General features: G+C 39.1%; 1 protein-coding gene across 3 annotated transcripts; it reads right to left on the bottom strand.

The window, feature by feature from the left end:
• Nucleotides 1-1,858: 1,858 nt before the first annotated feature.
• Nucleotides 1,859-44,266, bottom strand: PNPLA8 (patatin like phospholipase domain containing 8). Of its 3 annotated transcripts, XM_050902149.1 has the most exons (11): nt 44,189-44,266; nt 42,960-43,032; nt 41,816-42,672; nt 40,823-40,972; nt 39,432-39,583; nt 37,563-37,657; nt 32,035-32,206; nt 26,983-27,040; nt 24,537-24,731; nt 4,912-5,107; nt 1,859-2,871 (listed from the first exon to the last, which is right to left on the bottom strand). In XM_050902149.1, the coding sequence occupies exons 3-11, from the start codon at nt 42,647-42,649 to the stop codon at nt 2,597-2,599; spliced, it is 2,127 nt and encodes a 708-aa protein (XP_050758106.1). In that variant the 5' UTR covers nt 42,650-42,672; nt 42,960-43,032; nt 44,189-44,266; the 3' UTR covers nt 1,859-2,596. The 3 variants fall into 3 exon arrangements, with proteins under 3 accessions (XP_050758106.1, XP_050758097.1, XP_050758116.1); XM_050902140.1 differs by having other exon boundaries at nt 41,816-43,032; XM_050902159.1 differs by lacking the exons at nt 1,859-2,871; nt 4,912-5,107 and adding an exon at nt 7,779-8,055 and having other exon boundaries at nt 41,816-43,032.
• Nucleotides 44,267-72,089: the final 27,823 nt, after the last annotated feature.

Genomic DNA, 72,089 nt, shown 5'->3' on the forward strand with positions numbered 1-72,089 from the left:
CAGAGCTGTAGTGGAAGCTTTGTAGGCAGCTCATAAAGAACTAGAATTAACCTGATATTTAAATAAAGCTAATTTGAGATATTCTGTACTCATTCAAAAGACGGGTGGCTTTCCTGGTTTACATTCTCTAATCAACTCCTAGTATAATGTTAAATTTCTCCATGAGAAGAGTACAGAGTACTTTGACAACTTCTCAATGAAGAAAAATTCTTGCATTATGGCAAACAGAAATGACATTCCACCCGCAAAGCCTGGCTCACTACACGCACTTAACCCACTGTCTGAACATTAGTAACTCACAGGTTTTATTTGTATAAAGATTAAATGGAAATGTTATCACTTTGTTCACTACAGGTAAGCATTTTCTTAAATGAATACTTATCCCAAAAAGCTACGACTGGAAACTTATGAATTCAGAATAATACCTTTGATACCTTTATGGATGATGCTGTGACTTTGCTCTTTGCCAGGGGAAGAAGTGTATTATTTATGTTGTTACATGAGACTATCCTATGTTCTCCATTTTGATTTAGAATGCCAGCAACACAGCTTAACTCTGTACAAGGTGCCTTATTCAGAATAACATTGACATTTCTTTTTTACATGCTTAAACTATCTCACACCAATGGGAAAGGCTTGATCTCATTATTCTTTTACTCAGTTCTTAGTAACTGGAATGAAGAAGGGAAGTTGTATAAAGTACATTTGCACCAAGGTCATAAAACTTTCCTTTTTAGTATTTTTATTACCCTATTCAAGGAACTACTTTTGGTGTTCATAGTTAAAAAAAAAGGGGGGGGGGGAATGAACAACATACATTCTTTCACTTCTTATCTTTAAATTGCTCTAGCTTTTTAACTTTTCTTTCTCTCTGTTTCTCCTCTTTTCCCTTCCTCGCATACTGAATGACAAAGGCTTCTTTAGTCCTTATGCACCTATAATTTGTTTGCATTAGGAACAATTTAAAAATCGTGAAGGCTACAGCTTGTGCACTAATGACACTTACTAGCTTCATTGGCAAAAACAAGCCAGAGAACTGAGGGAGCACCAGAAAAGCATGGATATCTGAGTAAAATGACACAGGTAAAAATTAAAAATATGTCAGATTAAAAAAAGAACAGCCAAATCAAATGTTTTCTTGCACAGTCACAGAATACTATGTAGCAACTCCTAGGATAACGAAGGATCTCGGCTGTCTTCCTCAAAGTTCCTTTCCTAAAGGCAGCCTAATAACATTTTCAGTGTTTTAAGACGACAAGTACAGAATCAAAGTAAATGCTATTTTTAGTAGATAATGCAATGGCAGGTGATTAGTCCCAAAAGGCAAAGTGACAAATGCACTGTTTTTTGGTGAAACCGGACATTTTATCTACTGCATAAAACATACATTTTATCTAGTAAGTATTTTCATGTACTGTAGCTGTCTACTAAGAGGCAAAAACTCACCCAGAAACCTGCCAAGCAATCTTGTTAACGGGTACATGCCCAACGTGTGACAGCAGCTGGGTCTAACTCAAATTTCACTGCAGTCATACTGTTTCGAAGAACTCGCATGTACCTTCCTGTTGTTGAAAATGTTGTTTCATTGACGTACTGTATTGTCATAGCTTACCACACCACCCTTCTTGAGATAAGCAGAAAGTTGCAAAGGAATGAGCAGTAAGATCATAGTAAGCTCTAAATGTTAACTTCACAACTCTAAGCTAATTTTAAGAGGATGCATATATGAAAGTTAGAAGACAAAAGGAAATGCATAATTTATTATTTCATGTATCAACTACTAATTTTCTTCTTGACTAGAGACACCTGAAGTTTGGCACACAAAACTGAAGCTTCTATAGTAAGCTTCTCACTCACGTGAACTGTTTCAAGATTTTATTTCCTTTATCCTGTGACAGGAATAGCTGCTCAACTGAAGTTTTGGGGCTTGGGATTATTTTCAAATAATGAAGGAACCAATCTGAAGTTATCCCGATAAAAACAATAAGCAGCAAGTCCTAAAAATATCAGTTAATTCTGATAATTTAATATGCCATTTATAGTCATCCAAACATCTTACTCAATACTGTTATGTACAAAAACCACTGAAAATAAAAAAAGAATTTACATGTTATCTTTCAAATGTGAAAGTGCAATTAACACAGGCAAAGTTTTTGTAAGAACGTTACATTTCTATTAAATTCACTGGCTACATAAGAGCCTAACAGGTATATTGCCTACACTAAAGTGAATGAGGATTTTACTTTTTGTTAATTTTGCAGAAGCCTGGTAGTTGATAAAGTTTTACTGCCACCATAATTATGGTACATACATCCAAAAATGCACAGCACAATTTTTTTCATAATTTTCAGTTTTACCGACTTTAAGAAACTTAAGTAGAGCAACAGTAAGATCTGTAAAGTTCAAAAGATACTTAACACCATAAAATCTTGCATCAAGTAAGTGTGCACAAAACAGCCATCCTGAATTGCTTTCTCCAGAATTCTGATAGCTTTCCAAAGATGTTATTTAGCCCCAATAAACATTCTTCCTTTACAGTACTGAATAGATTTTCTGGAACAAGATTTACATTTATGATCTTCCATGCATTACTTATTCACAATTTGGAAAGAAATGGAAGGCCTTCATACATGTCAGCCTTTAATCTTATCCAGTCCTGAAGTCTCTGCAAAGTTGTTTTTTCTTGTGTTAATATTTTTGCAGCTTTTCTCAGTTTTTCTTCATTTCGTTCTAAATAACGAATTCCATCTGTCTGCAGCTGGTTGAGCTTCTCTTTACGACCTTCATCCAGAGGTATATCTTCATTCATAAGAGGGTTAAATCTGAAATAAGTATCTGGAGGTAACAGCGCATCCAGCATGGTGTGAACTTCTGTATTGAAAACAAATGGAGGAAACAGTTACAGTTAGATGAGACAGACAAACGGTCCTACAGTCTCTGAACAAGTGCTCTGGAGTGACACAGTAAGTGTAAGTATGTGCTGCTTTGCTGAGTAAATGTTTTTCCACCATTGCCTTATCAAAACCCCTTTCTCATTAGAAGGTTTGCAAATGACCCTGTAGCTCTGTTTACTCTGGAAAAGCTTCATCTTTTATTCTAAGACAACTTCACTGGTATGACAATTAAGAAGGCTTTGCAGCTATCCAGATTTTTAATTACATGTACATTCCATTCCATTCCAAGTGAGAGTGCATTCTGAAGAGCAGGACTGTAACGTACATATTCCCACTCAGGATACTCATGATTTGTTACACTCAGTACGAACAGAAGTAGGTATTATGAAAACGACAGCTATATATTCTTCTCTAATCTCAAAGATTGCAGTAAAAAATAGGTAGGTTTAAAGCTTTCTTTTGTTTGCAACTAAGTAATTTTTTATATATTACTACAGATTTTGGATTTGAATTTAACATTCATTTAATTGAAAGTATTCAAGATAAATTATAACAGTTCAGTTAACTAGTACAATAATAAACTGGCTATGTAATGTATTTCTATGTTCCTCTCTTCCTTCTCTCTTCTCTTCGTTGGCTCCCTTAAAATTCTATTTCCATTACTTCCTTCATCTTTCATTGTCTTTTATTTCCATCTTCTTTGCATTCCTACCACGCTCCTCCATTCTTTTAGACATCTACTGTTATATAAAAATTTTAAAGTGAAAAAAATATGAGTAAGACTACAGCAAAAGATTCTTGTTAACCTGAAATCTGTGACAGCTGTGTCTCTGTTCTTGTCTCACCACGTCCAGTCTTTCTTGCCCTATTTAATGCTCTCCTCATTTTCCTTCATAATATAACTTCCCATTTGCGCTATTCTACTCTCCCCTCTTTCAATTTCCTCTCCTTTGGTCTCCACAATGAACTTTTCCTCCTCTTCCTCATCAAATTTCTTGCCTGATTTTTCAGCTGCAATGAAAATTTTCTTCCCTTGACAGAAAGTGGACAGCACACCTCTCCTTCCCACAATCCCCACTGCCTTTCCACGATTGTGCAAAAAACAAAGGTGGCCCAAAATCTAGCTTTTTCTTACTAATGAGTCAGTTGACAGAGACCATGCAGCAAGGGATCTAGACCGTAAGAGTATTTCTTGTTCCCTAGCTTTTTACAGTATTAGTTTCCTTGGCGAGGGGGAAGCATCTGCATATCAATATTTCCTGTTTATAAAAAGAAAACAGATGTAAACTGCTAGTGATGGAGTTCCAGTGTACTCCCATCTTAGGAACAGAGATTATTTTGGAAAACACATGCTTGGCTCCTCCTGACAGCAATGGAAGTCATGACCATTGGCAGATACAGGCTAGTCCTTGGAAAAGCACATGTATAGAAGCACATATAGAAAAGAACAGAACTAAAATACTTTTTCTGAAGCTGTTGAAAACCAATCAGTGTTCTATATTAACTATTAAGCATTTCTGTTTATGGGAAAAACAAACCAAATACAAGAAAACATGATTCTTCTATTGAAATGAATTCCTGAGTATGACTTTATCCTGAAGCACAAGTAAAAACATATCACTTCGTATAAATCGTGTTGGATCATCGTTGTCATTCTGATCAATTTAAGGTATCTTTTATCTTTAGTATACCTATGTCATCAATCTCATATTAACAGCTGAGAACTCAGAAGCTGAAAGAGCTTCGCAACAACATAGTGAAGACAAAGATTCACGGAGACAAAGCTAAGAAACGCATTCATATTATCATCTCCAGAAAACCTGTAATACTGGTGCTAAACCACCAACTATACATAACGAGTTAGAGACATGTTTCGAGTAGTTTCAATGGGGCAAGTAGAAAGGAGAAAGGGAAAGACAAAAGGTTGCAGATTGCTCTCTGAATTGGAACTATAATTCTAAGAAACATAAAAAAGTTGAAAACAGTCACAATACAAATGTTATCTTAAGACACCAACCTTCTGTATCAGTTGCACTGCTGATAACATTTGTGAGTTTGGCTTTCAAACTGGTGTATGTGACATTGGTCTTTCCCTCGCTTTCATATCGACCAGTGCCCAGCGATATTAGACACTGCAATGGAACATTTGGCCAAAGACACTTGCACTCATGAACTGCCAGCGCAGAAGGATTATTTAGAAGCAGACCTCCATCCTGTAAATTAAAAATAAATACAAATGTTAATACTATACATAACCTATGGTCATAAAAGAAACTGCAACTATAAACTAGCATAGCACTAATACACAAAATCAATTAAATCACACAAGCATTAATTTCCATCTTTTGTGGGACTGCTCTGTTTGTGCTATGCAGCAGCTGTGTAGCTAGGCTTCCTGGGCTTATGGACACTGTCAGAGCAGCTCCTGGGCCTGTGGTCAGTTCTGCTGTTGGAGTACTGTATAGAAGAGGTAGGCTGAAACAGCAGCATTCACTGGAACATCTGAAGAAGTTATGACTTCATCTTCTGAAGGCCTTTTAGGTAAGACAGATACGCATATTGACAATTTCTTAAACAATCAAAAAGTCTGCATCTCAAAATGTTTATTACTGGTATTACACGGATATATTCTGTAACAAAATCCAAATCACTACCTGCAGATTCTAAAATAAAAAAAAAAAAAATCACAAGAGCTAAGCTTGGCCAAAGCTACTTTATAAGCACAGTCATTACACAGGATGCTATAGCCTTGATTTAAGACTTGGAAAATCACAGAATCATTTAGGTTGGAAGGGACCTATTGAGCTCACCTGGTCCAAGCCCCCTGCTCAAGCGGGGTCAGCTACAGCACATTGCCCAAGGCCATGTCCAGGCGGGTTTTGAATATCTCCACAAATAGAGACTCCAAAACCTCTCTGGGCAACCTGTTCCAGCATTTGACCACCCTCACAGTGAAAAATTTTCTTGTGTTCAGATGGAATTTCATGTGTTTTCATTTGTGCCACTGTCTTTTGTCCTGTCAGTGGGCACTACTGGGAAGAGCACAGTTCCCTCATGTTCATTCCCTCCCATCCTTTATTCATACACATTGATAAGATCCCCCCTGAGCCTTCTCTTCTCCAGGCTGAACAGTCCCACCTCTCTCAGTCTCTCCTCATATGAGAAATGCTCCTGTCCCTTAATCATCTTCGTGGCCCCGCGCTGGACTCGCTCCAGTATGCTCATGTCTCTCTTGCACTGAGCAACTGGACACAGTAGTCCAGATGCGGCCTCAGCAGTGCAGAGACGAAGAATCATCTCCCTTGACCTGCTGGCAACACTGTTCTTACTGCAGCCCAAGATGTTGTTGGACTTTTTTGCCACAAGGGTGCATTGCTGGCTCACGTTCAGCTTGTTGTCCACCAGGACCCCAAGGTCCTTCTCTGTCAAGCTGCTTTACAACCAGTCAGTCCCCAGTGTGGGTTGGTGCATGGGGTTACTCCTCCCCAGATGCAGGACTTTGCCCTTCCCCTTGTTGAACTTCATGAGAATTCTCCAGCCTGTTGAGGTCCTTCTGAGTGGTGGCCCAACCATCTTGTGTACTAGCCATTCCTCCCAGGTTTGTACCATCTGCAAGCTTCCTGCAGGTGCACTCTGTCCCATCATCCAGGTCATTAATGAAGATGTTAAATAGTACTGGCCCCAGTATTGACCCCTGGGGTACACCTCTAGTGACTTGCTTCCAACTGGACTTTGTGACACTGATCCCAGCCCTCTGGGCCTGCTCATTCAGCTAGTTTGCAATCCACCTCACTGTCTACTTATCTAACCCACACTTTGTCAGCTTGTCTATGATGTTATGGGAAGTAAGTGTCAAAGGCTTTACTAAAGTTGAGGTAAACAACATCCACTGCTTTCCACTTGTCCACCAAGCTAGTCACCTCATTGCAGAAGGCTACCAGGTTGGTCAATCATGAGTTCCCCTTTGTAAATCCATGCTGACTACTCATGATCACCCTCTTGTCCTTCATGACTTTGGAAATTCTTTCCAGGAGGATTTCTTCCATCACCTCCCGAGGGACTGGGCTGAGGCCAGCTAGCCTGTAGTTTCCCAGAGCTTTCTTCTTACCCTTCCTGAAGATAGGAATGATATTGGCTCTCCCAACCTCTCCCAATCACCATGATCATTTAAAGATAATCAAGAGTCACCTTGCAACAGCATCAGCCAGCTCCATCAGCACTCATGGGTGCAACCCATCAGGCCCTATTAATTTATGTATGTTCAGTTTAACTGCTCCCTAACCTGGTTCTCCTCCACCAAGTGTAAGTCCTCCTTGCACCAGACTTTCCCTCTAGCTTCAGTGGCCTGGGATTCCTGAAAGCTGTTTTTACTGGTAAAGACTGAGACAAAGGCAGCATTAAGCACCTTGGCCTTTTCCATGTCATTTGTCACAAGTTCCCTAGCCCCATTTAGTAGCGGGCCCACGTTTTCCCTAGTCTTCCTTTTGCTGTTTAGGTACCTGTAGAATCCTTTGTTGCTGCCTTTCACATTCTTCTCCAGATTCAACTCCAGGCTGGCTTTTGCTTTCCTAACCCCATCTCTGCAAGACTGGACAGGAACGCTGTATACTCCTCCTGGGTCACCTGCCCCTGCTTCCACCTTTTGTACACTTCCTTTTTATGTCTGAGTTCAGTTAGGACCTCCTTGCTCATCCATGCCTGCCACCTTTGTCCGATTTCCTACTTGTTGGGATGGTCCTTTCTTGAGCTTGGAGGAAGTGATCACTGAGTATCAGCTAGCTCTCCCGGACCCCTCCTCTCTTCAAGGCCGTAGCCCATGAGATTCTTCCAAGCAGAGCTCTGAAGAGGATGAAGTCTGCTCTCCTGAAATCCAGGGCTGTAGTCCTGCTTTTTTCCCTGCTCCCTTCTCTTAGGAGCTTGAATTCCATCATCTCATGGTGACTGTAGCCAAGGCTTTCTTTAATTTTCATGTCCCTGACCAGTTCTTTATTCTTCATAAGCATCAGGTCGAGCAAAGCACCTTTCCTTGTTGGCTCCTCCATCAATTGTGTCAGGAAGTTGTCATCAATGCACTTGAGAAATCTCCTAGGTTGCTTGAGCTCTTCTGTATTGTCCTTTCATCAGGTATCAGGATGATTCAAGTCCCCCTGACAACCAGGCCCTGGGAACACGAGGCTTCTTTAAGTTGTCTGAAGATCAGAATTCAGCAAAGACTAATAGGAACAAAGGCTACTCTTATAAGTCTGGAAGTGAGAAGAGACATCTTTTGCTAGCAACATGTCAAAAGCGTCGGTGATGAGGCTGGGATAAAATACTTTAGGACTGGTAAGAATCAGTTTGACTGACAGTAAGTCTGAGAAGCATTCAGACAAGGAGATTTTGATCCAGCAAATCTCAAAAAGTATGTTCAAAGGAAAATGATCTTCGCTCCAACTAAGAAATAGATTACTTTGGACTTTGAATTCAATAGGACTTTCTATATTGGGAATGCCTTAAAAAAAAGCTATAAAAGCAAAACTTAAGCTGAAAACATTGTCAATAGCAGAGACAAAGATCTTTATAGCCATTCAAAATCTATACAAAGAAAACATCTAAAATATAAAAGAAACAGCATATTGACTACAATAAACATTATGCAAAAACTCCCTATGTCCTAAAGCTCCCTGAACTCCCTATATCCCATACCTGACCATCACATTACAAGAACAACAACAAAAAAGCAACCCTACTCAGGAATAGCTTAGAATAAAAAAAGTTTTGGAGTTGATAAACATTTTAGAGAAACTCCTTTTAACTACAGCTGTGCTAGATAAGTAAAAAACAGGATTACTGAGCTGAGTTTTTTTGAGGTTTTTTTTTTTTTTAATTAAGCTTTCATTTCAACCTACAAAAAGCTCTTTGAACTCCTTCTGGATACTGTCCGCTTTGCTCAAAACACTGCTAAAATGAATGGTCTCTTCAGTGCTTATTATCCTTTGCTTATGTTTAAATTAGCTTCTACACAGAAAACTAAATACAAGAATGTTTTTGTCCTTGATATAATTCCCCATGAATCTTAATCTAAAATCTTAATAGTTATCTTTGTGGTGCTTACTTTTTTCTTTAAATCCTAGATTAAAAACATGCTTACCAAATAATTTCTACTGATCTTGTCAATATAATTTAATTAAATGTTGATTGCTTCACCATGGGAAAATTAGTGTTATCAAAAGTTAGGGGGTATATAATACTAGAATACTACAATATTTTTGTAATATTGACAAATAAAAGATCAAAGGAAGGTAATGTATGCATATCTACACATACCAAGTGTGTATTGTGATGATAACTAACAGCTTTGTGAAATGATTTCCATATTTAAACATTCTCCAGTTTAGGTTTATTGAAATGACAGTAAATATCCATTCCTAATAATTTTCAATTTAAACACCTTTAACATAACTTCTAGCATTTATATAGATACATGTCATTTTTGGAAAGTTGGAAGTAGGACTCAATAAGGAAGGCAACTGCTTTTTCTCTTCCCCTCCAAACAGATTATGGTTGATAATGACCACATCCCAATCAATATTGTGCTTCAAATCAGCTTACTCTGTTAAACTAAGATGTTCATCATATTGCTCTTTTGCTTACAATGATCCAACTACTGAAGCAGTAAACAACGTTATTATTTAAATCGGACTATTAAGGACTCAATGAAGGAAATACTGCAATAATCTATTTAATTCTGCAGCTCCAGAAACCTTAAAGCTAATGACGTCAAAGGCTGAAATTCTTGTGGAAAAGTATTTCACAAGTTTTAAAATTAGTTGCAATGATTTCACATTTATGTGAATTCAAAGAAAACTGTAAACAACAAAGAATTTTCCAGTTCTAAGATTAAAAAATAGCAACTAACCTTTCTGATTCTGAATAATTCCTCTATCTTCATAAAACTGGACAAGAAGTCTTTCCCAAGATATATATTAAACTACAAATACAGAAATAGGAAAGCCAGATCTAAACTTTTAAAAAAGTAATTTTAAGAAATCATCACATATCCTTCTTCATGCTTGTCCTTGAGACACTGGAATACAATTCCAAGTGATCAACTCTGCAGTTTTGTACATACGATATACTGAGATCACAAGAATCTTCACTGATCCTTGCTCCAAATTCCTATGTATTTAGTCTGTCAATTTGGAGAACTGCTAAATTTGGTATCTTAATTTTTTTTTCTGATTCTGTTGAAGTTATTCTATAGTTATATAATATTATAAAAACTAATTTAAATTATTTATAACTTACCAATTAAAATATTTTTATTGTAAGCACTCAGCTTTTAAAAGATGTTTATAAAAATACATTAACCAAAATGCAATATAACCAAAAGACTGAATGATTGCTAGTAGTATGGAATGTCTTGGTGACTAACACAATAGCTTCCTCTTCCATATTAGTTTCTATGAGCTTTCTTGCCACTTTAAAGTTTCATGCAGTTAAACAACTGGAAATAAACAAGGCCAACTTATCTGATCTATGGGTACAGAGGTGCCTGTTGGCCAAAATCTGAATTCTTGTTTGTCTCTATTTTCAGAAGGAAGGCATTCATTTTATGAGTCCATTCAATTTCCAATATTCCGTTTTCTTGGTACAATCACTTGTCTTTGATCCACCTATCTCTCAATCTTAAATTTAAATTTTTCAGTTAGTATACTGGTAGAATTAGGATCTTCCCAGCATGCTCTGCAGGAGGGAAGAATGACAAACCAAGAATAGTAATCCAGAAGCAAAAAGTTTAACCCAAACAATTAAATTTATTGATTCAGGCCATGGACTGAAAGACATTCATGGCTGGGGAACAAACAAAAGCAAACACTAGTAAAATACTTTTTAGAAATACAGCAAAGCGGATAGTTGTGATGTGCTACGGGGAAAAAATATGACAATCGCTGAAAAAATTAGGGAAACTAGGTACACTAGTGACAAGCTGCACTGCATACTCCATGGAATGACTGTGGGGAAGTTTCATGTGTCTGACTTTCCATGAATAAAACTGTATTTACACAATAATGCATTTTAGAATGATTGTAAGTATAGTGATCAGCAAATGCCAACATTAGCAAGATGTGCAAAATGAACTGACAGAATGCAACCTTCAAAGTGTATGAATATCGTTGCATTCTTTGTGCCCATTATCTATTTTATGGAATATATTTTCAGAACATAATTTATAATTGAAAAGCATGTATTTCATGGACCCATACTAGCATAGCACAATTTGATGTCTTAAAGCCTTCATACAAACAAAAAGGATCTTTATACCATATACAGTGGCGTAAAAATCTTGTTGATATAAAGTGATATTTTAAATTATACTATAAGCTTCAGATGCAATTTGAATTCTACAAAGCAATACTGACATTATGCACGGCCCTAAACCTTTTCAGTTCCTAATAAATTTATCAGTTCCTTTTTGACAGACTGGAATGTCTTCAAATGTCCCTCCTTTCATCTATATTATTTGATATATTGCTATGGTATGGTACTGTCTGCGTGCACACAGAAAAAGAGAGACAATATGAACAGTATATTAGATAAACTACTAGATTATCAACATACACTTGGGCTAAAAGCAAAACCAGTAGGTCAAGTGAAGTGACTATCTCCTTTTATTCAGTACTCATGAGGTCAAACTGGGAAAACTGTGTACAGCTTTGGACACCCAGTTACAAGACACTGAAAAACTGGAACACGTACAGTAAAGAAGCACTAAGATGGATTGGGGGCTGAAGCACATAGCATATGAGAAGAGATGCAGGGAACTGCGTTTGCTTAACCTGGAAAAAAAGAAAGCCAAGGAGGAATCTAATCACAGTCTTCCACTACCTAAAGGGGCAGAAGACACAGCCAGACTCTTTCAAAAAGTGCAGAATAAGAGCCAGAGAAGCTGTGGCATCTCCATCCTTGGGTTTTTAAAACTCAACCGGGCAAGGCCTTAAGCAACCTGACCTAACTTTGAGGGTTATCCTGCTTTGAACAGGAGGCTGGACCAGATGACCCCTGAGGTGCTGTCCTCCTCCAGTTTTCCTAAGGTTCTACTCTACTTAAAGAAATACTACATGAATCATAGATGCACGTTACTTTAGGTGTAAAATGAAATTACATTTTAAAAGCCATTCTTATTAGAAATTGAACTTTGTCAGTTCAGCCTAAGTCTTGTGGAAAATGCAAACATGCATTTTCCATATGCAACTCATACCTTGGAATCTGTAACTGAAAGAGTAACTCACAGCAACTCTTCAAATGACAAAACTGCTGACCAACATCCACAAAAACGTGCAATTGTCCCGAGTTCTGACTCAGGACTTGGTGTTGGGCAAAGAGCCAGAGCAGACCCCTCATTCTCTGTTCTCCCATTCTTAGATTGTCTGGCCTTCCCTACATTTCACCACCTCTTCTCATTTAGCTAGTTCTCAAACCAATTGCAAACTCTGTTTTTCACTTCCCAAACATACATGAGTCACCCCTTCCCTTTTGCATTCTTCTGCGCTGCTATGGTCAGTGCACTGGCAAGTACTAGACGTTTCTTCATATGCTGAACTTTGCAAAACCACTCCACACTTGAGTCAACTTAATTTGCTGGCAGTACACTGAACACAGTGCCATAGTAGGAATGTTAATGCAAGTAAGTGCTGAAAAAGGGTGTATAACTTTCCTAATGTCATCATGCAGATAAACAGTAGGGAAGAAGGCCTTTTTAAAATTTCTAATAAAAATAATGGAAGTAATAAAATAAATTAATCTTAAAATAGAGCTTAATACATCTACACCCAAGCTTGTTAGTGATAGCAAAGCAGTGAACTCAGGGGCTGGAACATTACTTTCAGTCTTTTGCCAAAGGCTTTCCACGTGGTAAACATTCAATTGTTATGTTTTGTTTAATATTTTATCAGCTAATTCCCAAGTGAACTCAATGAAAATTTTTTTCATACAGGTTTTTCCAAAAAATTCCCCATGCAACTGTAACCATATTTTTAGGGCTTGCTGGTTGTTAGCCAGAAGTCTAAAGGTGTAGCTAATATTTTCTATAGGTTTTTTGATAGTTGCAAAATAGTCAGGGAAGGCTCCCTCATGATTTGACTACCAGATCGTAAATTATTTAAAGCAGGAAAAATGCACCTTTTGTGGAGCATATGCTCCAATGAAAACTCTCTGGTAAAGATACCCTGCTTGCCCAGTTCTAGGGATAAAGAAAGGCCTGGTTAAACGTTATGAAACAGATGGGGGCAAATTCTACAATCGGAAGGAAAATACATTGGGAAGTCTCAAAGAAAGTGCTCCACACCACTTGGGAGCCTGGTAGCGCAGAACCTTCTGAAAATCTTGTCCCATTTAAATAATTATGGTGAACGTGGATCAAGTCACCACTCACATATTTAAGTCAATACTTTGGAAACAGTTATTTAAAATTAATGTATTAAAATAAAAAAATCAGTTTGAACCATGCTTTACCATAAGCAGTTGTTTCTAACGAGTTCAGAATACTCTGTACTTTCATGGGCTATCATTGCATTTCCTAATTTTGTCAGACTCAAGTTGTGCCTTGTAATTGTTCTGTGTAACATCCTGTGTGCTGCACAGTTTCACTTAAATGATGCTAAACTTTGTGAAGAAAATAATCTAGCACTGGATGAAGGATATATAACTTAAGAAAGCCAAGTCTGATATTTGGAAGCTGAGTTTGTTGCCTCCATAGTAACCATTTCACCTCACTGCCTATGCAGACATGCTTTGCATTTTAGTTCACTTCTACAGACTTGCTCTGTTGTTTACTTTCATTGTCTTTGTGAAAAAGTGGAGACAGAATTAGTACAAAGCTATCACAAGCTAGGATAAGATAGGCTAAGATTCTGAATGGACTTCTGAAAAGTATTTTTTTAAATTCTGTGTTTAAAGTCAACATAAATATAATAAATGTGCAGATTAAGTATAAGGCTTATTGCTTCAAATGAGGAGTTTGAAGAGTTGCTGTACTATAACAAGGGGTTACTTCTTAGAAAAATTACTACTCTAAAAACATTTACTGTAATTTCCATAAGTAAAATGCGGATGCCTTGCCGAATCATTCTGTAAAGTCAGCTCAATACATTTACATAAGTAGCAGCAAATGTCCTCAGAGTAGAAGACAGGAATGAGAAACAGGAGAGTTCTTTTACTATCTGTAAGATCTATTCATACAGATAACTTCAAGATTCACATCCTGACCTAGTCCTCTCACTGCACTGGGCACCCAGGGCCATTATGAGAATGTTAGTATATTCACATATAAGGCTTTAAGGCTTGCTCAGTCAAGCATCACTGGGCTACCAAATTACAGTTTTTAATATATGCTTTGTGAAAAAGGAATCCATACATTCAGATTTAACTGTACAATAAACTAGCCCCTATAGTGTTCAGCACAAATATACTCTTCTCAATACAAAGGTTACATGATTATCCTGTTAAATATATACAAAAATGTTTGAAAAATACATTAATTATGGCTCTCTTGTGAGTAATCAGTCAGTCCGGTCACAGTACTACTGAGGATGAAACTGCTGAAGAGGAGCTCCCAGCAAGTACAGGAAATCTTTATGTCCCTGCACAAACTATTTCGACACCATAAAATATATAATGTTTTATAAACATGATACAGTACAGAAGTAGAATTGTTTCCTCTTTATCTTGGTGACAAGCAATGGATGGTGGCGCCAATATTTCTAACAAATCTCTGTCTAAAATGTACAGTGCCCTAGAACAATTTGTTTTAGCTTCATTCTAATGGTGGGTCTGATCCACTTTGCCGCATGAGAGATGAGTGAGAAAAGATTTTTTTAATACATTAGATAATTTTCTATAAAGCATACAATGACCTACAGTTATCTCTTTATACAAACATTTCATGCAATTTATTTAGGAAGATTCACCCTTGCTTCATAATCATGCTAATAGGGATGCTATTGGGTCAACTACATACAATTTATAATGCGTCCTGCACTATGCCAATTCCCAGAGGCCTTAATTGGTGACAAATATTAATGCAATCCTCCTAGACACCAAATTTCTAACAATTTCAGAATGAACGGATTCCGTTACTTAAGGAGAGGCAGAGATGCTCCTTTAAATTCCTGAAATAAACATCTTGTGCTCATTACTTTGTACAGCTATCTCAAAATTACGATTTCTCTTCAGACACTAGAAAAACAAACTCTAGAACTGCGAGAAGTAACTGCTTAACTGTGCACTGAAAAAGAGATTCCCCTTGAACTGGCTAATGGAAGAATTCTTTAGAAAACATTTGTACAGAAAATGAAAGTTAAATGCATTTGTATTTATATTATTGAATGACACCAATATTAAAAGTTTCCATTACTGCTGTCTTTGACTGTTTAAAAAAAAAAATCAGAAGGTACATTAGCTACATTTGTACTTCTACTACACCAGCTGCAAAACGAGAACACTTTATACTGAGATCACATTACATAAAGAAAAAAAATCTAATAAAGTTTGAAAGTTTTGTACTGAAAAGAAAGCTTTTCAGTACAACTGTTTTCCCATAGAGTATTTATCATTTTCCTAAATATTAGCAACACCGTAATACACTGTTTGCATACATGCAAATGTCATGCTAAATGCTTCTGAGAGCTATCAATACTATTGCTATTATAAGCTAAACATTTAATAATATATTTTACATTATTTTACCCTACATTAGCCATGTTTGCTTTTGACATTTCTTTAGAAAGAATGGTTGGCTGAGATAAACTGCTAGGTGATTATCTTAAATTATTAACTCATCCCAGCGAGTCATTAATTCACAGAAAATGACCAGCTGCTCTGAAGACATTACTGAATTAATGGTTTTATGTTAGATATATGTGTACTGGAAAATATGGAAAATGTACTCTTACACTGTACTGATGAAGATTTGCTAAATATTAGCAGACATCATAAAAGAAAGAATTATTTGGCAATAAAATATAGTCAGATATTTCATTAAAAGCATGAGCTGTGCAGCACAGATTTAAGTAAATGAATTCTGCAATGAACAACAGGACACATCACCAAAATAGCATGTATTTTAACTGTGGTTCCCAAATGATGAATTACCTGTAACATTACAAGCGAGGATCACAGCATGTAACCTAAGAAAAAAATCGTGGCCTGTGGCTGAATCTACACTGACCCCAAACACAGGCCCAAACTCACATTCTCCATATGGTGTTTGTGAAGCACAGGCTGCTAGTTTATAAGTAATAGTAAAATGTCAGGAAATTCAAAATGCTTTGAGAAAAATACAGAAGAGTATGAAAGCTAGTAGTGATCTGTAGGGAGTCCAGGTGACTCGTATTATTGGATATATCACTCATAAATGCTACTCAAAATCTGCTGCTCATTCATCTGTTTAAAACTGTACAATAATCAGAATGTTGTAAGCTAACTCTACACAACTTCTAAAACTAGATGTATTACAGACTCCACAAATTTCTTTTTATCTTTCATATTGTAATTTCAAACTGAAATTGGATTTCCCATAAAAAACCTTGATTTATAAAACTATGCAAGCTACTTAAATTTCTTAATACAATTTTATTCATTTGTTGACTCAAATATTAGATTTCATTTCATTGCAACTGAAACAAAGCAGGTTCGTAACTAAAGGATTTGATCTTAAAATGGACAGAATTTAAGAAATAAAGTGAACTAATTATTGGAGATAATTGATGTGAAGGGTTCAGGATTTGGATATGAACTACCTAGTATTTGTATCCACAGTGGGGGGTGGGGGAAGGGGGAGAAAGAACTGAAGGAAAAGTTCTGAATTTTCATGAGTTCTCTAAATTAAGAAGTACATGCCTAGATGACAAAATACAAGATGAGTTTATCAAAGGCAGATAGAAATTGACACAGAAATTTTTAGATGAAGAAAATCTGGATTTATAAGCACCTTACATACCAGACCACTGGAAACGATGAAAAAGACTACAGTGGAGAAAGAACTGGCTAATCAGATGGGACAGATGTCTATATTGAATGGGGAACTCTTTAGCTGGAACTGTTTTCTATCAGAGCTACTCAACAGCTGGTTTGGGGCTCATCCTCTTTATTACTGTTTTCTCAAAAGCATGTAACTGCTAATGTAATCTGTTACTATAAAGTTAGAGGCTTTGCAAATACAAACGCCTTACTGTAAATACAGAACAACTCTAAGGAAACCCAAAGGAGACAACGTATAGCCAAAGTGCTCATAAGCACAAAGCTATGCTCTTCAGAACTAAGTTGGAATCAGACCAACCATGAGAAAGATCCGAGTAGAGCACTATCACAGAATGACTTAAACCACCTATACATGAAGTAGCTGTTGAAAAGGCAACTGTAATTCTAAGCTGTACCCTCCTCTGAAAAAGGAAACACATGACAGTTAAGACATCATCTAGAATACAGTGTTCCAGCCTGATCAAATTAACTCCTCTGAATTTTGTTACTAATTTAGAAATGCTAGTTTTGAATCTGGTTTTGAATCATTCAACTTTGCACAATATGTCTTGCGTCATGCCAAAACACACTGAATAGTCCCGTTTCAAGAAAGATTACTCAAACTGCAGCAGGTGCAATGAAGGACCATTAGGATGATCAAGAGAACACAGACTCTGTTTTGCAAGATTGAGACAGACTGGCATATTTAGACTAACAAAATAAAAAAAGGATATGAGTGCTTTCTATATACACATCAGAAGGCTAAATACCACAAGAAGAAAAGCAAACTAGAGAACGGTACTGACACAGGGAGAATTTGTAGCCATTAGCTAGGAATAGACTTAAGAGTGAAAATGAGAAATCTTCCGGCCATGAGAGAAATGAAGAAATACCTTCTTGATATAACCTTCTACAAGGGTAGCAACAGCAAAGACAGCTTTACATGTTTATGAACTGCAGTCTATGATGTAGTTGGCGACCACGACAGAGGACTGAATTCGACCTGAGGGAAACTGTTTCATTCTATACTCCCTTATTTTTTTTTCCCTAAGGAAATGCCAGTTGAAATAATTCTAAATTCTGTAGCCAGAAATCTAAAATATATCTGCTACTAAAAACAGCAGTGTAAATATAACCCCAGTAAAAGAAACATTGCAAGGTAAAGAATCTTTGAAGAGATTGCCAACTGATTTGGGATGTGCAAAATTAACACTACAGATTAATCCCTGTATTGGAAGAGAAGCTCAGTACAGGAAATAGGGCTTAGACATTGTGCCCTATTCAACTAATGGGAATGCACTGGGTATCGAACTAATTGACTTTATACACATTTTGTATACATGGTGAAAATTATTCCTATCACAGTACTAAGACCTGTATCCATGACAAGAAGAGGGCAGTTTCCTAAACTGCAATACAGAAGGCAAGTTAGAGGCTGGATGGTAGCTGACAAAGCATGAAGTGATTGTTTGCATTAAGCGCCAGACCACTATATATCATAAACAGGCTTTCCTTAAGGGAAGAGGTAAAAGTATATCAATAGTCCCACTACATTCTTAGGCTTTTATTTGCAATGAATATCAAAAGGCTATTTCATATGGAAATATGGCCCCATTCAAGTCAGTATTAGACAGACATACAACCTGGGAAAATAAAAATTACAAGCTATCAAGAATTGACAGTAAATTGTTCTTTTTGATCTAAGAAATGGTGGCCGGTAACATCAGAACTTGAGAGCAGCAACCCAGATTGTCTGTACAGAGATTACTGAATTAACTCAGTTCTTAATGTTTCGCTATACCAGCCTCCTCTGATTTTACAAGATTTGTTCTATAGCAAATATTAGCTGGTAAACAGTGTCACTAAAGATATATGGACTCAGAAGTCTAAGCAAAAAAAAAGTTAATGTAATACAGCTCATTTGAGAGTGAGGTTTTTTTTTTTTTAAACAAGCACTCTGAAAATTACATTAGCAAAGCATCACTCTGAATCATTGGAGATAAAAATTATAAAGCTTCCAAGTTAAATGCCTAAAGAAAATATACTCTCAATTTCACTTCACTAAACAAATCTTCCAATACTCGGCAAGTCCCTGCAGGGAATCTTGCAAGCAGTCTGCTCTGCAAAATACCACAGCAATTTCACAAAGGCTGGTAAACTGCATCACGCGTGTCCACCTTAAGAGCTGCTAACCAAACCTCTAGAATCCATAAGAGAAAAAGAAATGCACATATCCATGTAGCTAACACATTCCAGTAAATTCCCTCTTCCTTAAACAGTAGGTGACATTGCCTCGAAGGCTGTAGGAAAATGTGTATGGCAACAAGTAGACAGAGAAACAAAGAAATATTTGTTTCTATCATTGTGAGAACAAGATACACCTATTAAACTGCAGTCTGTATAAGCTCTGGTGCATACTGATCACCGTGGCATATCCTAAGAATGAAAAGAACTTCAATGTGACCTATATTCTATGTCTTCTTAGAGCCTGGGAAGCACCCTTGAATCTAATTTTAAAAGCTACCGTGTAAAACCAATTAGGGTAGGATCCACTAAGCAAATCACTTTTGAAGGCCTCTCCTGTAACAAGCTACAAAGATGAAATGGCTTTACAGATTTACTGCCTAATACAAGGAAGGGAAAAGTTTGAAAAATATGAAGAAGCAGTGTATTACCTTTTTTTAATGAAGGTGTCACTTGACATTTTAGTTACATCATATTATTGTACTATATATATTTTTTATTTCTAGGTTGTATTCTCACCACACATCCTGTTACACCTGCATTATTAAAATTCCACTAACAGATTAGCTGCCAGTTTAACCGCTTTACTATCTGATTTTGCTCAAAGAAAATATGATTATTTGAACACTACTGTAAGTCAACACCAGCATTTTAATAAATAGAATTGTAATGCAGCAATGAAATCATGGGAAGCTATCAAGAAAAAGGTGATCAAGTCCTTTGTATTAAATTGAGTATATTTTATTTTGAGAAAAATCTGTAGCTGTTAAACTCACCACCACCACACACACAATCCGTGCTGCCCTTTTAATTAATCCTGTGGGACAAATTTAGTTTTTACTGTAAAACCTAGTAAATGAAGTGTGCATAATGATTTTGTTAAATCTTAAATTGCTCTTTTAATTAATTGGTAATTTCCTCAGCATACTGTACTGTCTACTGAAGTGACACTGAGTACCCCAAATGCTTTTCACGCTACAGAAGGGGGGAAAAAGAAAAAAGAGGAGGAATAGATACAAGAAACAACATCCCTCCGTGGGAAGTAGGGGGAAGGAAAAAAAAAAAAAAAAAAAATCACTGGTTGTAACAGCACTGGGGAGAGGTTAAGAGCCCTCAGTGCTTCATAAATAGATTTTAAAATAAAAAAGCTGACATGTGGCAATACAGCTTCTATATTGTAACATCATGACTTGGTCTCTCTTGACTTGCACGGCTCCTGGAGAAGCATGTTACAGGGATTAAATCCCTTTGAATGTTAATGTGTTCCTCTTTTGAACCACAAAGAATACTAATCCTCTTCCCCTCATCTACCAACAGCTGCACTGTTTTTTCCTACTTGACAGAGTGGAACCAGATAGCATGGCATGATTGACCTGAATGTAAATATTGCTATTTGGTTTTGAACTGCTTACTTTTTTTGCAGAAATTTGACAAACCTGGCATCAGCTTATCTGCAGCACAAATAAGAATAAGTGTTCAGGCACCTAGAAACCTCTTTCTAAACAATTACATCAGAAGAACTGTAAAAATAATTTATTACCTTATTAAAAAAATTAACACACTTCATAATCCCCTTGAACATTTACAGTGACTAGTACAGGAAGTCAGACTGGAATGTTCCCAGAGAAAGGGCATGCATGTGTGTACACAAATACACATGTGTATATAAATATATAGATTATGGAAAAGTGAGTGTTAAAGCGAACAGCTACAGTTCAGTTCAGGCATGATTCCAGCATGTACATCTAGAGTCACACATTAATTCGTAAAGATTTTCTCAACCCTATGCAGAACTCTCATTCAACTACTTCATACAGTCCTTGTGAAAGGACTCCAATTTCAACAAAAGCTAGGTAACATAAGACAAGAATATGCAGGCTGACCATAGAACAAATCCATTAAATTTCCATTATCAAAATAAATATTTTCACACATTTGAAGAGTCCTAAGTCAGATCAACTGCCAGAATGCTTTTCATTCAGATTTAAATGTATAACTGACTGATAAGCTAATACAAAATGTGGTCTCTGTATATAATCCTTTAGAGTCCCAAACTTCAAAGCCAGGAAACAAATCTCATTATATTTACTATTCTGAATTTTCATATACATTTTACAATCATTTTCACATTTTGGCCGTCTTTTCTTTGAATTATTTAGAAATATCAACACCGCAGAAGCAGATTATATGTAAGTTAATAAGAAACTTGCATAGTTTATGTTCAGAAAAGAGATTATGCTGATAAATTTACGGAAGTTTCCAATCCATTAAAAAAATCCTCAAAAGACCATCATCTTTCTGACACTGTACTACAATATTGAAGCCTTTGGCATAAATTATTATTTACAATTAATGCGTACTGTGCTGATGCACTTTTCAAAAATCATGGTACTATTGAGAATGTCTAACAATGTTATGCTTCATTTATTTCTGTAGTTCAAAAGCAGCCCAACCTGTTACACAGTGTACAGGTTAAAGTGGCAAGACAGAAAAGAGCAAGTATTTCCATATAAACTACAAATGTTAGTATCGTACGTGACCTGCCCAAGGAACTTAACATGACAATTGCAGTGCACTTTTAGAATAAAGATGCTTAACAAAAAAAAAAATCTACTATCTCATATTTATGATATGAGCTATAACTAAGGACTAAGAGTTATTAACATACTTTAAAAATAATCACAAAGCTGTTTTAAACAGGAATATGACTGCATTTAGGATTCTATTTATTTAAAAATGTATTTATGCATGTGTATTCTTTTCAATTCATCTTGGATACTTTAATAGAGAAAAAACCTCTTGATTACCTTGCATTTTCCACTGAGGTACCATTACAGCCAAGAACGTAATGGTAACAGTCTGCTACATGCATGGAGGCTCTTACCCCAGGGTTAAAACAAGGTAATTCAAGGTAGCTCGAGTGTGCAGTGGTGGATTGATAATCCGAGACAGAAATCTGCATGAAGACAGTTATGCAGCATTTGCCATGTAGCACCTTGCTAGCCAGCTCTCCATAAAAACCCAAGCACATCCCACACAAAATAGGTAATTATGGAAATAGAGACATGGTAAGAAAAGTGTAATCTGGGGAAAGAAAAGCATGACAGACATGAAAGATGACAACCTTTGGACTCTGAAAGAATTCAGAAGTGTTTAAATACCATCCCTGGGCAGAAGAGAGATTTTCAGATGATACGAAAGTTTAAGTCAGAAAATTTAGCACCTAGTTCTACTACAATAAACAGTTTTAGTACTGAAAACATATTTAGTTCTTTATGGCTTACAAAGGTGAACCACATCCTAAGCCCTTGCTTTCTAGTAATTAAAATATGTCAAATAGAAACGAATGGTGAGTTTGTGAAACAGTGTTGGTAAGATCATATGGAAGGGCTTTGTCCAAAGACTCCGGAGTAAGGAAAAATGAACTGGACTTCATTCTAGCTCTGTGTGTCTGAGAATACTGGATCTGATCTCTATTAACACTAATCATACATTCTCTAGTCTGATAAATTGGACTTAAAAGTGAATACAGATAAAATGAATACCCACCTTACTGCATTTCACACAAGTCTGGTAATTCAGAAATGATGTTAAGACAAATAATTGTCTGAGCACTGCACAGAAGTTAAAAATCACGTTGTTTATTTAGCTATTCTTCATGCAGAAGCACAGACAGATTTTGATGTACTCTCAATTCAAGGAAAGAGGGGGCAGAAAGGTGAGAAGAGGAAGAAACGTGCTTCACATAGCTTAACACTGACCCATTCAAGCAGTTAAGGAGCAGCTTGGAACAGCTCCAAAGGCTAAAGCAGCTCCCTTTCCAGTTTTGCTTGGCCAGATGGAAGATGAACACGTTTCAGGATTTCAAGTAGTGCTTAGGCTTGGAATATCTGATGTGTTACTCCATTTTTAGCTTTAAAAAAACCCCAAAACTTATTTGCTTATTTCAGGTAGTATTTGATTAAAATGTTTTGAGGATAACAAGATGTACCACACTGGGGAGGCTCGGGGGCGGGGGGGTGAAGGGAGGAGAAAGAGCCTAAACAAAAAGGGGAAACAGAATAAAATGGAAGAATTCTCAGAATCTAGCTGATGTAGTAGCACTGTCCTGCCCTCCATGGAAACCTTTCCCCTTCACCCCCCAACTTATGTAGAGCTTTTATATAGCTGATAATTATTCTATCTCCTTATAAATGTTAATTCAAAATATGGAAGTATGCTGGGTTTTTTTCAGATTAAATTCTAGCTGTTTCTCTGTATCAATGCTTCTGTTTATTATCTCTTAATCTAATGAATTTTTCACTATTTCATCTTATACTCCTTATTTATCTGTTAGTCTTTAAACTTCAGTATTACTTATGCACATTACAATGCTAATGAGATTACACAGCCTTTTAATGGACACCATGAGAAATTCTGTATGTGATCCAGGTACATCCTATTACTCAAAATATGCTATTATTGCTTTCTAGTGGTTAAGGCTAATGCCATCATATGAATTAATGACAGAAATGTAATAGATGCTTTCTTTAAATTTAAGTGATAGAATCCTATGCTGTCTTTGCTGAAGGTCATCCTTTGTAGTCTTTTCTGCCACAGATCTGCATCAGATCTTTTTAAAAAGCAACACTAATAGTTTTAAATTAGTATGTACTGTAGCAAGGATTCTTTTAAAACTCAGAGAACTGCAGAACAATAAAGGGGCACTGGAGGACAAGAACACAATGGTTAAAAAACACTAAGAAATTAATTTGCCTTGCTCTTTACTAATCAGGGTCACCAACAGAAGCTATAATACAATAAAATAGCATACACTGTTGATAGGAGACATTGCTTTATCCTCAAGGGAATTTCTTTTGCAGTTGTCCTCTGAGTTTAATCTTACTGCCGTGGCATCTCTTATTCTTTTTACTAGCTCAGAACCAGGGTAGAGCTTAATAAGCTATCAAAGGAAAGAATTAAGAGTAGACCATAAACTGAAATTATGCACTAATAAAAGGAACACTGAAATGCATAACTTGATTTTTTTCACACTTTAACAGTATTGTTAGATTTTAAGTCACACCATCTGTTTAGTGAAATAATGCTCAATGAAATACCAGTTGTAAGCAGGAAGTCAGAGGCAATTTACAACTCATATAAGGTTTCCTTCCAGACAGAGAAGAAAGGAACAGCAGAAGAGCTTAAGTTTGTACTGAGAAGACTAAGATTTTTAAGCCTACACCCTTTCTAGTTCTATAAGGCCTATACAAGCTAAACATTTCCTTTCTTACCCCTATCCGTCCTAGATTTCCCTTCTGCTAACAACTTATTTGCTTAGTTCTGATTCAGAATTCAGACAACTTTTTTCTCAGGTATAATACTGGAAAATATTTACTAAAGGAGAAGATTTCAACTTACCTGATGAAGATCGTTGCCCAAAACATATTCCTGAAAGTAACCCGGTGCAGCAGATGATGCTCTAATGGCCTGCCACAGTTTATACTGACAGCCTCCAATATAATGAGACTTAACACCAGGAAAGTGATTGTAGTTTCTAAAAACAAATGCTTTCAGTGGTGTTCCTCTGTTTACAATGGTGCTTACTGCAGCTACCTAGTGAGTTAGGAGGAACAAAAATAGTTATATATGATGATAATAATAACAATAATATGAGAATGACAGCTTCCGACAATATGAAATTCAATTTATACATTAAATGCATCTCTGGAATCCTACTCGGTTCAGTATTTATTTACTTTTTTATAATGCCTATCTAAATTTTAAAAAGTGAAAGTAAAAAAAAAAAACAACCAAACCCCAAACAAAAAACCACCAAACTCCCTAAAGAAAATGCTATTTTTAACCTGAAATTAATTGTTTCTGCTGGCTGTTCTGTTTCTACCAATATCTATCCATTGATATTTAAACAAAAAGCTGGTGTCATCTATATGACTTTAAAATGTTTTCCCTATACGAACAGTAGTTCGTTCTCAAAAGTCTGTAACCAGCAATGCAACAATGCCATTAAATATGAATGTTAGAAACGCCAATCAATTTCTTTCTCCGAGAAAACAATTACTTAATACTGCAACCTAAGTTAAAGGATTGCAGGAATAATCTCTCCCAAAGAAAAAACCAAAAGAATCAAACATAAATCTCTCAAGGTTTTTTGTAAGGACACTGACATGTCATTAACAAAAATCACATATGTAAATCTAAGTGAAAAACCAAAATGGTATTTCCATAAAACAAAGTGTATGACCGCAAAAAAGTTACATCTTACAGATATAATCACATGAAGTGAGAGTACTTATAGTTACAGGTGAGTGTTAGAATGTGCAAGACCTTTTAGTAATGATGCAACCAGCCTGGCTGGCACTCTCAGAAAAATACTCTTTAGCAGCCAAGTGGGTGTTCAATTTTATTTTGTTTACTATTTTACAGAGTAGGGTGTTTTTGTGAAATGTTACTCAACAGCACTAGCAGGTGACGCTGTGATATCACTCTATTCATTTCCATTCTTCAGCTACATAAGTTAAATAATTTAATTCACAGGAAGTCCATCCTTATAGAAAAGAAAACAAGAAAAGTATAACTTCTATATGACAATGCAGAAGCAAGACACATGCATGACTTGTACTCCATCACTTGATGGAGGAAAAGTTTCCTGGTTTTGTCAAAAGGAAGGTTTGGTTCTAAGCACCACTAGAAGCAGTAAGAAAAAACACATTGGAAAATTTAATAGAAAACTTATCAAACTGATGCTTGAATTTAGTTTTGGTAATACCCATATATACTTCCACTTCATGATGCAGCCTAAGTTGAAAAGTGCTGAGCACCTTCTGGAAAAATCCATCTCATCATGAATTTAACAGCAGCAGAGCACACAACGGCATGTTTTATTTTGACTTTGCTGTGCCCTGTAAACAGTGCCACCACTGCCAGCACTACAAAGCTATTATTGGGAATAGCTAGTTTCAACTCTATTTATATTCACATTTTATTACCGAAGAACATGGAAGGAAGCCAAAGATCCCGGTTCAAAGAACTTTCAAGTCAACGTAGGATGGCTTCTCTCTCGGAAAGCAACTTACCACTCCAGCCTTTTCATGTCCTTGTTATAGACATGGACTAGGAACACAATTAGTCAAGCACATGTTTCTACGTTTAGAAAAATGTGAATATCTTCCATTTAATAGTAAAGCATTGAATATAGTGCTATGACACCAAAACACCTGTTAACTACAGATTGTTCTGAAATATGTGCTATTATATTTCTCTTCTTTCTTCACACCCTATCCTTCACCAAAAATAAGATACCCGTGCTTTCTCATCTTTCACTCCCGTGCTGCTGCTGTATATAACACCCATCCAATAAATTGGTGCCCTTTATATCATAGAGGAAGAGCAGAGATCTCGGGGCCTACGAATGTGACTGGACAAAACCTGGTAATCCAGATAAAGTGAGGAGAAACCCTGTTCTCTCACTACATAGTAACGCAGATCACAGCTGATGCGACAGGATCTCCAGATACTAGAATTCTCTTATATGAAAAAATCAAACTTTGCACAACTTCAAGAAGTTAACCTAGGACTTCTCTGCTTATAAGCCTTTTAACATCTCTGAAACATATTCTAACTTAAAGTATTAAATAAGAATATGAGAAATTGCTGCAGAATTTTAAGAATCTAATGATTTTTTTATCCTTTAAAAGCATGGGTTATCTTATATGGAAGCTTGGAGAGCGTATCAACACTCATGCTCTTTATCTAATACTCTTCCAGGGATAGTACTCTTACTCAGAACTCTTAAAAGTACTTGTGGAATACACAATTAGTATTTACCTTAGAAAACTGTACTTACCTTCGGACATTTGGAATTTCTTGCAGTTTCAATCATAAGATTTGAGCCCATTTTTTCTCTACAAGTGTAAAAAATTGAAAATGCTCCATCAGTTTAGCATGAACAAGAGACATACATTTTTATCACCCTTACGTCTGAGAACTTTGCATTTAAAAGAAGCAATGCTTGGATTTTACTTTAATAATCAGATTTCTATGGTTGACTTCAATGCACCAATATTTCAGACCTTCTAAGCTGTTGGAAATAAGTCTGAAGAGTGATTGAGGTCTTGATTCAGTTACTCACTTCACCGCATACTTAATCATAAATCATCAGGATTACTCAACTACTTTGTAAGAGGAAAACAAAGTACTTTGCTACATTTAGGAATCAAAAAATCAACTTCTTTATTAAGCGGTTTTATAGTAATGAAAACTACTCTCCTGAACTGTTATAAAAACAAAAGCTAAGGAAAGATGCCGTTCTACACAATTTAGAACAAAGTCAAAACATCTACATGTAATCTTCCATAACAATAATTCAATATGCATTTAACATCCCTTTTTGAGGTGGAATTTTTTCATATGCGTACATTTTTATAAATCTGACAGTGAAATCACATGGGTGGTCAGCATTGTAATTTATCATCGTATCAGCATTAGGGAATATAATTCTATAATAATATATAATTCTATAATTCAATATTCTAATTCCTAACTAGAAGGTAGCGCTCCTGCATAGTGCAGGAGACTGGAGGATATCAGCATACTAGCCAATAATCTCATATCAGCATCTATTTCAACTTTGATTTGCTTACAGTAAAGGTATAAAACTCTGCGGAGTGGGTGCCCATCCATAATGATTCCAAACAGGCTTTCACTTAAATCAGCAAGTTTTCTTCCTCCCCTTGAACACAGCCCACACAAACACAGGTGGTGCAAAGACAGTTTTCAGTATTGCCCCACTTTAAGTAAGGTGATTCCATGTGCTGCTGTTAAGAGATCATCCATCTATAGCTCGCACTACTGTGACAGTAGGTAGTAGAGCTTCCACTGTTAAAAACAACACCTTTATCAATGTAGTCAGGTCAGAAGATAAAGGGAGCTTTAAATGCTACAATAGCAGTAGTCCTCAATGTAGACAGTAAACTGTATTTGGAGGTAGGACAATTTACTGTTCCACTACTGGATATCTGTGCTTGAAGGATGGCTGTGTACTTGTCCTTGAGAGGGAGGGAGGAAGGGAGACACCTTCTAGTCCTATGATCGAAGACTGCTGCTGACACAATTCTTACATCAATAATGCCATTTTATTTTATTTTTTCCAATAAATGCATTAATTCCAGTCTCACAGTCACCAACCAGAAGGGGAAGAGTGCCATCTGCACTCACTAATTGATTACAGAAGGAGACGAAGGCACACAGAACCATGAAGTGGGAATATACAGAAATAAAAGATGAGATTGACAGAGATGAAATATGGAAGACATCTACTGATTTGCACCACTTTCATCTACTTCTTCCTAAATATCTGTATTAAGAGATTTTTTCCCAAACCCTGAATGCAAAGATTAAAAAACCTGCATAAGCAATATCCACTGCTTAATTACAGGAACCATCAAACTGAATAATTATTTTCTCACACCTTGTTCCTTATGAAGGCCAGGAACTGATGCTTCAGAGTAGGTACAAGAAATCCCTCAAACTACTACGCAAGTTTAAACATTAAGGTCTAAAGAGAAAAGTTTAATATCACCTCCAAATTTATTTTAGTTTTGTTGCTAGCATTAGTACTGTAACTGCATATTATATAAATGTCTTCGTCAAGCCTCACAGTTCAATTATTTGCTTTACCAAAGTCACAACACAATTAATTCCAGTTTATTCACATACTGTGTTAAAAGAGGAAATCTTCTAATTTTAATTTTATTGAATGCTCCCTTGTTCTTGAAGAAAAGATGAGAATGGTAATTCTCAAGATGTCTTACTATCTCAAATTACCGCTTTAACTTGTTTGCTTTTTTTAATAATAAAGAGCCCTAATCCCTTTATGTGAGTTGTCTTTAGGTCACTGGCTACTTTTTACCAATCTTGCAACAGAAACATTCTCTAAAATGGGGTAACTGGGACTGTAAATAGTATTTCGTAAATATAATAGTAAATAGTGTAATAGTAAATATATAAATGAAACTCTATTATGGATTAATATAACAGCATTGTAATATTTTCTGTATTTTCAATCCCAACCGTCACACACTGAATCATCTTGTTTGACCACAAGCATACAGGTATTTCATTAAACTGTCCATGACAGCACCCAAATCACTTCTGATATTAGTTTAAATCCTGTAAGCATTTTACATTTTTCCACTCATGGGTTACTACTTTACCCATACTACCCAGTAATAACCACTCATGGGTTATTACTTTACACATAATTTCATTTGCCATCCTATTTTTCCATTTATCTGCTTTGTTCATGTCTGTCTGTGACCTATGTCCTTTAGACATGACCTACCTAAACAACAAGTCTCCTTTACAAATGTTGCTCTTTCATTGCTTCGAGTCCCTAATATTGCAACACTTATTTCAATAATGCTATGAAGAACATATTGCCAACCATATGCTTAAAGAAACATTCTAATGGGCTACAGCCAGGGTGCAATCAAATAGTCTGGAGAAAGAGCATTCAATTCGAAAGGCAAAATTGTAACTTTTATCCCCTTCTAACAACAACAGAAGTATCAGGAAACTATGACATCTTTACCAAACCTACAGGAGAGACTTTCATTGCATGTTCCATAAGGATACAGAACATCTCACTGATAATGCTGCAAAAACTGATAAGTATGTCTGGAGTGACTAACTGGTACAGAATGTGTTGCCTGTCTAGTCACTGGAGAGCAGTCTCAATTTATACTTCAATTTGCGTAACAAATACTGGTTTGAAGTATTATTACTTGTAATCCCAAATACATGCATTAGCCATTTTCCTACCAACAGAGAACACGTGACTTTTACCCTACCCTCTATCCAGTGCTTGATTGCTTCTCAAGATTACAAATTCCCAGTATGGGATTTTAGTTAGCTTGTGAAAACCCCTAGCTGCTCACCAAATTTCTCCAGTAGTTTCTCAAGAGAGTATGAAAGAAGAAAATTATATATGTAAACAACAGTCTAAAGAAAACAGAAAACTTGGAAAGATAAGCCAGGTTCTTCTTACAAATGCAATTCAATATAACATTACATAGACTGATGTACGGTAAGTATAATTTTCTGCACAAAGTAATAAAAGTAACTGATTAAAACCAGTCCTCAAATTGCAATTCAAGGAATGCATATGAAGAGTTAAAATAAACATATATGCAGGACATAAAATCAATTCCGTACAGCACTCGGAATAAAAAGTTAGTTAACCAAAATTAGTTGCCATTTTCTAAAATAGAATTTATAATATGCCTCATGAATGCATGCAACATTAGCCTAACGCAACATTAGCTTAATTATTTTCAGCAAGAATACTTTCTGACAGAAAATAATACCATCAATATCATGGTAGGGCTAAATGTATATTGCATGCCCGTATATTTTAAACTGATACTGTCTATTTCAAGCAAGGCTGACAAGTCTACTACCATTTAAACAACAAAAACCCACCCAGAACAAGAAAGGCATTTAAATTTAAAACAAACATAAAGCAGTTTTCCCGTGCAATGACTGAAAGTTAGACCTGACCTTCTTATTGCCATAAAGAGATGCTACATAACCTTTCAATTCCCTTCTTAGTTCTAGGCTTCCACACCACAAGGAAGCCTGCAGGAATCCCTACTATTTCAATAAAATGTTGTGTAGGCATAGCATCTCCCTTCAACACTGCAGAATTAGGTCAACAAAAAGTCATTTGTTGATCAGTAAATTTAATTTTTAATTTAATCTATGGATAATAATTGCCTGGCTTCTGTCCACTGCACAGGAGTAGAGTGCTTTACCTCCCTCATGTGTTACATGTAGCTGCATTTTAATTAAAGGCACGTAAAATACTTTCACATGAGGAAAAGAGGCAAGGCAGAGAAAAATCTTTCTTCTAAAAAAAGAGGAACTCCAGATATCCGAGAAGAAAAACCTCATGATATTCATTTGATAAACACATTGATTCCTAGAAATATGCAAGAGCACAGAAAAGAAGAGCTTGGAAGCCTCTCTCTTCACTTCAGCAAAAAAAGTGAGATGCTTAAAACTCAGGCAGCACAGGTATTCCCACTATAATGTCTAGAAAAAAACCTCTTTTAATCCCATAAAACATATTAATCGTGTTCCCAAAGGAACTTGTCATTACTTATCCAAAGAAACTTTTTACCATTTTACATTTGCTCTCAGAGAAGGTTGTTTCAGTTCTTTCAGTAGCAGTGCCAGCTTACACTGTTTGGGAAACTATGACATTAGTTTGCTAAAAATTATTAACAATGGAACTATCAATACAAACATAGATGAATAAAACTAAGTAATAAAACTTGTAATATAATAATTTCTTCCAGTGACTTTTCCTGAATAGCCATTAATGCATTTGTATACACATCTATGAACAAATACCATTTCATTGGCAACTCTGACACAGCGGATATTTTTTCATTGCAAGCCTTACAGCTCATTTCCCTTTTCAACAAAAGGGGCAATGGGCAAAACCCCTCAATACAGCAGCTAAGATTAAAAATCCCTACTACAGCACATTATTTCATTTCTCACCATGTCTCCTACAAGAAAAAAGGCACAGCAAGAGGCTAGTAAAATTTGTAGCAGATCTATAATGAGTCGGATCAAGCAGAGCTGGCAAGCATACAGGAATATAATCAGAAATCAGTGCACTAAAGCTTACTTTATTCCCCAGAAACAGAAATCATTACATTAAAGGCTTTCAATGTTTTAGTAAATATGAAAACACCTATTTCAAAAGAATGAGAGTATATGCTAATCCTTTCTAGTTATTTTAAGAATTTGCTTACCAGTGAAACAATAACAAAACCAAAGGCTCTCAGACATTATACTAATTATTTTTCACATGATCTTTTTCACTTACTTGAGCATTTTTTCCCAGATATCACTGTCATAAAAGGCGTGGCTCCAACCCATTTTGACTGTTCCAACAATGACATTCTGCTTAAAAACATCTGATCCTAACTTGCGATACAGTTCTTCACAATCATCCAGAGGGATATGGAACAATCCCAACATAAAAGCTAATATAGCTCCTGAAAAAGAAATATTTTGAGAAGTAAAATATAGCCTGGACTAAGATTATAAAGATGGATTACCATTTAATGTAGTTCATAGGTTAGCAGAATATCTATTTTGAAAAGGGAAGCTCAATTGACATTTATATCACTAAATTCCTGCTCAGAGGTCACCAACTGTGTTTTCAAAGGACATATACAAGATAGGAAGAGTCTACTTCCAAAAAAAGAACTATGAGGAGTTGAAAAATGGCATTATTTCATTCTGCAGATTTCATCCCTGCAAACAAGTACTTGGCAGAAAGCAAATTAAATCTACTGCTTTATTTGGAAAAAGAAATGAGTAAGAGAAATCTATGCTGTGGTATTAAAAATATATTGGAGCATTACTTGCTATCTGGCAAACTCTGAATCAGTAAAGAAAAAAAATCTAGGAAAATTCTGTAAAAAGAAGGGAGTTTTGATTAGTTTGGAATACATTTGGTTGCAACCATTTATAATTAGTCATTCATACATACTGCCATCTAGTGTGTGCCTAAAAAAATTACGACCTACCCTTGTAGGAACAAAACCAGCAGCATCCAAAAAGTATGGTTGCAGAATACCATTAAAAAGACTGTGGAAAAATACAATTAATCCATCACTACAATTCTTAAATATATTAAACTGAAAGGGACATATACAACCTTTAAATCTAATTGTGCAATGCTGTGAGGACATGTAATTAAGCATTAGGAATAACAAGGACACATGATTTTTCCAATTTGGAAATGAATGCAATAGGTTTGAATAAAATTAATTTAAAGAGGAGTAAATTCTTGAAATAGAGTAAAACACACATGCAGAAAGAACTACATAAAGAAAGTTACAGATGGCTTTAAAGGAAACATGACTTCTAAGCTTCTTTTGCTCTCACAAACCCCACCACCATGATAGCTAAGTGTCAGTGGCTCGATAGTCTCAATTTTTTACAATGTAGCACACATGCTTAATATAACCTAGGCCTACTTGACACATCAAAGTTTCATCAAGAAAAACTTACTCAACTGCCAAATCACCAAATGCCTGTGTTCAACACAGGCTAAACATCTAGCAGCAGAGAAACACCATTTTCCTGAGTCATGCAAATCCTCTGCTACCTTCTTTTCCTCTTAACTCTCCAGCACCCATTCTACAATATCATGCATTTGCTATTTTGGTGAACAGTTTGAAAGACAAAGAGCCAAAATTCACACCAAACGCAAACTCATTTTCACTTCACCTCCTGAGAAACAGCACCAAAAACTGTAGTCCACATCAGCACACAAGTGGCAGTAGATAATATCAGAGTCAAGGTACACATTAAAGGGCTTTGCTGAAACCTGCTGGATGGTAACAAGACACTCAGAGGAGAGTAAGGTCAAAATCAAAGATAGAGTGCAGGCTCTATCAGATGGTCCAGTGAAAAGTTTCTGACATTTCCATCACATCCTGCTCTGTATCACAGACTCCTACACTCCAGCCACCATCTCAGCCTTGACAGCCAACACTTCAGAGGAAAAAAAAAAAAAACAAAACCTAAATAAAACCTGGGAGGCTAAGGAGCACATCTTGAAGAACACAGGGATGCAGTTGGCTAATAAGACACAAGATAGGCAAGAATATAACCTGAAAGACAGAAGTATTCCTTCCTTATTCAGTACTAGTAAGACTTCAGCTGAAGTACTGTATTGGGACCTGAATGACATTCTTCAAAAAAGATGTGGACCAATTGAAAAAGAGAAAAACCACAGAAAAAAGCCCCGCGAAAACAATCACAGGTCAAGGAAATCAGTCTGTAAAGAAAGCCTGAGTAAACAGGCTATGAAAAAAGCCTTTAAATGCACAGAATGCTGCTGCACAGAGAAAAGAAAGAACCCGTTATCCATGTTCCTGGGGAGTCACGACAAGAGGAAACAAATTTGAACTGCAACAGGAAGATCCACATTAGACACTTGGATTTTTTTTTCCCCAAATGTAAAGAAAGTGGAGCACTACCACAGATTTTCTGAAGAGGTCTGACATGATTCAAAATCTCAGAAAATTATCAATACTGAAACACATGCAGCTGATCCTTCCCTTGGGAAATGAGATAACCTCCTAAGGATGCTTCCAGCTTTATAATACCATGACTTGACTTACTCATGAGTTCTCCTGAAAAAAATACTTCTTCCATCAGAAAGGTTTTCAAAATGCATTTCAAACCTGGAAAGACATCATGGGCAAGAAAAATCATCAACACAGAGAGATGCCAGCTTTGTTTAAGGAGGCTCCTCATCTGCAAATCACTGAAGGCTGGGAGAATACATGGGGGCACTAGCCCTATGCTGTTCTTAACAACTTGGGAGGATATCTTGGGAGAATATCCTTATGTGAAGTCCTTATGCAAACTTCACATACATCCAAAACTGATGATCAAACAGACCAGTACAATTCAGATGTCTTTGTAGTAAAATGCACTAGAAAACAATATGCTTAGAGAATCTTTGATCACAGTATGTCAACGATCAAATCCCTCATACGATGCATCTGAATGCCACTAATTATTAGCTCAATACAGAAATCTAGGAAAAGTGTATTTTTTAAATTCTTGGAGCAGTCCAGCGCATTTGAAAATGTAGTAGTATGCACTTTGCCTGATCACATACTCTTGATGTTATAATTCAGTCACAGGGAGCAGTTTGTAAGTGCACCACTATTGAGAAGTATCTTTGATATATTGGGAGACTGCACGAGCAGTGAAAAGAACATACAAGCCACATCCACAGCATACCTCCAGGTAAGTTGTCCTCAATGGGTTAAGTGCTCTGTGCATCTATGAAAGCATGTCATACTCTAGAGAACAGTGATAATCACCCTCACTTACAGAATTCCTAGCAGCTCAGTTCATGAGGCAACAGCACTTCCTCCTCTCAATTGCCCTGTTTTCATCTTTGGATTTTTGCAGAACAGGCACAAACTCAGTACAGAATTTACATTAACTTAGATGCCCATAAAAAAAGTTCAGTGGCCATCACCGTGTTGCACGTGCTTGCAGATTTTCTGGTGCTTCCATGCCCAGATATCATCCTCAGCAATAGGCAAGTGACCTAAGTACGCAGGGCCCTTACGGCATCATTACAGTGATCTTTCTCTGCGACTGCCTGCATTTACACTCTATGACGACCAGTGAAGTACAGGGAAGCTAACTACAGACTCTGTGATGCTGAATTCACAGCAAACTGATTATTTCTAAACCTCAATATCATTTAGCTGTTTTGCCTTTAAGAGATATGAAAAACACAGAAGAAAAAAAGAACTGTAATGCACAAGAGGAATCCTTCCTATCATTTAATACATCACTCTTGTAAACCACAATTCATCCAGCTGCAGGCTTCTGCAAATCCTGTTGGCATACGTACCATCAATGCAAAGTGAAATGGTGAAGTACACTGCTAGCACATGCTGACAGATATGTACAACCTCTCCCAGCCATGTCTTGTCACCTATTATTGCAAGCTGGACTACTGCAGACAAAAGCCTGGTAGTGTAAACAAAGCTTAAAAGAACATGTGAAGTACTTACTAGCAGTTACAAAACCCAAAATTGGGTGAAGAATTAAGAATAAAGTTAGTCCTAATCAGAGTAGTGGGATCGAATTAAGAACATCAGGCCTCTCTATCAAAGATAAAATGTCTTTATGATGACTGAAGAAGACATTAGAGAAGTGTTTTGTAGTGAAACTATCTTCCAAAGAAACAACCACTCACTGCTAAATTAACTAAGAAAGGTTTTTTTTCAAAGACTATTAAAAATGTAAAGCAGGGAACTATATTGCGCCTACAAACAAATTCTGTCTAGTAGACGTAAACGTTCTCCTCTTCTCTGCTATTTTCAGCCTATTAAGCAAATCTCTGGAAACATGAACATTGTATCTACCAAGGTGATCTGCATTTAATGTTATTTCTGAATCAAACTGTATAGAAGATAAGTATAGTGCAAAAAAAATTTAAGAATATGGGTTTCTAAAGGAAACTGAGCTATTGAACTACAGCATACCTCTTATATTAGAAATCAGCATTATGCTGCTACTGGTCTAGCATCATTTCCAAAAGAAAAGACTGTCTTTTAAAAAGAAACTTATGCTTTAGAGTTTCCTACTTCCTAGGGAGGAGTAACTTACCATTGAGTCACAAGAGTAATTAAGGCTGGGAGGGACCTCTAGAGGTCATCGAGTCCAACCTCCTGATCAAACAGGTTCAATTAGAACAGGTTACTCAGGACTTGTTCAGCCGGGTTTTGAGTATCTCCAGGGATGGAGACTCCACAGCCTGTGCAGGCAACTCCTTCCAGTGTCTGACCATCCTTGCAAGGAAAACATGATTCCTTATACCTAATTGTAACTTCCCATATTCCAACTTGTCTGTTGGCTTTTCTCCTATCACTGTGCACCTTCAAGAAGAGTCTAGCTCCATCTTCTCTGTATTCTCCCATTAGTTGAAATAGCAATAAGGCCTTCCCTTAGCCTTCTCTTCTTAAGGCTGAATAAACCCAGTTTTTGCACTCTCTCCCTATATGTCATGACCTCCAGTCCCCTGACCATCTACTTGGCCCTCTGCCAGACTCACTCAGTATGTACAAGAACATACCCCACAGATTAAGGGTTTACTGAAGACCCCAAAACTAGACATACAGTAGCCAGAGACCCTTAATCTGTTGGGTATGTTCTTGTGCATACCAGCTAGTATGTGGTCAGCTTTCTTTGCTGCAAGGGTACACTGATGATTCATGTTCAACTCGTTCCAACAAGACCAGGTCTTTTTCTGCAAAGCTGGTTTCTAGCCAGTCAGCCCACCTCAGATGGAGGGCTTCGTACTTGGCTTTATTGAACCTTATGTGGTTCCTGTCAAGCCATTTCTCCAGCCTCTACAGGCCAATCTGAACAGAGGGCATCACTGTACTGACCACTTCCTCTAATTTAGATCATCCAAGATCTTGCTACAGGCACACTCTGTCCCGTTGTGCAGGTCATTAGTAAAGACAGGAAACACTATTGGCCCAGTATCAGTCCCTGAGGGACATTACCTTAGTTGTCTGTAAAGCCCCATAAACTTCTAAGATATTTGTATCTGTGTGCAAAACGAGGGTTTCACATTCATTGAAAAAAATGACAAATCAGTTTGAAGTTACAAGTGTATCACGAATCACTCAAAGTTCTTATTCAGAAGAAAAAAGAAAGACTTTAGAAATCACACCTGTACTTTCCCAGCTCACGTTCAAAGTCAGAAACTGGCAAGTTCTGCAAAATCTACGTTTATTCTCAGATGTTCTTTTACTATATTGATAGCAAAATTCCAACTTGTGGCTTAACAATTACCTGTGCTTACACCACAAATGTAGTCAAAAAGTTGATGAACCGGCTTTCCAGTTAGTTCTTCTAGTTTCCGTAGAGTCTGAAGTGCAACTAAACCCCTGAAACACAAAAATCCCCTTCACATACAATGATAGTTTTATCTTACATAGCTCTAATAAAGCCCACCTTTGCTTAATTGTAACTAATTATAACTGAATAACTATAACAGTAAGAATCCTGAATATTTCAGGGAATGAAAGAGTAACAGAACACAACTAAAATGGAATGATGAGTACTAAATATAAATGACACACTCAGGCATACCAAAAATAGTACTCAACAGCTACAGCCATATTGTTTTGTAGCCATACTGTTTTGTAGCAAAGGCTCAGCGATGATCATCTTCTGTGGATATAGACTCAGGATAGATTTTAGCTGCATCCACACCACACAGCACTTAAAGTTTGGTCTTAACAGGGCTATATAATGCCCCTTGTGGCATAGTATTTTTCTGTCTGTGCTTGTTTTGCCTCAATTCAATGTGTCTGAAATAATGGGAGATGCATTCCAGACCATCAGACTTGTGCTTCTATAGCATTAAACAGAGTATCTGGCATGCAGAGGTGCCAACTCTGCTAGGCTAGAGAACTGTGTATGGCAAAAGGAGCATCAAACCAAGTACCATCTTGCCAACACATTCTGCTGAGAATGGCACCTCCTGAATGCTGCCCCCAAATCTGTCCTGCCTTGTGCTGAAAAGCAGTAGTCAACCCAGTCCAAAGCTATAACCAGCTGAACACCACCAATTAAGTGGCACAACAGCCAGTAGTCAGTACTCAGGCTCATTCTCTGGACTTGTTTCATTCAGTGTTATAGATGTAGATACCGCTTTCTACAGATAAGGTGTCTTATACTGTCACTCCCCTAGAAATCTAACAGAAAAATTAACACACTTTATTCATACATACAGGCATCATGCCATTATCTGTGAAGCATCCTTCTACTTTGTAAAATCTTTATGGTTTACCATGAACTTTTGGAAACACAAATGTTGAAGTTGTGACATATACTTACTCCTTATTGAAGACAACTGATTTTGATGCAAGTAAAGAAATACTATGGGGAAACAAAAAGTTCATGAAACTGTATTTCTGCAAAGACTTCATACTCCACTTTCTACCAATAAAGATTTGTGAATCGGTAAATATTTGCAAACAAGATTTCTTCAAATATGCCTGAAAACACAGCTTTTAGTAAACATCAGACTTCAAATTTAATGAACAAGCTTCTGCTACTACTCTTTGCAAATTGTGGTAGGTGCATAAATTCATGCAGAACTAGAGCACACGTAACCTTTAAGACCATGTGGTGCATAAATTAAAGAAAAAAAAAGCATCAGTTGTAGAAGAAATACAAATCAACAGCATGGATAGAATAGTTTTCACCACTAGCCTATTCATTCTTTCACATGAGACCCGCCCTCCTAAGGCAGGTCACCCTCCAGAAAAGTACAAGACAACACAATCATAACAGTATAAACTACTTCCAGCATTTCACACCAATTTTGTATTTCTGAGATTAGACTTGTGAGCAGACTAGCTCTAATAACCATTTAATTTACTTCCAAAAGGAGAAAGAGCGAACCCAAGCACTTAAGTGTGTACCCAACTTTAAACAGGTAAGTAATTTTAGTGTCACAGGACTACTAATGCATCGAAATTTAAGCACAAATGCATACAAAAATAATACCCATCACTTGGATAGTCAAAAGTAACAGAACTGCAAATCATAAATTGCATCTTTGGGCACAAACTTATCAAAGAGAAACTGACATTTTATTTCCAGTTACAGTATGAAAAAGGCTACAAGTATACAAAAACCCAGAGGTTTTACCTTGTTCCTCCTCCATCAATAGCGAGGACTCGAATTCCCCAGCCTTTCACAGGGTCTGTATATCCAATTATAGCTAAAGTCTCTCTAACAGCAGCCTGAAGACTTTCGTCATCTGCCTGCCTCAGTCGTAGTAGGCATGGGATTAATTTTTCCTATTGATAAATACAAAGATATTTCATTCTAACTATATGTTTATACCAAAAGAATCCATGCTTAAATTACCAGTTTGGCATTTAAGTATAAAAGTAATATATTAGTTAAACTCAGAGGAAAACTTCTTTAAATCTCTATTTATCCATCTCTCTTTCTAACAAGGGAAAGAAAGGACTACAATATTATGTTGTACACGCCTCATTGCTAAAGTAACTACCTAACAGAATTAAACAATCAAGGTCAAATGTAAATCTTTCAAATAGCTAGAAAAGCTATATTTACCAGCAGTTTGGTCTTATTGACTTCAATGTCACATTGGCCAAATACAAACTCAAGTATGGAGCACACCAAGCATAGCTAAAAGCCCAGATTTTGCTGAGTAAGTATCACACTGCTTCAAAACAGGAAATGCCTTCCAAGTACACTAATATTAAAACAAAACAAAAATTAAAATTCTTCCTCACACTGAGGAATTTTTAAATGTACAATTATTATCACAAGATATAGAGTATTATAATAAAAATGGGAGTAGTGAATGTGCTCTTTCATAAAAAAGTAATTCACATCTATTCACATGGATGCCCAACCTGTACCCTGCCCAGATGATTCATCTGGCTTGCACTCCATTCCCAAAGATGTCTTTTCCAGCAATTCTACAATCTATGTCACACATCTGTCACATCTTGTGGAAAAAGGCATGAGACTGACAAATGCTGTGATTTGGCTAGTACTGCTAGAATAGTCTACCACCCACCTCCTGTCCTCTCACTGCAGGAAAGAGAATGAGTAGGACTAGATTACATGAACTTATTTGATGGTTAGACTCCACTCTTGTCACCTCTCTTCGAAGGAAGCATGCAAACAAGCATAAAAACTGTTGTGCGTATGCAGATCAACTGTACCGTACATTCCCATCTGGTCAATTGCGACAGAGAACACAGTGTGCAACCTTCGTCTACCACTAGAACAAGCTATACTATCTATCCACATGACAAGCTGTGTGCTTCTAAATTAAACATTGCAATCTTAAGAGCCTTTAGCTAAACTACTGATAGTCTGTATATGAATCTGCTTGAACCAGCTAAAAAAATAGCTATCAAAAGAGACATTCACATTGTAATCTTTACAAATAGAAAATATGACTAGCCCACAAAAGCACAGAAGAAAGTTTTATATTATTCTATGTCAATCATCTGTCAGATATTTATTTTTTGTCTAAGCATAAAGACTATTTGCACCTTAATTGCAACTCCTCTGCTCTCTGGAAATTCTAGAAGATGATAGGTCAGTTCTTCAACCCTGCTGATACAGACTCTTCGATTAGAGGATCTTCGTAGGGCTTGAACTAAAGCTCGAGTCCTGTTATCAATACTCACTCTTGCAATAATCTAAAAAGAGATGAAGTTATACAAATAATATAAAACTACTCTAAGAAATGTGTAAAAATTGTCAAGACTAATTCCAAACTGTTATTTTAAGATTTCTCAGAAGTAATGGACAGCATGTTGTACTAGAGATCTGCTACAGCCTCCAAGTAAGCATTGCTTAAACAGCCAACCTTTTGATTCTTTGTTTACTAGAAAAATAAATAAAGGCGGCTCACAGCAACAATACACCAAACAAACGTGTCAGCATGTACTCAGATGTATTTTCAGGGCAACTCTGAAATCACAGTATGTGGACCATTAAGGAGCGTAAGATTACTATAACTGCAAAAACAAACAAAAAAGGCAACTAGATCTATCTCTATCTATGTCCTCTCTCTACATATATATGAACTAAATATATGTATATACTATACACACATATGTGTATATAAATATATACACTATATATAAACTTACATATACATATATGTAATCATATAAAAAGTATAAACACGTTTTTATGTATATATACATATATGTACTTATAAATCAGTACATATATGTATATGTAAACTTACATATAACTTAGTATTATATAAGTTTACATAGATTTTATATGTGTATATAGATAAATACTTATTTATATGGGTACATATGTACTTATATGTATGTACACATATAAATAAATGTATGTGTACATATATATGTACTTACATATAAGTACATACATAGGTATATACTTATTTATGTAAGTATATATAAGTTTACATATAGATACATACACGTGTATAGTCTATATAGACACTTGTATCAAAAAATACATAGAAATAATATATAAAGAAATAACACTAAACAAGGACTTGCCTTTTCTCTCTGAAGAGACAGATGCTTTTCCCTCTCTTCTGCAGTCTTAGCCTCTTTTGCTTTGTCCTCCTCATCCTTCTCAGACACTTCTTGTTCTGGCTGTTTACTCTTTTCTTGTGAAACAACTTTTGTATCGGATCTTAACTTGGGAACCAACCCACCAATGTAACTGTCTACAAAAGCTTGTACACTGTTACTGGGATAGGAAAGAAAGTTTGCAATACTTTTTTTAGTGGAAACTGGAAGAGCAGTATTTGTCTTTTCAGCACCCAGAGTCTCTGCTTCAGAAGCTGAAGTAGCTGCTGAATCCACTGTCTTTTCTTCACTCATTACAGTATTTTCTGATGAATCAAGCTTACTCCTCTCTTCACTTTTAGAGTCCTGTAATAAAGCATTCCTTTTTTTCTCTTGATCCATAACTGAATTATTATTAAAGTACCAGTTGATATGATCAGCTACGAAGTTGTACGTCTCTCCAAAATCTGTAGAAAAGTAGCTTATATGAAAAAGGTGGGTTTTCGTAGATGCTGACCCTTCTGGAGTATCTTGATTAGTGCCACTTGAGCTTACTAACATGGCCTCCAAGTTTTCATTTGCACAAGTGGATTTCTTTGCAGATGGGCCTCTGTTGCAATCCTCCTGAGTTCTGGCATCTGTGACTTGTTTATCATTTTCCAGATTTGCATTGATGTTATTTGCATCTGCATTACTTTTATTTGCTTTTCCCGGAGTACCTGAGTGTGACTTTAATCGAGCTATCCGTGAAACCAGTTCACTGTGAGTGCCAGACACTGCCTTTGAAACAGATTCTATAGTATTCTTAATTCGTGACATGCGATTGTTCACTTTCGTAAGCCCTTTGGAAGAAGAAGTTAAAAGTTTAGAAATTCTGTAGTATAAAAAGTCATGGCTGTAAATGTATTTGTTATACCAAAATGTTCTGCTTCTGGCCCATTTACACTGAGGCTCGCTTGTATGAAAAACTCTCGGGTGAATGGCATGATTTATCCTCCAGCAGACTTTAGGTCCATACAAATAGAGGTATTTGTTTCTTTGCTTCCACCAAAGACTTTTTGGGTTAAACACAAAGAACAAATATGCATCTAAAGATAAATGAACTGTCATTACTTATAAATAATTACACCTTTTCTGCGATGCTCGTCTACTTCATTCCAGAAAATATATTTCAATAAATAAGTCTCATATCACGGTGTTATCTGAAAAAGAAAAAAAACAACAATGGAAACCCAAAACCAGTAACAAGTTAAACTAAACACACAGAGTTGCCTAAAGCAGATGCAGCTTATTTATTCTTTCAGTAAAGAGAATTCAGTAAACATTCAAATCAGATAATCTCATGGGGATATCTACTGCTCTGGACATTTGGCAGTGTCATCCCAACATTTCAATTTCAACATGTTATTCCTTAAAGGCCAGTTTAAGTCCATCTTGAGCAATATGCAACACTTGTCAAAAGCATTTAGTGACATACAGAAAACTGCTTGCCGGTCTTTCCAATAAAGAGAAATTTCTATCTCTTTAGCAAATTATCTTATGCAGAGACCAAATTTCAAATGAAACTGTCATTATAATACCACCCCTTTGCAGAATTCCTCCCGGGGAGAAAGGACACCAATTCTTTGACCAAAGCTTCAGTATAAAGCTGCAAGTTCAACGAAACGTTCCTACCCTAAGAGCTAAGGGTAGTATATAATCCTTACTCTACGAAGACAGATGTTTCTGGGGTGGATCAGAGTTTTACACAGTGTACAAGAGTTGTACTGAAACCGCAGAAGCAAATCCATTATTTGCCTAAATGGCAAGCTCAGACTTCTCTAGCTCCTGTGACAAATGCCAGAGGAGGTCAGGCAGGCTTAACACCTGCGCAGGCCGACGCCAAAGTAACAGGAGAGGCGATACCGCCACAGGCAGCAGCATCGTTACTTACAGTTTCCTCAGAGGCTGCCTGACCCTACGCTGTGCCTCTCCCACCCCTGCCAGCCCTCCTGCTGGGTCACCGACGCCGCCGCGCAGCCGGGCTCCAGGCCACGGCCGCGGGCGGGGTGCTATATCAGGCAGACGGGCGCCTCCTCTCCCGGGAGGGGGAGCGGGAGCGGGTGCTGTTTCTGCCTTGCGCCATTTCGCAGAAACGATTTCGAGAGCGGCCGCGCAAACAAGCGCCGACTCCCGTCCCGTCCCCCCCCCGCCCCCGGCCCTGGCCGGCGGCCCCACGTCATGCGTCCACACCCACCCCTGCGCCACGCACGCGAGCCCCGCGTGCCTGGCACGCGCTCACCGTCCCGTGTCCCCCGTTCGTCGTCCCCCCCCACCGCCCCCCGGGGCGACGCGACCCACACCGCCGGCGGCGGGTACCTGCTAGGCAACGGCTCCCGCCTCCCCCCGCTCCCCAGGCCGCCGCCGAGCGCCAGGCAGGGCCTGCCGCCCTCACGAGCAGGGCGGCCGCAGGGACCGCGGCCCGCGCGGTACCACCCCGGCGGAGCGGGCAGGAGGGCGGCGGCGGCGGCGACAACAACGACAGCGGCGCGGAGCAGCCAGCCGGGCCGCACTACTTGCGCCTGCGCCGCGCCCAGCACGCCGGAAACAGCTGAGACGCGCGCCGCCTCACCGGCCGCCGCGGGCGGGGCGGGGGGCAGCGGCGGGGGGCGGGCGGTGTGACGCAGAGCGGTGGCGCGCCTCGCGCGGCGGCCCGTGGGGCGGAGCTAGGCGGGGCAAGGTCACGGCCGTGGCGGCGGCGGCGGCTGCAGCGCCTGCGCGCGAGCCGCGGCCGGCGGGGGCGGGGCGGCGACGTGCGGAGCGGCACGCGGGGGGCGGGGCCGGGCCGGGCGCGGCCCGCCTCGCCTCAGCGCGGCGGGGGTGGAGGTGGGAGCGGCTGCTCCGCTGTGGGCGGTCGGTGACCGCGGAGCGGGTCCTGCCTGACGCTGCCGGCGGCGCCGGGCCCTTGGTGCCGCCGGGCTCTTGGTGCCGCCCGCCCTCCCCGGAGGCGCTGGGAGCGAAGGAGCTGTGAGGAGGGGGAGGTCTCCTCCCTGGCCGCTCGCTGCGGGCGCCGCGGGCATGTCCCCCCGCATTTCCTGCTTAATACTTGGGCAAGGATCGCAAATACCGTGTTTTTCGTCGGTCTGACAGGGTTAGGGCACACCTTGGTATTACCCAGCCAGACTTAAGAGTAGCAGCGGGCCTGTGAGCTTCCCGCCTGCGCGGCCTGTCTGAAACACAATTCTCATGAAGTTGCGTGGACTGACGGTGATGATGGCAAAAGACGATGCATGCGCTGCGTGCCTCGGTAGAGTGGTGAACGCCTTGCCTTGAACGTTAGGAGGATAATGTTTCGTTTGTAGTTTCGGATTCCAGTCACCTGCTTCTGCTGTTTCTCACAAATTAAAAAGTAAAATTGATTTTCTCACCTGGTATTTTCTTCCCCAAAGGAGAATTTTATGTCCATTGTGTGTTTGTAACTATTACCACGTATTTTTTATAAATTGAACAGATTGAACTTTCTACATCTCCCAATGCAAGACATTTTTTGGCTCTTGAATATTTTATGAATATTAACTGAATAATTTGTAGTTCCTTTTTTGCCTCCTGTCAATGCGGTGGGTTGATGCTGGCTGGTTGCCAAGTGCCCACCAAAGCCACTCTATTGCTCCCCTCCATCAGCAGGACTGAGATAAGGGCAGGGAGATCACTTAGCAATTACTGTCACAGGCAAAACAGACTCAACTTAGGGAAATTAAAATTTATTGCTAATTAATAACAGAGTAGGATAGTGAGAAATAAAAACTAAATCTAAAAACACCTTTTCCTCCCACCCCTCCTTCCCGGGCTCAACTTTACTCCCAGTTTTCTCTACCTCCTCCCCCTGAGTGTCACTGGGGGATGGGGAATGGGGTTGCAGTCAGTTCATCACACATTGTCTCTGCCGCTCCTTCCTCCTCAGGGGGAGGACTCCTCACACTCTTCCCCGGCTCCAGCGTGGGGTCCCTCCCACGGGAGACAGTCCTCCACAAACTTCTCCAACGTGAGTCCTTCCCACAGGCTGCAGTTCTTCATGAACTGCTCCAGCGTGGGTCCTTTCCACAGGGTGCAGTCCTTCAGGAACAGACTGCTCCAGCACGGGTCCCCCATGGGGTCACAAGTCCTGCCAGCAAACCTGCTCCAGCGTGGGCTCCTCTCTCCATGGGTCCACAGCTCCTGCCAGGAGCCTGCTCCAGCGCAGGCTTCCCACGGGACCACAGCCTCCTTTGGGCATCCACCTGCTCCGACGTGGGGTCCTCCACAGGCTGCAGGTGGATATCTGCTCCACCGTGGACCTCCATGAGCTGCAGGGGGACAGCCTGCCTCACCATGGTCTTCACCACGGGCTGTAGGGGAATCTCTGCTCTGGCACCTGGAGCACCTCCTCCCCCTCCTTCTTCACTGACCTTGGTGTCTGCAGGGTTGTTTCTCTCACATATTCTCACATCTCTCTCCCAGCTGCTGTTGCACAGCAGTTTTTACCCTTTCTTATAAATGTTATCACAGGGACACTACCACCATCACTGATGGGCTCAGCTTTGGCCAGCAGCAGGTTCACCTTGGAGCAGGTTGGAACCAGCTCCTTCCAACATAGAGGCAGCTTCTGGTGTCTTCCTACAGAAGCCACCCCTGTAGTCCCCGTGCTACCAAAACGTTGTCAGATGTAGCTAAGCAGGGAGGTTTTGCTGCCCGTTGTTGTATGACCTTCTTCATGTAAAGGCCACTTACTGTTATGAAAGCAACACCGTACTGATAACATTTTAGACTGTGGTAGCAGTGTTATCTTGAGCAGCTTCCCCAGCGGTGTCTGCCCTCATGCAAGCCCCAGGACTCCTGTTTGCTTGCCAACGTGGTGAACTGAATTGGACCTCATCAGATGACTTAAGAAGCAGTGTCCGATCTGAAGCCACAGTCTGAGCTGGCTTTAAACAGGCTAACTTGCATTCTTAGGACAACAAAGGGTTAGGCAAAACAAGACCTACAACTTCAGTAAGAAGGAGGTTCGGCCGTGTTAAGCTTCATGCTGCCAGAGCACATCCTGCCTCCCTTTGACTGGCAAGTAAGGTATTGGAGGTAGGTGGCAACTGACCTCTTCTGGCTGCACATAGCTCCTTCCTAAGCAGTCACACTTTCTCCCATAATCTCATTGTAAAATTCTCTTCTGTGCCTGCTCAGGCGTTCATCTCACCACTGGGATATGTACAATGGTATGTCGATTCATACGTTTGCTAAGGAAAAGATTCAAGGATTTCACATTTCAGGTCTAGTCACAAACCCATGCGTTCTTGCCATATGGCTCTCCCTGAGGATGAACAGACCTGTCTGATCTGACATGTTCAGTGGCCCATGCTTCATCAGCTTCTCAAAACAACCGCACAACTCTCTGAAAGAACTAAAAAACACTGGATGAAAAAAGATAAATTTATGTATTCCCAGGCACAAATTCTGGATCCACACCTTCTCAAACATTTTGCCAATTTAGCCTTCTCTTTACAGAGTTCATGACATTAAGAAGAAATGATCTCAAATTTATTTATTTAAAAGATAGACACTTCAACTAAGCTGATTTTGTAAGCTCTCCTAATAGTCAAAGGTGAGTTGATTCATCCCATTTGACTAAAACACCTACTTTTTAGATAAGATAGATGAATCCACCTGCAGTATTCAGAGGGTGGTAACTCCAATTACAGTAGTTTTCACATAGTATGGAAATGATCCCATTTATCACATTTTGAAATATATTTTAATTTAATAGGATGTATATTGACTGTTTTAAAAATACTTTTCTTTCAATACTTTCCGTGGGAAGTCTCAAGCAAGAATTTGTTGTGATTATCGATGGGTTTTTGCTGATCTCTATTAGGTTGCATACCCAGCACTCGAGCTCTGTCAGAGTGGTCCCTTAAACGTGATAGTTTCCAGTTTAGGACAACACTGAAAGTAGTTTGATTTTAATGAGTGCTATCCCTGTAACTTAATTTAAAAAATCAAAGGCCTTCAAAACGTTTTCTCAATGTACATGTTCATACATGTTTTTGTAGGTAAGATGCAAACTTTTGTAAATCAAAGTACAGATCAAAAATTGTGGTAAATCTTTGTACTTTAATGAAGGAGAGTTCTTTGGTGTATGTGACTTTTCTCATGTTATAGCCAAAGTATTGTGATGTCCATACTACAAGTGAGTTAACTGTGTTCATTTACACGTATGCTATACTTCTAAATTATTTCTAACACTCACATCTGTACATTGTCTTGGACTGCTACTTGGAGAGAAAGTCATAACGCATTATGAGGCAGTTTGATAAAAATTGGATATTTACCAGAAATAATTGTTTCTAGGGTTCTCTCTCTTGATCTATGAAATATGAAAGTTTTCTGTTTTCTTACACTCTCCTTCACTATAAAAGGTGGCACAAAGACACTGAAATTAATTAATTCTGGAACTCCTTACAAAATTAAGTCTTACTCTTCATTGCTATTCCAGTTGCAGGGTTCAGTGACTTCAGCTTAGATGAATTAAATCTGAGTAGAACAACTTCCAGGCGTGAGATATTAATTCTGAGAAAATAGTTTTGCATGTACTTTCACTGTACATTTGACACAAAGGTATTATATGAATAGCATTTGAGTGTATACAGGCAGGGTTTTTACTTTGACTTGCCATATTGATTATGGATGGTATCCTGGAAACACAGCACTGTCACCTAAGAGACTCAAACAAATTAAAAAACCCCAAGTATTTCAAAGCACTATGAGAAATTAACATACATTAGCAGGGTAGTATTCTGCTAATAATGGTATCTGAGATAATTGCTTAAATCTAACATCTTCAATTAAGCCTTAGGGAAAACGCTGTTTTCTATTTTCATCAACATAGTATGACATAGGCAGAAACTGTGTAGTGCTCCCAAGTATTGTAAGCTTTGTAAATGCAGAACACAGGTATCCTGCCTCTTAACACTAGATGGCAGACAAAAATGGGAAAACATTTCCTTGTTTTCAGAGATGGAATATTGAAAAATTAATTTGCAACTTGAATGAACATTCACTGAAAGTTCTCAAAATAAGAAGAATGAAGACCGTTGGACACAGACACAAAATACCATGCTTATGATAGCATGGATACTTTCTGCAGCCTTTCATTTGGCTGCAGTTGTTGGCACAAATACTGCAAATAATCAAGTGGAACATTTCTACATTATTTTCTTACTGCTTGTTTATCTCTGTTACTTCCCTTCAATATTTTGCTGTTGTCAAAGAAGAACTAAAAATTCTTGAAGCCTTAGAAAGGCTCAAACAACTCAAATGGAAGAGAAACGCTCAGAGAAAACTGTCCTTGCCAGGTAGTCGCATGGTTGTGAAATTGCCTTCTGTAAGTCCAAAAAGCAGGCGATATAAGACTTATATTGCAACTGCTTAGTGTCTTTGTCTTACATCAGTTACCTAAAGTAATGAGGCTGCTTTGCTCCTTATTGTCATTGAATCTTAGAAAATAATGTGCAAGTAACACATTTGCTAAGGAGGCAACTAATTTTCATAGAATATTAGAAATTGTTGTACTAAATATTATGTAATCAGTTCACCTAGCAGCCAGTGAATATTTTGGGTTGTTACCGCATTCCTCTCCCAGATACATCTTCCAAAAGAAGCATAGCAGGAGGGTCAGAATCCCCAAAGGTACATCCACACTGAATCACACATTAAAATGTCAGTTCATCTAGCTGTAGCACCACACTAATGGGACTGCTTGCAGGATTTGAGCTACTGTCTGCACCGTGGATGAAGCAGTTGCTCTCTGTGCATGCACAAGGTGCTGTTAGTTAACAAGACAGTCTGGGATTGCTGTACAAAAACCTGTTTTACATTGCCTATTATGTATAGATGTGTAGTGCATTTATGGGACTGATAACCAGCACAGACTTCATTGCTATTAAACCATGATGTGCATATACAGTACTAGAACCATAACAGATCCCACCAAATCCCACCTGATCTTTTCCTCTCTGTGCTGCTACTGTGGCTGCACAGACTCCAAGCCAGTCTGGCTATCTTCAGCGCCGCACTGGGTAGTGCCGGCAGCCGTATCAATTATAATCAGAAAAGACCCAAGTTATTCCCATGCTGTTTTTCCTGTTGGGGTTGTTCCAAATGAGAAAAGTAAGTGTCCTGGAACAGAACGGTAAGTGCAAAAGTAAATACGACTTTCCTGCCTCGTGGTTAGGAAGTCATCTACAAAGACGGCCATAGCTTCTGGTCTCGGTTCCTCAGATTATTCTCATTATGCAATAGCTTTTCGTGTAAAATGTATATATAGGAGCAAACACCAGACTGTGGCATGCCCCGTCCCATGGGAGTGCTTTAGCCACAAGGATACAGAACTACGTCCCTTTTTCCAGAGTTTCTTCTTGGTTCCATGGATCTTCCATTCTTTTGTGCATAGCCACCTAGTTTCAACAAGAGGAGAAAGCATTTTCCATTCTGCCTTGCCAATAAGTTGGTGAACAGGAAATTCTCTTAGGGAATCAGAAATGTGTATTTAAACCTTCTCAGGCTGAAAATAGCACTGACCCTGTTTTCTTGCATCACCTGGGCAAATATTCCATTGAAAATAGTGTTATACTAGATATTGTCAATGACCTTGTTCCTGTTCCTCTTCCCTCCTGTTCCTGCTGTTCTTCCTTTCCCCTCCCAGGGACCTCCATTTTCTCACCCCATTTGAAAGAACTGGAGAAGTCCCAGCCTATTCCTTGAAGGAATGGTTGTAATGCGCCTTTAGAGTTACAGGCTCTGCATTTTGAATGGGTAAAGGTGCCTGACTTTCATTCGGAGTTAAGACTCTAGATTAGAATCTGGATCTGGGATTTAGCTATGCCACTCTGTTCATTTTCCTGCTTTGCTAAGTCCAGGCAGTTTCCTGCTTCTCACACAACGTAAAGGTGCTTGGATCCCTAAATAGGGTTCTGGATCCCTAAATCAGGGTTTTGGATTCTGCTCAGGGAATTGGTACCTGAAGTCCTTTACACAGCTAGCCTTGATTTCCTGTGCCTCCACAGCTCGTAGTCAATGGTCTCTGGCCTTGATCAGCGCTTCTGTGCATTCTAGAATTCTAACTGCTAAAAACAAGAGTGTAATAATCAAATAATTATATATTAGTTATGAATAATGCAGTTGATTACTTAGAATTTGAAATTCAGAGTCGTGCTGGAGGTCATATTACAATTCCTTTTCGCCCCCTGTGATTACTATAATAGTCATTCTGTTATCTTTCAGCACTCAAGAACTGATAGATGTGAATTTTGTTACTGCAGCATCTGGTTGAGAGTATGATTGTGCAAGTGCCAGACAAAGTTCTTGGCATGAACGGAAGGAGGTCAAAACGCAGCCTCTTTAGGTCCGCTGGAATTAATTCACTGTCCACACTGTTTGCAATTGCTTATTCAGTATTGTGGGAGAAACTGAGTCATTGCTATTTACTTTGTCTTTTAATTAAAACATTGAAATTTATCTGACCTTTGCACCAGACCTATTATACTAGGTTCCATCTTAGCATTTTTCCCTTTATTAAAAAACTCTGTTTATAACTTCTCATCTGTGGAAAAAGTACTTTGTCATTCTTCTTCAAAACCAGTACATCATAGTTCCTTCTCCTGAAGTTACACATTATTTCTCCATTTCTCTTCACTCTGACCAGCCTTGGTGAAGCTCCTTACCTTGTCAGTTGTTTTCCACGGCCCTGGTGGCAGGTGAGCTGGCAGGCCATTTAGTGTCCTAATAGAGAATCCAGACTGTCTGGAATGCTGCAAATGAAAAAGATACTTTTTGGCAGAAGCCTACGTACCTGATTTATAATGATTTATTTCTAGCTCAACTTAAAGTAGCCTGATGAAAGTTGTAGAAGTACCAGTAAAACCTCAGTACTGTATGGGTAAGCACTATTTATTAAAGTTGAACAAAAATTTACAGCAGCAGTGGGCAAAAGGCATTATTTAGAGAATGGTTTACAAGCTGTGGAAGATAATTCTACCACTATAATTCAAGTACATGTACTAAGCAAACCAGTTCCAGGCTTTGGGCCGAGTGGGACTCTCACTCACTGCTGTCAGTAACATCTGTGAAATCAGAAACATACCCAAAGAATGAGGTCAGCACTGGTGAATAATAAAGCTTTTACTGAAACAGGTTAAAAAGTTATTCTTTCAGACATAATCTCCTTAGGGATTAAAAAGAGGCACGTAGTAACGTACGTAGTTAGTGGTACTGTTTCATGGTGACTGCCTGGGACATGCCTAGTTACGAGTCACAGGCGGCCCATACCTGTTGTTTTTTCTCTGGCTTTAATGCCTGTGGCTAATTCCTACTGAAGGATGCACTTAATTTAGGAGAGTCTTGTTCCAAAATATTGCCTAACAGTAATTATAGTAGTTTGATGTGTTGCAGTCCTATGTTTTAAGCCTATAAAGCTGGATTTGTTGTTGTGTAGCTTTTAATCTTACTGAAGTAACATCCCCTTCCTTTAAATAAACAGTTAACTTACTCATCTGGGAAGGGAACATAGCTTCATGGAAAGTGAAAGGCATCCAGATCATGTGTGTGCAGGGGAGCAGCATTTGCACACACATACACGCGTACACAAAACATAGCCATGTGCACAACTAAGAGCTAGATCCACTTTGAAGAGTTTAAATTCCACTTTTGGTATATAAACAGGGTTAGCAGGACAGAATGTTGTCCCGTGTTCATTATAATGTTAATTTGAAAAGTTAAGGGTAGTTTGTATCATCCACTGGAAACGGAAGAGATTTTGGGTTGTCCTGACATCTTCTAATGGTCTTTTGGCTTCCGTAAAAGTTCTCCTTCCTGCCCAAGAGTGTTTTTGTCCAAATCAAAGCTTAACTCTTTCTGAGGGATGGAGTTATTGACACTATTCATCATTTTGTGTTGTGCTGGTTTTGGCTGGGATAGAGTTAATTTTCTTCATAGTAGCTAGTATGGGGCTGTGTTTTGGATTTGTGCTGAAAACAGGGTTGATAATACAGGGATGTTTTAGTTACTGCTGAGCAGTGCTTACACAGAGTCAAGGCCTTTTCTGCTTCTCACACCACCCCACCAGTGAGTAGTCTGGGGGTGCACAAGAAGTTGGGAGGGGACACAGCTGGGACAGCTGACCCCAACTGACCAAAGGGATATTCCATACCATATGACGTCATGCTCAGCATATAAAGCTGGGGGAAGAAGAAGGAGGGGGGGACACAGTCGGAGTGATGGCGTTTGTCTTCCCAAGTGACCGTTACACATGATGGAGCCCTGCTTTCCTGGAGATGGCTGAACACCTGCCTGCCAATGGGAAGTGGTGAATAAATGCCTTGTTTTGCTTTGCTTGCATGTGTGGCTTTTACTTTACCTATGAAACTGTCTTTATCTCAACCCACAAGTTTTCTCACTTTTACTCTTCTGATTCTCTCCCCCATCCCACCAGGGGGGAGTGAGCGAGTGGCTGTGTGGTGCTCAGTTGCCAGCTGGGGTTAAACCACAACATGTGTCTTCTCATGTCATCACAACAGCATTAGTAGCTGCCTACATTCCATGATTCTATATATGCTGTCTGCAATACTGTCTGCAATACATTTTTCTCTATCTTTTGTTGGCACATTGGCTTTAGCTGTTACATTTGAGGCTGCTTTAGTTCCATAGACTCTCTCTAGTAACTTTCTAACTATATAGGGTTGGAGTGAATCACTAAGCCTGGTCCAAAGAACCTTGTATGTTAATATAACTACTGAATTAGCGGTGGGATTTTTTTTTTTTTAAAGAAACCAGAGCTGTAGGAGGTTGTACCAGTACAGCAGCAAAAAGGTGTACATAATTTTAGCCCAGTAAAAATGACTTACAGTGAAGTAGTTTATCCACCACATTCTGGAAATAAGCAGTATTTTAATGAAAATGAAACTGAAAAATATGAATCTACCTTGCTGTAAATGCATCCGTGCTACAGGCTAAATCCTTCAACAGTACTCGTGTAACTTTGGCTAATCTCCTATATGAAAGAATCCATTTGCTAGCCATTACACTACTTCCAAAAGGAGTTCTTGTTACATTTCATGCTACTGGCATTTATTTACATGAGTTAATGCATCTCCTCAAATGTATTCTCTATCACTAGGGCAATTGCATTGCAATACTATGTTAACTCTTTTTATCTACTGTAGAATATATTAGTAAGTAAATGTTTTATATAAAAATATATTAAGTAAATGTTTCTACCATCTTCTTGATAACTGAATCTTTTACTGCACACTCTAGTCCTTTCCACCCTATAAGGTCTATGGTAGCTGGTTTTTACATTTTAATGTTTGAAAAGAAATAGAATCACATCAGCACTAAGGAAATAATTTTTGATTTCTCTAAGATCCTCTAGAGACGTGGCCAATCATGCGAAAATTTGCTTTTCTTAATTAATTGGTTTTCATGACTTGACAAGTGCAGTAGCAATAATATACTAGCTCTTCAGATCTACAGAATGTCAGAGAGAAGAGGCAGACCTGGGTTTCTTAAATTAAAAGCAGACAGCAGTATTTTCCACTTGATCTTTTCTTAAATAGGAACTTTTTAGAACTTGTTTATGCATTCCAAAGTAAAAAAGTGCAAACCTATTATCTTCACAAGTTGTATTTAATAAGTAATGTCTGTCATGAGATGAAACAGACATTGCTGGTTTTTAGAAGTTGGTGGGGGGCTTTTAACACTAAAATGCACGTATTTCTGCTTCAGCATATATTCCTTGCCTGGCTTGGCAAAAAGCATCTGCAATGCACTGCAATTAATGCAGTTTTTGGAAGACAAAGATTGTTTAGTCTGGCAAAGATTTGGTTAAGGAGTAATCTAATACCAGCCTATAAGTACTTTAAGGGCAGCTACAGAGTTGATGGAACCGAATTCTTCTCAGTGGTGGCAGGTGATCTAATAGGGGACAACGGCCACTGTGGGAGATTCTGAAGGTGCATTAGGAAGTAATTCTTCACCAAAAGCACTGGAACAGGCTGTCCAGAGAGGTGGAATTTCCATACTTGAAGGATTTCAAGACCCAGCTGGACAAAGCTATGTCTGACCTGATCTAGTGATGGTGATGGTCACACTTCAATAGGCAGTTATGCTCTGGAGGAAGACCTCAAGATGTTACCTATGATTAAGGTACTCAGGCTAGTATACTCAGTATTGTTGCCACAGGAGAAATTGTGGCTGAGATTTGCCTAAATCCTAGCTTTGAAAATATCTCCTTGAACAACCAGGTGACTTGAAATGATTACCCAGCTACAGGTACAGAAAAAATGCTTACCTGATTTACATCTTGTATAGCCTCAGTAAATTCAGATGGATTACTTGACAGTACCACAGATTTAAAGTATCAAATGCCAGAGGAAGAATGAAGGAATTATTATTTGGATAATATTGGAATTTTGCGAATTGCAACAATAACAACAAACTAGGCAATATCTCATCCTGCAAGATAATATTTAAAAAATAATACACTGAGGAAACTACATGGAAAGATTTTACAAAGTTAAATTGTTCCACAATCCTAACACAACAATAGGGTAAAGCCTATGCTAAATGAGTCTTGGGCCATCTCAGTATACCGTAGGGCAACTCAAACAGTACTCTATACCTACATTTAGGCACTGAACTGAAGCCTTGATTCCCTTTGGATGTGATGGGAGTTGACACACACAGCTCACACGTAATCCATAGGTCAAGGGAAGTGTTTTTTCCCCTCTGCTCAGCACTCGTTTTACCACATCTGGAATACTGCCTCCGGTTGTGGAGCCCCTGCACAGGAAAGGTGTTGATGAGCTTGAGTGAGCTCAGCATAGGGCCATGAAGATGATCGGAGGGCTGAAAGATATAACCTGGTGGGGGAGGCTTAGTTAGCTGGACTTGTGCTCTGCACCAGGGGGGTGCAACAATAAAGGGTGTGGTAAAATAGCTGTTCTCATAAGATAGGGTAAAACCAGAAATATAGATAGTGAGGAAATCTTAGGTCCCTTCCAATGCTGGGAACCCCACTTTTGTGCAGCATCGGACAGACATCAGATGGATCTTCCCCCAGCACACTGCACAGATGCCATCTGTGGAGGGGTTCCTCCTCCCTCCCACGCTGTGGAGCCTTTTATTTTGTGTAGCAAACAATCATATATCTTCTCCCGACAGGCTGGGACGTCATCTCAGTCGTAACATTCACCAGTGCCAGCACAGGCTTTAAGTACAAGGCTCTGTAGAACAGACATGTCCTGTTCAAGATCACTAACTCCTCGAATACATTTTCCACAAGGCTCCCAATACAGCTTGTTCAGCCTGGAGGAGAGACGGCTTCAGGGGGCCTAACAGTGCCCTCCGGTACCTCCTGGGAGGCTGGCAAGAGGTCTGAGCCAGGCTCTTACTGAGGTCATGGCAGAAGAACGAGAGAAGGTGGTCAGAATCAGGGGAGGGTCTGGTGGCACATAAGGAAAGCTTTTTCACAATGAAAATAATTAAGCGTTTGCAACCGGTTACCCAGGGAGGTTTTGGGGTCTAAGCTCTTGGAGGTTTTCAAGACCTGACTGGACAAACCCTAAGTAAACTGGTCTGAATTCAGTGTTGTCCCTGCCTTGAGCAGCTGTGTGATTCTGTAATTCTAAGCAGACACCTAAATTTAAGTCTTAATCTGTGAGCTGAATCCCTCCCTACTAGCTAACCAACAAACATTAGATGAGAGCCCACGCTGAGAAATTGAGCAGAAGTTAATTAAAATGTGCCTTCCCACACTACTGAAAGTAAATAATTTAGGAAAAGAATTTAACTTGGACAGATACAGTTTGGAATGAAGCAAAGCTGGGCAACAGGAGAAGGACACTATTGGAGTAAAAGAACAGCTAAGACTACTTAAACATTTTCATCTGTTACCCTGTTTTTCTTTTCTCAGCGAGTTATATTCCCAGAGTGGATTCGATTTCAATATAACATTATCCTTAATATCTGCTAGTGTGGATGAAAAAGATGGAAAGGGCACATTTATAAAGTTATGAAACCATTAACATATATTGAATTGATCATACACAAGATGGAGTGGAGTCTTACATCACTAGGACAATTTGTACAAGGAGGGCCACCTCCCTTTTTATAAACATGGCAAAGGCTACTTGTTGCACAGTGTCCTTGCCCTTTAACCTATGTCCACATGCTGGGTCTGAGACCTATTATAGCATGTCTGCTGCCCAGATGCTGTGTGCTGTGTACGTGTGTAGGCCTAGGAACAGTTGCATGTTCCCAGGGATCTTGTTGAACTATTCTAGGTGATAAAACACCTTTGCCTGAAATATATGTCTACCCATACATTATGCATTGTGAAAATTGTACAAATATATGCTTCTGGTACTATATTCTGGTTAGTCTTCCAGTAGTATCCCGGAAGTGACTTGTGGTGCGTATTCTGGTCTTTTTACATACAATTCCTTGATCATCTTTCAGATCATGAAATGTAAATTTGTTTTTATCTTCCACGCCTGACCCTGGGCTTAGTTTTCTATTCAACATGTTCCTGTTTCAACCCACTTAGTCCTAGCTCTGCCTAGATGTACATGTTTACTCTGTATCCTGCTAGAATAATAAAGATCCCACCTGGCTTTTTGTTAACTAACTCATGGAGTGAGCATGGTCAAGGTAAATGATTTTGGAGCACACACCTGAAATTTTGTCTCCATCTGAAGGCAGAACTGGAGATCAGCCAGCCTGCTCTACAGTGCAGTGTTTGCCATCAGCAGAATTGCCAGGGGTTTGTGGTCTGTGGCCAATTCAGTTACTCTTCTGCAAGTTGCTGGGTGAAGGGAGGGTGAGGGTAAAGGCAAACCCGTTTGTTCCCTTATGGTCTTGACATGCTGTTTCCCACTAATGGAGATAGAGTCCAAACTGAGGGGAAAACTAAAAGGAAACAACCTCAGGCGTCCAAGTTTCCTACAAATAGGCTTTGATGTAGGAAAAAATTATCAGGTATATTAGATTAAGTTGTTGTGATTCAAACTCTTTGCAAAATGGTCTTAGAGAAAAGCCGTTGTAGACTCAGGCAGCTGCAGCAGTGTTGAGCCAAATCTGGATTATGGATACTTATAGCTGCTGTCGGTGGCAAAGTTTCCTGAGATTGTTCAGCTTGTCTGCTGTCTGTTCTCGTAGTCTTACCCTCACTTGAGGTATTAACATCGGTCCCGTGGTGACATGGAAGGGGGAAAGAGGGAGAGAAAAGAGATCACGCTGTTTTTATAAACTGTTGTAGTCTACCTCAGCATCCTGTTTATGAATTTTGCCCTTCCCCCATCTGTTGATACGTGAAAACATGTAGTGCCAAAGAGATGGTAGTCTGTGTGAGATTTCTGAGCTGGTTTTATAACATAGTCATGACCACAGCAATTAATCAGTGTAGGTGCAGTATTATGTACTATACATGCAGCATGGACATACTTTTAACCTTAGCAGTTTCCTCGTCAGAAAGACTTCAAATTACCAGTCTCCCGACTGTAATCAAAAGGATATGGGTGCTCTAGCTTCAAACAAGATTGCATACAAATATGTGTTATCTTTCATATTAAATTAATTCATTTTATTAAATCTCTCTTTTGTGATTAAGAGGGCAGACTGAGGGAGAACAAATGAAATTAGATCCAAATTGCTATTCTTATCTGTCACTAACAATATGCAAAAGTCATACTGGAAGGTCGAAGAACAATGACATTCTTGTGGTCATGATACAACTTACTCCACAAAAATAAAAAGGATTAGGTACTGAAAAATGACCTCCCAGCCTTTAGTACTATAGTAGAATAGAGACCTTTGGAAGTTGTTTCATTGTAGAGACCTTTTCCTCAGATGGATCTCCCACTGAATTTTCACTTACTTTTCTATTAAATTCTCAGTAGACTCACAGTCCCATTAAAAGTAATTTATTTCAATGTGTTATTTTTCATTTTGCTGAGAAAAAAACTCTAAGTCTTGACCCCGTCTTGAAATAAAAAGATTATTTTTAGGGCAGCTCAAATATTTTTCTTCTTTTTTTTAGAATCAGGTGACTCCAAAAACGAGAAAGAAAAAAAAAAGCTATGGAAAAATGCATTTCTTTGTCTCTGCTGCATTTAGGATGTGGTCGTGCCCCAGGAGCCTAGAGAATTGCAGTTACGATGTGCCTGAGCTCCAGGGCCCAACTTTCCATCTACGTACAAACATTCCTTCTGCTTCAGCCAGAGCGTGCACTTCTGGTTTGCGTAAAAAAATATTTGCAAGAACTCTCCTGAGTAAGATAATTTAAGTATGATCTCGGCCACAGCTATTTACAAGTTCGGGTTTTGACTGAAGTGAGTAATTGAATTACGCTGAGCCTCTGAAGTTTGCCTTTTATTTATATATTTCCCCCAATTGTGTGGCTCGGTCTGCCATTGGCTGCGGTCCCTGCAGCCTACCCGAGGGCTCTGCAGTTACATAAGGCTCTGTCTGCTGGGAGCCTATATAAAGCCTTTTTGCATGCCAGCAAGAGACAGAATTTTATCAAGATCCAGGTCCCACTGCTTTAGTTTGCACAAGCAGGAGGAGATTTGCTTGAAGATATACCGAAACCTGAACCCGGTTTGTTTGCTAGCCAGTATTTCACAGCTGTCAACCTGAGTCGCAAGTAGCAGCTACTATAAGTAGCTTCTGTGCACTATGAAGAATTTTTCATTTCCTATGCAGGATAACACACATCAGACTGAGAGTCCTTCTCCTCACAGATTCCTGAGTTTGACAAATCAGTCAGATCCTGTTGGAAGACCAGAAAGAGATGAGCAATTAGCTCAAGTAGAGATTGCTGTACTGGGGGTCATATTTCTGACAGCATCTGTGGGCAATTTTATTCTCATACTGGTGCTGTGGCGAAGAAGAAAGAAGCTCTCTAGGATGTATGTGTTCATGCTTCACCTCAGCATCGCTGACTTAGTGGTAGCCTTTTTTCAAGTGCTGCCTCAACTCATATGGGATATTACAGACGTTTTCATAGGGCCAGATTTCTTGTGCAGAATTATCAAGTATCTACAATTGCTGGGCATGTTTGCCTCTACTTACATGATAGTGGTCATGACAGTGGACAGATATCAAGCGGTTTGCTACCCTATGGTCACTTTCCAAAAGAAGAGAGCTCTCTGGAACATCCCCATTTGCACCAGCTGGTCTATATCACTGATTCTTAGCCTACCACAGGTATTTATCTTTTCTAAGACTGAAATATCTCCAGGTATCTTTGAATGTTGGGGTGAATTTATTCAGCCATGGGGCCCACGGGCATATGTGACTTGGATTTTTGTAGTTATATTCTTCATTCCCTCAGCCATCCTTATCACGTGCCAGGTTAAGATTTGCAAAATAATCAAAAGAAATATATGTGTGAAAAAACTGAATGAATATGAAGTAACAAATCAGAAGCAAGTCCTGCCATCCCGAGCAAGCAGTGTGAACTGTATTTCAAAGGCTATGATCAAGACTGTAAAAATGACAGTGGTGACAGTTGTTGCGTATGTTCTCTGTTGGTCACCTTTCTTCATTGCACAGCTGTGGTCTGTGTGGTTCCCCAGTGTCGTGACCGAAGGTAAGATACTCTCCATCCTCATTCATAACTTCATAGCAGGCTAGCACATTGCTCTGTTGCTTTATATTTGCACTTTGCTTTTGTGCAAAAGTTACGTGTGATCATTTGAGTATGATTAAAAAGAAATTCCTGGATTCATTATCTACTGTATTTAATTAGGTACAGAGAACTTCATGTGTTATGTGATCAAAACATCATGTAAGTGTGTATTTTGTGTGTGTGTTTTGAGTGATTAACGATTTAAAGATTAATGAACAGCACAGTGAAAAGTATCATCTGCTTCAGCAAGGGTTCAGACATTTAGAGGTTTTAGATATTATAGCAGCAGTATTTTGGGTTCTTGAAGTGAAAAGGAGTAATAAACTATTCAAAGTAATAAAATAAATATTTCTTATTTACTGGATAGAACAGTGATGTTATAAGACATCTGATTTTTTTTTGAAAAATATTGAAATCATATTGATGAAATCTGTGTAGTACACTATGAAACAATTAGAAGTTGTGAAACAGCTGTTTATAAAGCAAAAAAGCAAGCCTGAGAGAGGTATCAAAGAACACCACGTTGTAAACAAGATTAATCTTGTCAATCTTATACTATTGCCTCTTTGTGAAAGGCAAACTCTGTATGTGACTTTATTTAAGTTCACCTATTCTAAACTCAAAGATATAAACTGTGATAAGTAGAACCCTGAGTTTGTTAATCAAATCTTGCTTGTATAAGACATGTGGAAAGTTTTGTTGGTTTTTTTCGCTGATGTATACCCACATTGTGGGAAAGTCGCTTGCAAGTGTTGAAACATTCCTTAGTTATCCAAAGACATGTGGGGGTCTGCTTGCAAGTATTGAAACATTCCTTAGTTATCTAAAGACATGTGGGGGTAGGGACAGCCAAATATTCGGTAGAAGAAACAACTGAGTAACGGATAAAAGAAAAGGCGATTTCACAAGAACATGAGCGGGACCTAAGTCACCTAGAAGGCAGCTGAGGAAGACTTCGGCCTTCATCCCAGCAACCCCCAGGAGGCAGATTACGACCACCTAGCAACTGCCAGCGCAGGCGCACACACAACGCAAACGATACCAGCCAGCACGGACACAGGGACTAGAGACTGTATAAGTAAGGGAACCCTTCTCCATTTTGCGCGCGCCGTTGGTAGAGTGGAAACTCCCCGGCCGCCCAGCGCTGTTTTGCTTACTGCTGCTTGCTCAAATAAATTGATTTAAATAATCGGACTGGTTCCATTTCAATTATTGGACCACAAACTTATAACAATTTGGTGCCGTGACTCGGATAGAAGCAATTTGGCGGGAAAAACCCTACGGGGGAGGCGCCCCGCTGAAGAAGCGGCCCCTGTTGAGATTCTTCCATCCAAAGCCTCTACCGACGAACCGAAATTCAGCAGTAAAGCAAATAAACGCCGGCAACCCCGTAAACTTTGTGCACGAAGATCCGAACGAAGACTCAGGAGTGAGTAAGTATAGGCCGGTGATCCGTTCGGTTGGGGTTGGGTATCCCGGAGTGCGTCTGTGTGAGACGTCCGCTCAAGGACGAAGTGAGTGCGGACCCCTTAGTAGTGCGTTTCCCATTTCCCGCGAGGGACTGGGCCACGAGGAGGGGGAACAATTGTGTGTGTGTGAGGGCACTCCGGAAGATGGGACAGAAGAAGAGCAAGTCTTCTGGTCCCATGGGTGGGGTAATGCCTAACGTTAGGTTACCCCAGATACCGCCAGATAGCCCGTTGGGGTTGATGATTAAACATTGGGATGATTACCCCTCTAGGAAGGGTAAAAATAAAGTTAAAATGATACATTATTGTATAGAAGTTTGGGGTGGGAAACAAATTAGAGGAGACCACCTATATTGGCCAGTTTTTGGATCTTTTGAAGATTGGGTGTGCCAAGCTTTAAACATATATGTGAACTCGAAGGAACCCTTTAGCCTGGAGGAGAGTGAATATGCACACCTATGGATAGAGTCAGAAACCAGGGTCAACCTATACCCCTTACGAGAAGAAAAACAAGGGAATAAAAGAAAGCCCCGAGAAGAGGATGAGGCTCCTGCCTCATCCCCCCTTATGTCCCGCCTGCACCTCCACCTGTCCCAACTGCACCTAACCTCCCTGACTCTAACTCTCCCGACAGTTCTCCCGAGACTCGGCGAGTTACTCGGAGTCAGGCTAGGATGAGGGAGGACAGGAGTAATCTGTACCCCCTTAGGGAGGTTGCAATGGGAGGAGCACAACCTGGTATGGGGTATGTTTCCATCCCCCTCAATTCTGGGGACGTTAGGGAATTTAGGAAGGAAATGGGAAACTTGTTGGAAGACCCCCTCGGAGTCTCGGAACGAGTAGATCAGTTCCTGGGACCTAATATCTATACATGGGAGGAATTGCAAGCCATTTTGGCTATCCTCTTTACAGCAGAAGAAAGGGAAATGATTAGGCGAGCGGGGATGCGTATTTGGGACCAACAGCATCAGCAAGGTCCTGTAGCAGACACCAAGTGGCCCCTGCAGAAACCTAATTGGAATAACCAAAACGAAGCAGACAGGGGCCATATGCAGGATTTAAGGACTATTATAGTCCAAGGGATAAGGGAATCTGTCCCCAGGGGACAGAATATTAACAAAGCTTTTAGTGAACACCAAAAGAAAGACGAGACTCCCACAGAGTGGCTGGAAAGGTTAAGAAAGAATCTTCAATTATATTCAGGATTAGATCCTGGAACACCGGTGGGGCAAGCTTTGTTGAAAACACAGTTTGTGGCCAAATCCTGGATGGATATTAGAAAGAAGTTGGAAAAGATGGAGGATTGGCAAGATAAGGGCTTAGATGAGTTACTAAGAGAGGCTCAGAAAGTGTACGTTCGGAGAGAGGAGGAGACCCATAAGAAACAGGCTAGAATGTTGGTAGCCGCGGTCAGGGAAGGACAGCGGACGCCATCTTCTGGAAAAAGAGCAGAGGATCGTAGAGTGAGAAGGGAAGCCCGGAATCCCCACGGGAAAAAGATCGAGGAGTTGTAATTTGCTTTTATTGTGGAGGGAAAGGGCATATCAAGAAGGATTGTAGGAAGAGGATTACGGATGAAAAAATGTTTAAGGAAGACTAGGGGTGTCAGGGGCTCTATTTGCTGGGGACCCGGGAGAAAACAGAGCCCTTGATAAAGCTAAAGATAGGTCCCCAGCAGCAAGAAATTGAGTTCCTAGTGGACTCAGGGGCAGAGAGATCCACTGTCCAGAAATTGCCCCACGGATGCAAAATATCCCCCACGACAGTACAAGTCATCGGGGCAAAGGGGGAGCCCTTTAGAGTACCCGTAATAAAAGATGTGATTTTTGAAACACAAACAAAAATTGGGGTGGGGTCCCTATTACTCATGCCAGAAGCAGATTATAACCTGTTGGGACGGGACTTAATGACTGAACTAGGAATTGGTTTAGAAATTGAGAATGAAGAAATAAAAATTAAGTTATGTCCCCTGCGAGTGGAGGATGAACAAAAGATTAATCCTGAAGTCTGGTATACTCCGGAAACCATAGGCAGATTGAACATTGAGCCCTTTTCGGTAACAATTAAGGATCCAGATACACCGATTAGAATAAAGCAATACCCCATCTCCAGAGAAGGGAGGATAGGTCTAAAACCTGAAATTCAAAGACTAATAGAAAAGGGATTATTAGAACCTTGTATGTCCCCCTTTAATACTCCTGTCTTGCCAGTTAAGAAATCAGATGGCAAATATAGGTTAGTACATGACCTACGAGAAATTAACAAAAGGACAGTAGCTCGCTTTCCGGTGGTAGCAAACCCACATACTCTCCTAAGTCAATTAGGGCCGGATAATCAATGGTATAGTGTAATAGACCTAAAGGATGCCTTTTGGGCCTGCCCTCTTCATGAGGACAGTCGGGATTATTTCGCATTTGAATGGGAAGACCCGGACACCCACAGAAAACAACAGTTAAGATGGACAGTACTGCCCCAAGGATTCACTGAGTCCCCGAACTTATTTGGGCAAGCTCTGGAACGGATTTTGAAGGAATATGAAGTGGGAAAAGGGGTCACAATGGTCCAGTATGTAGATGATCTGCTATTAGCTGGAAAAAGTGAAGAGAAGGTGAGGGAAGAGAGTATTAAATTACTGAATTTCCTGAGTTTACAAGGACTTAAGGTATCAAAATCAAAGTTACAATTTGTCGAAGAGGAGGTAAAGTATTTAGGACATCGATTGACTAGAGGAACTAAAAGATTAGATCCTGAAAGGGTAAATGCTATCTTGTCACTACAAGCCCCGAAAACTAAAAGGCAAATCAGGCAATTATTAGGCCTCTTTGGATATTGTAGACAATGGATTGAGAACTACAGCAAGAAAGTAAAATTCCTTTATGCCAAACTGACTAAAGATGGGTTGCTAAAATGGACGGAGAGTGATGACAAGCAGCTAGAGGTTTTAAAGGCTGACCTAGTAAATGCCCCAGTGCTCAGCCTACCAGATGTGAAGAAACCTTTTTTCTTGTTTATTAATGTTGATGAGGGAACAGCATTCGGGGTATTATCTCAAGATTGGGCAGGTAAAAAGAAGCCTGTGGGATTTTTATCTAAACTCCTGGACCCCGTAAGTAGGGGATGGCCTACCTGCCTACAGGCAATAGTAGCCGCGGCCCTTTTAGTGGAAGAAACACATAAAATTACTTTCGGGGGAGAATTGAGAGTGCTATCTCCTCACAACATCCGAGGAATATTACAACAAAAGGCTGATAAGTGGATAACAGACGCCCGACTCCTAAAATATGAGGGCATTCTGATCTCTTCCCCTAAATTGGAGTTGGAGGTAACAAATCTACAAAACCCGGCACAATTTCTATATGGGGAACCAAGTGATAAAATCAGCCATGATTGTCTCCGTAATATCGAGGAGCAAACGAAAATTAGACCAGATTTAGAGGAGGAAGAACTTGAGGAAGGAGAAAAGCTTTTTGTGGATGGGTCATCCCAGGTAGTTGAAGGGAAAAGGAAGTCGGGTTTTGCAGTTATTGATGGAAAATCATTTAATGTAATAGAATCTGGACCCTTAAGTCCTAATTGGTCGGCTCAAGCTTGTGAACTTTATGCCGTATTGAGGGCTTTACAGATCTTAAAAGGCAAGGTTGGAACCATATTTACGGATTCAAAATATGCATTCGGTGTAGTACATACATTTGGAAAAATTTGGGAAGAAAGAGGTCTGATTAACTCACAAGGAAAAGGACTCATACATCAGGAGCTAATAACTCAAATCTTGCAGGCATTACGAGGGCCAGCAGGTGTCGCTGTAGTACATTTAAAAGGACACCAGAAAGGACTCAACCCCCTAGCTAGAGGAAATAACCTTGCCGATCAAGAAGCAAAGAGGGCAGCCTTAATGCTGATACAAATTAAAAATAGCAGAGAGGATTGTATAAATTGTGGGGAGAATAACGAAGAATTTCCGTGCTATAAGTGTTGGGAGGATTTTGGGATAGATGCATTTTCGTGTAGATGTTTGTTTCATGAAAGCGGGAAACCCAAGTATGACCACTACCCACTACATGGGAAGATACATCCCATCCTCAGTTTCACAGTACAAGAAAAAGACAAGATGGTTAAAATGGGGATCAGTGAAACTGAAGAAGGAAAGTGGAAGCTACAAGATGGGCGAGAAGTTCTCCCCAAACCCCTAGCTTTGAAAATTATGCAAAAGTTTCATGAAACCACTCATTGGGGAACCCAGGCACTAGTGGATCAATTTGCCACAAAATATATGTGTATCGGGGTATATAATATAGCAAAAAGAATAGTAAATGAATGTATAACTTGTCAAAGGGTCAATAAACATCAATTACGGGAAAGGATCCCGGGAGGGAGAGAATTGGCTCACAGACCATTTGCTAGAATTCAACTAGATTTTACCGAACTCCCCAAAGTAGGACGATATAAATACCTCTTAGTAATAATGGATCATTTCACCCATTTCGTGGAAGCCTTTCCCACAGCCAGAGCCACAGCACAGACAGTGGTAAAAACCCTATTGGAAAACATAATCCCCAGATATGGATCAATAGAGGTAATAGACTCGGACAGGGGCCCTCACTTTGTGTCAAGAATAGCAAAGGAAGCTCTTTCTTCTCTTGGAACGAAATGGGAATATCATACCCCTTGGCATCCACAAAGTTCAGGGAAGGTAGAGAGGGTAAATGGAGAAATAAAGAAACAACTCACAAAATTGATGCTAGAAACTAAAATGTCATGGGTAAAGTGCCTCCCTTTGGCATTATTGAATATAAGAACACAACCCCGAACTGATGTAGGGATATCACCCTTTGAGATGCTATATGGGATGCCATATGATTTAGAAATACCCCATGATCACCCCCAGATCGAAAGTGCACAATTAAAACCATACTTAGTCCAACTCATGGCCAGAAGAGGCCAGTTACGGAATAAAGGCCTGGTAACACAAAGACCTCCTTTAGATATAGCTATGCATAATATAAGGCCAGGGGATAAAGTCCTAATTAAATCATGGAAAGAGTCTTCTTTAACCCCTCGTTGGGAGGGACCTTATCTCGTTTTACTTACCACAGAAACAGCCATTCGAACGGCAGAAAAAGGCTGGACCCACGCAAGCCGCGTAAAGGGGCCTCTGAGAGACCGTTCTTGGGAAATCACTAGCTCACCTGGGGACTTGAAGATGACTCTTCGGAAATCATAAATGGACACATGTATAATCTTGGAACACGTAAGCAATCATAGTCTATTAGTAGGATACGAATATATTAGCACTGAGGACATCAAGGTAAAATGTGGTGTATCAAACTGTAATTGTTGTCCTTTTATTTGTTTTAGCTGTAAGGTGTGCCGAGAACGGTGGTGGACCCATTGCCTTTATGGGGTTCCCCTTCGAGGGGTATGTCAAATATGCTGGGGTAAAGAGAGTGGACTCACTGAATTAACTTTAAAAATTAAAGTATCTCAAGAATAATTCGGAAACATTCTAACAGATGATGGGAAGTATTTACGCGGGGCATAAATCCAGAACTTTATTGTTATCACCCCAATGAGCCAATTCCATTTATGATTGACATTATTAGGGTACAGTGTCGTAAGACCCTTACAGGGGTCCGGTGTGTTTCACCTGAAATAAAGAATAAAAAACTGGGAAACATACCTACGGAGGCAAGTGTCTAGACGGTGCATATACTCTCCTGAAGAATACCCCTGCTGCCGAGAAGATGGTACCCCTCGTGACTCGAAGCAACCGGGTCGACGAGCGAGGCAGAGGGGTAAAAGACTGTGGAGAAAGGAAACCCCAGAGTGGGACTGCGCCAAGATGCTGGAAGAGTTGCCTCAGGGATAATAAAAGAAATCCCACCAAGTATATATTAAACGACAACTGTACTGAGAACAATTGGGCCCTGCGAATACAAATTGTAGCCCCTAATTGGTCGGGTCTCCACCCTTCTCGATATGCCGTGTTTCTGATTATGATAAGTTACCTGAGCACAAATGTTAATGGTTATCCACACCAACCCTTTAAATGGACCCTAAGTCGATTCGAAGATCAGACAGTTATCGCGACCCAGATAACATCTGGAGGACCGAGTTTTAATTCCTCTTTGTGCCAGCTAGTCCCGAGAACCCGATGTTGGGAATATATGGGATTCTATATGTGCCCTAGTTCAAATCCTGGAAAAGGGTACTGTAACTCCCCTAATCAATATTATTGTAGTTATTGGGGTTGTGAGACCATAGCCCCTAGTTGGATACCGGGATGTGGCAGAGATAAATACCTAAGGGTCCAGTGGGGTCCGTATGGATGCACCCCACCGAAGGGGTGGAAAGGACGTGGAAACTGTAAATACCTTTTCCTAAATATTACACAACCTACGGATATTGGGTGGACAATTGGAAGAATATGGGGAGTGAGGTACACGGAACCCGGAACCGATAAGGGAGGGCTCATACTAATTAAGAAAGAACCAATACCCCAGGCCCCCTCTGGGGTTGGCCCGAACTCTATTATTATTGCAGACGGAGAAACGGATTTAACAGAAATAACTCCATCTACAGAAATAACTCCATCTACAGAAATAACTCCATCTGTTTTTGAAAATAACACCAAGATAAATCTGCCAGAACCTGGAACTCCGACTCCTACCCCCCAAACCAACCCGTTATGGAACCTGTTGCAAGCAAGCTTTCAGGTCCTAAATACAACCAATCCTAATATAACGAAACATTGTTGGTTATGTTATGATATACGCCCACCTTATTACGAAGCTATAGGAATAGATCACAGGCATAGAAAAGCTAATGGTACCAACCCGGCTGAATGCCTATGGGATACTCGGAAACAAGGAATTACCGTGTCACAAGTCACCGGAAAAGGAAGGTGCCTAGGTACAGTCCCTAGATCTAAACAACATCTTTGCAATAAAACTGTCCAAGGGCCAAGTGGGAGACAGGCGGACTGGTTACTCCCAGCTGAAAACGCAAAATGGGTTTGCTCTCAAACTGGAGTCACGCCCTGTTTATCAACAAAAGTATTTGATTGGACAAAAGAATTCTGTATACAAGTTATTGTAATACCTAGGGTAATTTATCACCCTGAAAGCTTTATGTACAGTAACCAAGCCTCCTCACTCCATCACATACAGAAGCGCGAGCCCTTTACCGCTTTAACTGTGGCAATTCTTATGGTCACTGGAGCTGCAGGAGCTGGAACCGGAATAGCCTCACTAGTACAACAAAATCAAGGATTTCAATCCCTTAGAATAGCAGTAGATGAAGATTTAGCTAGAATAGAAAAAGCCATGACTGCTCTTGAACAGTCTGTAAGGTCATTGTCAGAAGTAGTATTACAAAACAGACGAGGGTTAGACTTAATATTTTTACAACAAGGAGGTCTTTGTGCAGCCTTACAAGAAGAGTGTTGTGTATATGCAGATCACACTGGAGTAGTTAGGGATACTATGGCAAAACTGAGGGAAGGCCTAGAAAAAAGACGAAAGGAAAGAGAATCACAACAAAGTTGGTATGAATCCTGGTTTAATCATTCTCCGTGGTTAACCACCCTAGTATCCACTATTGCAGGACCAGTAATACTATTGATTTTAGGACTAACCTTTGGACCATGTATATTTAATAAGATAATTGGAATTGTGAAAGGTAGACTAGAGGCAGCGCACCTAATGATGATGAAAACTAAATATGAACTTGTGAATCCGGAAGCTGTTTTGGAAGAGACACTAGCCCTGAGTTATGCAGAGCTTCAAAGATTTGATGAACAAAATAATAAAAAGGAAAAGGGGGAATTGTGATAAGTAGAACCCTGAGTTTGTTAATCAAATCTTGCTTGTATAAGACATGTGGAAAGTTTTGTTGGTTTTTTTTCGCTGATGTATACCCACATTGTGGGAAAGTCGCTTGCAAGTGTTGAAACATTCCTTAGTTATCCAAAGACATGTGGGGGTCTGCTTGCAAGTATTGAAACATTCCTTAGTTATCTAAAGACATGTGGGGGTAGGGACAGCCAAATATTCGGTAGAAGAAACAACTGAGTAACGGATAAAAGAAAAGGCGATTTCACAAGAACATGAGCGGGACCTAAGTCACCTAGAAGGCAGCTGAGGAAGACTTCGGCCTTCATCCCAGCAACCCCCAGGAGGCAGATTACGACCACCTAGCAACTGCCAGCGCAGGCGCACACACAACGCAAACGATACCAGCCAGCACGGACACAGGGACTAGAGACTGTATAAGTAAGGGAACCCTTCTCCATTTTGCGCGCGCCGTTGGTAGAGTGGAAACTCCCCGGCCGCCCAGCGCTGTTTTGCTTACTGCTGCTTGCTCAAATAAATTGATTTAAATAATCGGACTGGTTCCATTTCAATTATTGGACCACAAACTTATAACATAAACCAAAGGAAAAAAAAAGATAATAGCTCTGTCTGATGAAAAAAAAAAATCTTCTGATCTTTGTTTTAAGAATTCTTCCTGCCAGTGTGAATTTGAGTCTTATTCTACATACATTTATATCAATATCTATATCTGTATTTCTCTGTATCTGTATAGCGGGTTAGTAATTGCTTTTAAATTTAATGCAGCTACATCAAAAAAGAGCTATATGGAACTATTTAGCTCTGAAATGCATACAATACAGTGTGCTTCATACCTTCAACAATTACAAATTGCATTGAATAAATGGGAATTTCCTACTATTAGATTAACTTTAATATATGAACAGGCACACCAGAAAGCAGCAGACTGTGAAAATGTTACTTATTTGTACGAGTGCTTTATTTACTCTCTGATTCCTTTAACTATTTCATTCTAGGTTCGGCATTCACCATTATCATGCTCCTTGGCAATTTAAATAGTTGCACCAACCCATGGATTTACATGTATTTTTGTGGCCACATTCCACATTGCACAAATAAGCAGCTGGAGAACACCTCGGCTCAAGAGGAATCAGTGATCACAGGGAGCATTCATCTCATAGACAGAGACCCTGAGGAAAACAGTACTTATGCGTAAATGCTGAATGCATTTTGTTGTTTTGTTACATTTGCTATGTTCGCAAGATGTATCGATATTTTACCACCGTCCCTTGTTTTGTGGATAAGGAAGCTGGAAAATTGTCTTTTGTTGTATAAATATATTTCTCTGCAGTTCTGTAGCATATACAGGAAGTTTCTGTGTTGTGCAAGCCTGACTCAGTACTTCCATCACCACAGTGTTATCAGAATGAATTCTTGTAAAGACTGACAAAGATACATAAAAGTATCTTAGATATTTTGTGTCCTAAAGTACTTTCTCTTCTGTGATTCTAGATTTCTAAGTAGTAAAATGTTACAGCTAATTGGTCCAACAAATTGGAACATAATTGGAAAGGAATCTGACGTAATTAGACTTGAATGTGTTTTCAAATTGAACCATGAATTGTTCATCATTCTGGTGTGGTTGGGGGACAGTCTGGCAAATCTTGAGAAGGCAGCAGAAAGTCAGAAAAATCCTTTGCCAGCTATTATTAATACCTGTTTTAAATTAACTCCTTACATACATTTATAAAATGCCAAGCAGCTTAATATAATTTAAAAAAAAAGAATTCAGTGTCCTTGTGACACTGAACACCTACTTCAGTTTCAAATGCCATTGTGGATCGCAGGTAATCAGCAGCGTAGTAGCAGTCCAGGTTTGTGGCTTCACACCATGGGATTTGATCCTCCATGCATTCCCTGATGTGCAGGCAGTTAACTGAACCCCCCCCCCCCCACATACACACATGTATACACACTTCAAATAAAAATGGGCGCTAGGAATGTACACTTTCATTCGGTATTCAGACGTATTTGTTCTGGCATGCCGTTTATTGACAGAGGGTACTTAGAACCCCTTCAGGCTCCAATTCAATTATTTCCCCTTCATGGTAAAAATAAATCTGCATATCTTTGTCTCAAAATGCCATTTGCTTGCTAGTTTGTGGGTGTTTTATGCAGGTAGCTATTTATTCCCCTTTCAGTGTCTGCAATCTAATCAGAGGAGTATGGAAGGAATATCAGCAAGGCTCTTTCAGGTGAGAATAGAGCTG

Source organism: Gymnogyps californianus, chromosome 1 (genome assembly GCF_018139145.2).
Source record: "Gymnogyps californianus isolate 813 chromosome 1, ASM1813914v2, whole genome shotgun sequence".
Lineage (NCBI taxonomy): Eukaryota > Metazoa > Chordata > Aves > Accipitriformes > Cathartidae > Gymnogyps > Gymnogyps californianus.

Excerpts from the sequence above, each read along its gene's own strand:
- PNPLA8 (XM_050902140.1), bottom strand. The coding sequence starts at position 42,940 with ATGACAGTTCATTTATCTTTAGATGCATATTTGTTCTTTGTGTTTAAC. Across the intron at positions 32,207-37,562 it reads CATTTGTGGTGTAAGCACAG|GAGCTATATTAGCTTTTATG; the intron begins GTAATTGTTAAG and ends TTTCTTTTTCAG. Across the intron at positions 27,041-32,034 it reads ATCTGGGAAAAAATGCTCAA|AGAAAAAATGGGCTCAAATC; the intron begins GTAAGTGAAAAA and ends TTACACTTGTAG.